Source organism: Hibiscus syriacus, unplaced genomic scaffold (assembly GCF_006381635.1).
Source record: "Hibiscus syriacus cultivar Baekdansim isolate YM2019G1 unplaced genomic scaffold, ASM638163v2 tig00111783_pilon, whole genome shotgun sequence".
NCBI lineage: Eukaryota > Viridiplantae > Streptophyta > Magnoliopsida > Malvales > Malvaceae > Hibiscus > Hibiscus syriacus.
Genome location: NW_024063178.1, coordinates 5,134,854 through 5,206,942, shown reverse-complemented (window position 1 = coordinate 5,206,942; position 72,089 = coordinate 5,134,854). Strand labels below are relative to the sequence as shown.

The 72,089-nt window shown below is 34.0% G+C and overlaps 2 protein-coding genes and 2 pseudogenes across 2 annotated transcripts; 3 read left to right on the top strand and 1 right to left on the bottom strand.

Moving 5' to 3' along the window:
* Positions 1-16,664: 16,664 nt before the first annotated feature.
* Positions 16,665-17,603, bottom strand: LOC120170626 (annotated as a pseudogene).
* Positions 17,604-17,869: 266 nt separating this feature from the next.
* On the top strand, positions 17,870-19,310 carry LOC120170625 (probable LRR receptor-like serine/threonine-protein kinase At4g36180). The gene is made up of 4 exons (XM_039178554.1): positions 17,870-17,875; positions 18,236-18,355; positions 18,451-18,492; positions 19,050-19,310. The coding sequence occupies exons 1-4, from the start codon at positions 17,870-17,872 to the stop codon at positions 19,308-19,310; spliced, it is 429 nt and encodes a 142-aa protein (XP_039034485.1).
* Positions 19,311-36,953: 17,643 nt separating this feature from the next.
* Positions 36,954-41,757, top strand: LOC120170552 (annotated as a pseudogene).
* Positions 41,758-69,693: 27,936 nt separating this feature from the next.
* LOC120170624 lies at positions 69,694-70,497 on the top strand. The gene has a single exon (XM_039178553.1). The coding sequence runs from the start codon at positions 69,694-69,696 to the stop codon at positions 70,339-70,341; it is 648 nt and encodes a 215-aa protein (XP_039034484.1). The 3' UTR covers positions 70,342-70,497.
* Positions 70,498-72,089: the final 1,592 nt, after the last annotated feature.

Below are 72,089 nucleotides of genomic sequence, written 5' to 3'. Positions count from 1 at the left end.
AATTTGGTTACTAAATTTTAAAATCTCACAATTTAGTTACTAACCTGGTATTGAGGATGTTACAAATCTCCCCCTCTTACGAAAATTCATCCTCGAATTTTTATTGCACGAACAGATGAGAGTATTGATTACACATATCCTCTTCACGCTCCCACGTTGCCTCATCTACTTTGTGATTTCTCCAGAGAACTTTGACCAATGAAACCGTTTTATTCCTCAAATGTTTGACTTTAGAAGCTAATATTTTCACTGGTTATTCTTAATAAGTTAAATCAGGTTGGACTTCTACTTGCTCTAGTGCAACGATATGAGAGGGATCAGACCTATATTTTCGTAACATGGACACATGGAAGACATTATGAATTTTCTCTATTTCTGGTGGCAACGATAACTGATATGCTATTGGTCCTATCCGTTTAACAACTTCGTATGGCCTAATGAATCTAGGACTCAACTTTCCTTTCAGACTAAACCGTAATATTTTCTTTCAGGGAGATACTTTATAGAAAACTTTATCTCCAACTTTAAATTCAATCTCTTTTCTTTTAAGATTAGAATAGGACTTTTGCCAATCAAATGGCACTTTGAGCTTATGCTGAATTTACTGAACTTTATCTTCCATATCTTGAATCAAATCTGAACCAAGTACACTTCTATCTTTGAGCTCATACCAGTTTAATGGCGTAATATATTTCCTCCCATATAACACCTCATAGGGTGCCATCTTGATACTGGACTGATAACTATTATTGTAAGTGAATTCTTCCAGTGGTAAATACTTCTCCTATGACCCTTTGAACTCAATTACACATACTCTCAACATATCTTCTAAGATTTGAATAGTCCTCTCTGATTGCCCGTCGGTCTGAGGGTGAAAAGCCGTACTAAAGTTTAGGCGAGTTCCTAATGCTCATGCAAGGATTTCCAGAATCTCGAAGTGAATCGAGGGTCTCGTTCAGAGTCTATGGAAACTTGCACTCCATGCAATCTAATAATTTCTCTAATATAGAATTCTGAATACTTTTCCATAGAGAAATCAGTTCTGATAGGAAGAAAATATGCTGATTTGGTCAATCGATCAACAATTACCTAGATTGAATCTCTTTTGTTGGAGACAAGGTAACCCGAAATAAAATCCATCGTCACATTTTCCCACTTCCATGAGGAATGGAAAGCGGTTGTAATAACCCTGACAGAACTTGATGCTCGGCTTTGACTTATTGATATATCAAACATTTAGACACAAATTCGGTAATACTTCTTTTCATCCTGGCCACCAATACCGATCCTTCAAATCCATATATATCTTGGTTCCACCCAGATGCATCGTCAACGACTGCAATGAGCTTTGTTAATAAATCTTTCTTCAACTCCTCATCATCGGGTATCACAATTCTTCGTTTATAATACAAATTTTCATCTGACTTAACCTCAAAATCTTTAATTTCTTCATTCCTTACTTGCTCTACTCTTTTCAAACACAATTCATCTTTACTCTGTAATTATCCAATTCGATCCAACCATGTTGGTTTAATCTTTAACTTAGTACATCGACCACCATCTTCAGTTAAAGATAATCTTGCATCCATAGCTCGTAAGGCTACAAACATTTTCCTACTCAAAGCATCTGGTACCACGTTAGTTTTTCCAGGATGGTAATCCTTTAAGAACTCCACCCATATTCTCTGTCTTAAATTATTCTCTTTTTAGTCATCAAATATTTTAAGCTCTTATGATCCATATACAAGTAACAACATTCTTCGTATAGGTAGTGATGCCAATCTTGAAAGCAAACACTACAGCAGCCATTTCCAAGTCATGAGTTGGATAATTCTTTTCATGTGGTTTCAACTGTCTCGATGCATACGCTACCACTTTCCCTTCTTACGTTAAAACACATCTCATCCCATTATGGGACGCAACACTGAATACCATAAAATTCTTTCCAAATTCAGTTGAACTAATACAGGAGCTTCTGTCAAGATTCTCTTTAATGCTTCAAAACTTTCTTGACACTCCGAGTCCAAACAAATGGTACGTTCTTGTCATCAACTTTGTTAAAGGCATCACTATCATCGAAATATTATTTACGAATCTTCAATAATAACCGATAATTCTAAGAAAAAGCCAAACTTTCGATACATTCTTTGGAACCTCCCATTCCAGAATAGCTTTTAACTTTTGAGGATCCACCCGAATCCCATCTGTGAAATCACATGCCCCAGGAAAATTACTTCATTTAGCCAAAACTCACATTTGGACAATTTAGCATAAAGCTTTTTATCTCTGAGAATTTGCAAAACTATATCAGATGTACGTTATGATCTTCATGGGATTTCGAGTACACCATTATGTCATCAATAAAGACAACTACAAACTGGTCCAAATAGGATTGAAAAATCCTGTTCCTGAGGTCCATGAAAGCAGCAGGTGTTATTACTCCAAATGGCATCACGATAAACTCAAAATGTCCATATCACGCTCTAAAGGCTGTCTTCGGAATGTTTTCTCTTGAATCTTCAATTGATGATAACCAGAGTGTAAGTAATCTTTGAAAATATCGAAACTACTTTTAACTGATCGAACAAGTCGTCAATTCGGGGAAGAGGATACTTGTTCTTAATTGTCACTTTATTGAGCTGCCGATAATTAATGCAGAGACACATTGAACCATCATTCTTCTTAACAAATAGCACTGGTACTCCCCAAGACAATACACTCGGTTGAATAAATCCTTTCTTTAACAACTCTTGCAATTGATTCTTCAATTCTTTCAGAGCCATACGATAAGTGCCATTGTAATAGGAGTTGTTTCTGGTATTACTTCAATTTGAAATTCTACCTCTCTATCTGGTGGTAATCCTGGCAACTTCGCAGGGAAAAAATCATGGAATTCTCTGACTCTCGGGATCTCATCTAACCATTTCTCTTTAACTGTTGTATCTACTACATTTGCAAGAAAACCTTGACATCCTTGTAGCATCAACTTCTTTGCCGACATCACCGATATAATATTTGCTAAGGGACTAACTCTTTCACCACTCACATTCACTTCTGTTCCTTATGGGCTTCTCAAAGTTACCTTTTTCAACCTACAATCCACATTCCCATTATAACGAAACAACCAATCCATTCCCAGAATTACTTCAAACTCATCAAAGGGTAGTTCCATCAGATTAGTAGGGAATTCAATTCCCTAAATCCTTATGGGACATCCCTTACAAACCTTATTTACCCGTGCACTGTGCCCTAAAGGGTTAGTTACTATCACCTCGTTACTCGTAGTTTCTAATGGAATTATCAATTATTTTACTAATTTACTGCTAATATAAGAATAATTGGAACCCGTATCAATCAATACCAATACCAACTTATCAAACAACTGGAAAGTACCTGCTATAACATCGGGATCATCACGGTCTTCACTTGTCTTTATATTGTATACCCGTGCAGTTGAGCGAATTTCAGGTTGTGCAGAGGATTCAGACTGGTTCCTCCTCCTACCTCATCCTCATCCTCGTTGTGAGGCAGAAATAATCCTCTCAGATGGTGCAGACTCACCCATAATTAATGGGTAATCCCAGATAAAATGTCTGGCATCTCCGTATCGAAAACAGACTCCGAAATCCATCCAATATGTCCCAAAAAGGTTCTTTCCACAATGCTGACATTGTCTTGCTTGACCTTGAGGGATCTCCCAACACCAGATCCCACTGATTTCGTATGTCTGGGTCTCGCCTGACTTGCTCCTCTAGCAGATGATGCAACTAATTCTAATCTAGCTTTTAGTCGAAATCCTGAATCTCTTCTTCTTTATGGTGGTGTTGAGCTTGAAGAAGCACCCGTTCTCTTCGAAGTCTGAACTCTTTGATTCCTAACTCTTTCATTCTGAGCTCTCTCAAGAGCTTTAACATGATTAATCACCTCCTGGAACGATGACAAGTTCAGTACTATCAGCATCTCTTTCAATCTAGGGCGCAAGCCCTCTATAAACCATTCACAAGCGTCTTTCTCCGTATGAACAAGCTCAGCTGTAAATCGAATCAACTTATTAAACTCACACTCGTATTCATACACTGAGCGATTCATCTACTTCAAGTTCAGAAACTCCTGCTTCATTTGCCGAATAAATTGATCTTCAATATACTTGTGTTTAAATTCTTCTAAGAACAGAGACCAAGTCAACTGGTCACTTGATATCCTCATGGTGACGTTCGTCCACCATATCCTCGCTTGACCCCTTAGTAAAGACTCTATCCAACTTCTCAACTTCAGAGTAGTGGATACCATCTAACATGATTTTCAAATCGTTTAACTAGAGATCCACCGCAACTAGACCTTCCTTGGCTTCTCCCTTAAATTCGAGAGCTCCTAATCCTCTTAATTCTTTTGCTACATTCACTCTTTGAGTTACTGGAGTAGGAGGTTGGAACACGTTAGAATAGCGTCCAACGTCCTGAAAAATGTGTCCAGATCTTGTACAGGCACTCCTTGAGATGCTTGTCCTTCACATTGTCTGGCCAAGGCAGGTGAATTACTACTTTCAGCTGGCCTATCCTCTCCCACTTCACTTCGAGAGCTACTATGTCTGGACATCTAATAAGAATAAACATATCGTTCTATTAGTAAAACAACATACTCATTACTATATCAGATAAGAAGTTCTCACTGTATGTTGGTATGTATTCACTTAAAGACACTCTATACTCTGGTTTATGCCTAGAATCGGCTAAACCACAGCTATGATACCATTAAATGTAACACCCCAACACGTACTCGACCCGGATACGAGTCCGAGATATCACATTGACTTTTTAAAATAATATTCTTAACAAAATAATTGAACATTTGGACTTATATCAAGAAAATACAATAATATACATAGGTTTATACAAAATTCCCAAAATACTCAGAGCATACACAACTTAAACATTTGATTACATGCCAACATCAATTTACATAACTAAATGACATACTATTTAAGTTGTTTCTGATCTGATAGTTGCAGGAGTAATGTTATCCCAGCTGTCTAACTTTGCTTGTCTACCTTCTCGGATCCTACGTGTGAAACACTCACACGTTAAGTCATCGACTTAGTGAGGCATAATAATAATAATAATAATAAAATATAATGAAAATGCCATAATGATATGAAATGTAATGAAATTACATATTTAATCAATGCAATTTATATCATCATGTTTCTTACACCTAAGCCTATCAAATTATCATTCATAGATCCATATTCATAAATTCACTAGCCTATGATACCATACTGAGAACCTAAGGTATATGAGTATAGCGAGGTTGTGCACTATGCTATCACCACAGCTCGTATAAATGCACCGAAGTGCCACGTATAATTGCATCGAAGTGCCATGTAGAAATACACCGAAGTTCCATATAAGATGTCCCTAAAGACCACATAGAAATTCCTTAAGAATCATATATATATGCCAAGGATCAAATATGTGTCTCAAAAGACCTCATACATGTTCCAAAGAATATATATATGTCCCGAATGACTGCATAGACCCTCTACTATTGTCATGCCAACTATACCTATAGTTCTCATCTACATAACATGGGCTTTTCAAAATTCACATGGTATATCTCATAGACATAATTTCTTACCTTTATCACAGGGCTCATGCAACTTTTCATGCATATTCATTTAAAGCATGTCACATAATACATATGGTATGAATTTTTATCATGTATCATAATATAAAATGAGCCATGTATTAAGGTATTGAATCTAGACTTATTACAAGTCTAAAGTTTGATATACTATTATAATCATGTTATGCATATGCACTTACCTAGATCTCTTTGTCTTTCCCCGATCGATCATACTCGTCAATTGTTCCAGAACTGGTTTAGGCTCAATATCTACATAAATATATTTTTAAGACAATTATCATATTCCTAAGCCTTATAATTTGATACTAATAACTTAAGCTAATTTAATGAACCAAAATTCATTTTTCCCTTTCGGAGGGTATCGGTACCCAAATTGCTTTCGAAATTCACAGGTATTATTACATGCCTGTGTATCGATACACAGGTATCGTTACACTCCTTAATGTATCGATACACCATGAAGATATTCTTCAAAATTGGTCTTAGTGTATTGGTACCTATTCATAGTGTATCGGTACACCTTGCCTAGAACAGACTTTTTCACCCAAAAATTCATCAATTATTCACTAAATTTCCTCATATAAAGCTACTTTCATACCCCAAACTCAACTACAACTATTTTAACTAACTTCTATCATTCCAACATCTTATTATATTCCACAATTCATCCAAATTCTTAAAATTAATAAGCTTACTAAATTTTCCATATAATCCAAACTTTTCTTTAACACTTATAACTTCTTATTCAAACATATGACAAGTCAAATTCAACTTCTAAATTTATTTATACATCCTTATTCAAAATTTCACTTATCCACCTCTTGCCTTTAATCCTTCATATCTTACAACTCTTTGAGTTTCTATGATTCTTTTTGATTTCATACTCTTTTCTAATGTTTCCTTAACCAAAACCATACTTTAATCTCCATAACTAACCAAAAGAAAATTAACTCACCTTAGCTTGTATGCTTCACGGTTGGAGAAGAAGAAGCTTGAAGAAGAGAAGTCTGGAAACCTTTTTATTTCCCACTCATGCTCCACATCGGTTATAAAATAACCTCAAAAAATATTTAATTCTTTCACTTATTCTATGACCCTTTTGCCCCTTTACTCCTCTGCATTTGCTAGATCATCCTACACAAGATATTTCAATTATTCCCTTGAACTTTTTCAATTAATTTAATTTGGTCACTAAATTTTAAAATCTCATAATTTAGTACTAACCCGATATTGAGGATGTTACAATTGAAATATGGCTTGAAAATGTTAACCGAAAACTAGTCACTCGTTCGTTAAGTTAAGCTGAACCGGATCCATTCTGAATTTGCTCTTGAACCCGTCTGAAGTTGATTCTAAGATCTGTCAATCTTTCAATATGTCAAGTTGGTTGAGGTGTAGCTCCTCGCCACTGTGTTAAGAAACCACATCGATTTTTTAAGGTGTTTTTGAATAGAGTATCTTTCGTCTTAAAGTTGAAACTTGACTCTAAAGTTGCGAAAATTATGTATGCAAAAAATGATAAATGTGATTCTCTTAAGTATGTCTAAGATGTATGCAACATGAATTAGTTATGTTTTATCTCCTGGATGGAGCCTCATTTTTGTCTGCTGGTATTGTCCTGGAATCAATCATGCCCTATTTTCTTCTCGGGTTGTAACAAGTTATTTCTGATCACTCAGACTATTTGCTTTCAAGAATGTGAAATGCTTTCATTATTTTAGCATTGTTTATTCTTTCTTCAATAGAGGCATGAGTCTCACGAGCTTCAAGGACCTTTCACATTTGAGACTGTCTTGTTTGAAAATGTTTTTCTCCTTTTTTATTTTAGGAAAAAAATATAATAATTTTGTAAAGCATGTCCCTTTAATTCAGGCTTATAATCGAATCAAATCATAAACATAAGTTTGCAGAAAATCAAAAGAATCAATAACTCTTTAATGTTTTCAGAGTTGTAGCTCTTTGACAAATATCCAAATTGATGAGTTGGCTTCAGGTTGGCTTCTTATTTTCTAAGGTTTCGACCACCAAAATGTCATTTCTTTCTCGGTCCTTTTGAACATTGCAACATGCCCCTATTTCTTAGCTTGGTATTTTAATCGGATGCAAACAAAATGACGCAAATAGCATAATCAATTACTAGACTTTCTAGAGCACTTCTATTTCGGTTCTCTGAAATCTTCTATTTGTTTCAAGCTTTGTAGACTCCTCTAACAAAGGCAGTGCTGAAATATCAGTCTAAAAAATGAAATTCCTGAGTGCTCGTGTGAAATTGATTGTAATAGGTGTTCCTTAACTCCCTCAGTCATCTTTGCCGAAACTCCTTATTTAGATAAATTTGATTTAATTTGTCATTATCTGGCTAGATGAATCTTATCCATAAAGCTGGGGCATTTAACCAATTGCTCTAGATGGTCAACTCAATATTATAATCACCTTTATCAGGCTAGTTGAATCTTATCCATAAAGCCAGGGCGTTTAACCAATTGCTCTAGAAGGACATCTCAAGCTTTATTGTATACATATAATATTATAATTTGGGTATATAGATCCAATTTCTTAAGTTTGTCGAACATTTTATAGTCTAGGTGTTGTTGAAAGTCAATAAATCTCATCTTTAGAGTTCAATTTCCAAGTAACTGACCTAAACTAGATTCACCTACTCGACTATTTCATCTGTAAAGATCATGATCATCATTGAACGTCATCAACAAAAGTATGGTCTAGTCAGTTTTGTAATGTCATAGGCAAAAGATTCCCCATGTGTCCGCTCCTATACATACCTGAATACTAAGTCTCTTGTTCACTCCCTTATAAAAGAAGAATGTTATATCGGTCCCTGCAAGAGAAGGATATGGTGTTCGAGTGTGTCTTCTGGGGTAAAATCAAGGGTCATTATTTTACCAATTTTAATCATTTCACTTTGTCAAAGATCTATAAATCTGATCAAAAGTTTTTTAACTCAGTTAATATTCAAAGAATTTTAAGTTGTAAATTTGATTTAATGCTCAACATAAATTCATTTAATCATTATAAAAAGAAATATTAGAAAGTTCAAAAAACAAGTTACAAAAAGAAATATGAGAAAGTTCAAAAAAACGAGTTCAAACAAGATGTTATAAAATGTCATAAAGCCTCATTAGGATGCCCCATTATTTCTAGAATGTTGAGTGTCTAATTAGATTAGGGTCTTCGTCAGTACTTGCTCCCCATTTCTCAATCGTTTCACTTGCCAAGGCTTCTTTTAATGTACCCTCAAACATACAAATTTATGCTTCCTCCTGAGCAGTTTCTTGAGAAAATCTCATTTCCTTGTTATTCATTAACTTTTCCTTTCCTGATTGGAAATTGGGCCCAAAATTTAGATCCAAAACGATTTTCCTTAGTGGTAATAGTTTTGGTCGGATCCTGAACGCATATTGCAGCTGTGATTGGCGTAATATTCGCCAGGCCTTCTAAGCTGCCCAAAACCACTTTGCCTTCAGTAAATCTAATATAGATGTTTGAGGTGTCTTCAAGGCTGCGTCTGCCCCATCCATTATTAAACCCATGAGTCAGTCTCGGACTAAATTCATGGAAGCCCTTTTGCTTGGATTTCCTTTACCATCCTCTTGCGCCTTATGTTTTTCACAGGAATTGCCTATTTTAATCTCTGTTGAAGCAACGAATTCCAAGTTTTGGACCTTAATCCCTTTCTCTTCTACCTTGCACCCTTGAATTGGTTGCTCTAAAGAATCCTCAAGGTTGCTAGGAACCTTAACTGAACAATAATCTTGTTATAGGTCCACTTTTCATTCGGGGCCACTATGGCTGGATATATCCCAGTGTAACCAATCTGGCTATGAGCATTTTTAATGTAATTTTTCAAGTGAAAAGTGGAATGGAGGGAACTGAAAACCCTACACTCTTTTTCTTCTCATCTAATCCCCATGACGAGAGGCTACTTGATAATGGCTTTATAGATATAACTTGATTGTCTTGACTGGATGATTGTAAAGGGTTAGAACCTCTAATCATGAGAGATTGATCCTTCTTAGCTTTCTTTGTCAACATTTGGTCATCTTCTATGCCCCTCTTCTTTGAGTAAAATTTATCTCTCATAAGGGAAACTTTATCTCTCATTAGCTCTTTATTCATCATGGGCCCAGTGGAACCTTCTACAACTACATTTGATTTTTTGAGCTGTCCTGAAATATTCAGCTCCTTAACAAATCCTCGATTTTCAGTTTTAACACTAGCATTCATAGTCCCATTCAAAACGGGATCCACTAGTGGTTTCTCTCCATGGGTCACAATATTTGCCATGTCCATTTATTTAGTCATTTGTTCTCTTGATTTATTTTGAAACCTTTTTGCTTGATCGATCATCTCATGTTGGGTCTTTACGAGTTGCTCTTGAATTTTGTCAATCTTACCACCACGCGTAGTATTTCATTCATCACTTTGGATCTTTCTATAGACACTCTTCAGGTAACTTTAATTTTCTTTCAAAGCTTCTATTTTAATTGTATTTTATTTGAACGGGTGTTATGAGGATGAGGTGTGTCCAATGCCTGAGTTGAAATGACCAATGTTTGTTCTTTTTTAATGAAACATTTTCTGTTAGTTAATACAAATGTAAAGAAATGAAAATAACAAATGTAAAATATGCATGATGCATGAAATGCTCGAGGCATTGATCCAAAAACACGTATTTCATTATAATTAATCTTTATTGGGTCAAAAGTGTTATTTCTTAATAGACAAAAAACCTCTGACAAGTTCTACCAGGTTGACTAGTCTTCTACCTTCGTTTGTCACTAGTTGAATATCCTGTCGATCCACTCCAACTTCTCTGGCTACAAGTGATGAGCTGTTTTTTGTACTTGCTCTGAGAAGTCTCAAATGACTGCATTACTGTCTTTCACTCTCTGTTGAGCCTGTTCCCTAACGGAAACGCCATTGGAGCCCTCCATCGATAGGAGCTATTCGAAGTTCATTTGCTTGTTTCTTGAATTCGTCAACAATGGCCTACAGTTTGAACTATTTCTTTTCCATCTTGTTCTTGTTGTCTTTGAAGGGACTCTCCAAGTCAGTAACTTTTTTCTCGTTTTGCCCCTACCACCTTTGCCAACCTATTTTTGAAAAGTTAACTTTTGATGTACTTGATTGTGGGTACCGCCTCTTCTTGATTGAATGTGACAATAATTGCCTTGCAGATTGTCCTCCTTTTTTTTCTGAGTCTTTTATGACCAAGTCGGACCTCTGCGTTTTTCATCTCTTAAATTACAACCCCTTTGTCCATTAATGCAAACTATTTATATTTAACAAACATTTTTTTATGGATCAACACCTCTTTTGAATAATGTAAATAATAAAAATAAAATGAAAGAGAACAAAAATCAAAAGATTTAGTGAGGCAAGGATAATAATCAAAACAATAATGAAAATAAAAAGTCATATCCCACATGATATCTATCCCACATGCTTATTATTCCTACCCATACATGTTTTCTACCCTCATGCTAATTTCAAGCAAATCTTAACCGCATATTTGTCTAGTTCACATGCTTTGAACAGAAAGTAAAATAGGAGATAAGCATCCTAGGTTTTGAAATGGAGTTTCGGGGTGGGCTCTAATTCCCTGTAGTCTCCCGGTTTAGGTTCTAAAGAATGTACCCTAGTTCTCCTTACTGGTGCCTCTTGGGCTTGCCAGACTCTTAGTCCTAAGCCCATTAAAAAGCTTATGTGGACTAAGTTAAACTCGAGAGGATACATTCTCTTATGTCCACAAGGAGAATAAATTCACACGAAGACATAAGGTATATGAATCACGAAGGTTACTTGCTAGGCTTGCACGGAGAATAAATTCTCACGAATGCATCGTTTTTACCTCCACTTAAAAAGGGTTCAAAGCTCGGGTATAGAGCTAGAGATGAAAACTTTTTCAAAAATCTGAAATCATTGAAAAAAACACGTCAGTACAACTATTTATTTGAAAAGATAATCAAGGTAAGTAATAAGAAAATTAACTTAAAAGTTAAACTTACACTTTTCACTTAAGAAAACAACTGGAAATTAACCTTAGACTGACTCACTTACGTGTCCCCAACAGAGTCGCCAAGCTCTCGCAGTCATCTTTCAAGTGGGCCCGAAATTGGGTTTCGACTTAAATAAGTGGGTTAGAACCGCCATTGATCATTTTTTTTAAATTGGTTGATTGGACATCATCTTACCTAATATGCATTTTACCATAAATATGTCAGATTCAGGAGTTAGTTACAGTCAAGGAAGGATTAGCACCCTTAAACTGCCCTTTCGGTACCATTTAATTTGTCGGATGTCTTAGTTGCGAAAATTAAAATTTAAATTGAAAATTAAAAATTCAATTCGAATTGCTTACCTTTGATCAATTCAAATTACTACTGAAAAGAGTCAAAAAGGTGTTAGATGGTAAAATAAAATATTAAATAAATCAAAGAGAGAGAGAAAATTAAATAAAGAAAATAAAAAAGGTAAAAATGTTAAAAAAGAAAAATAAAATAAAATAAGATGAAGAAAATCTTAAACTTTAGAAAAAATAAAAAAATAAAAAAATGTATAAATGTTAAATTTCGAAAGAAATATAATAAAAATGAAGAAAATATTATTTTTAAAAAAATAAAAAATAAAAAAGTTAAATGTTAGAAATAATAAAATAAAGGAAATAGATAAAACCTAAGAGGATCAAATTAGAATAAATTGAAATTTATGGACTAAAAATATTATTAGAAATGAGTGTATGAAAAAAACAAAAGTTAGGGGACCAATTTGCAAAATATAAGAAATATAAATAAGGATCAAATTGAATAAATTTGAAATTCAAGGGAAAAAATACAACAACTGACCAAAACAAATTACACTTCAAACTTACAGGGACTGTGGAAATAATTTAAAAGTATTATATTTTTACTTTTGTCCTTTGGTTATAAATACCCCTAAACCGAAAAAATCATTTTTACCAAAAACCAAAAAAATTGCCCTATCTCTAGAAAACCTCTCATCCAAAACCAACCGGTCGAAGGCCGATCACCTTCCTCGGCCGTATTTCTGTCGCTCCGGCCACCGCTTTCGGTGGCAGGAAAAATCAAAACTCCCTCAAAATATTCTCCTCAATGCCCTAAACCCGAATCTAAAACCCAATCACTTAAGATCACCCCCAAACGACGTAGATCTAAACTTTTAGGTTTCGATTTTTACCTTTAAAATCGGCGTCTCTTGAGTTCCGACGACTCTTGGTTTCCCGACGTGGTCCTTACGCTCTCCCGGTGGCTTTCGGCGAAGGCTTGATGTTTTTATTATTTTTTGTTATATTCGAATGATTTTTGTTTTGGGTTGTTGGGTTTGCTCGTTTCTCTCTGTGATTTTCCTTGTTGATCGATGTTTGCTGCCTTTTGTTAGATCGTTGTATTGTGTTCTCCGATTGACAGATTTGGTGGGGTATTTATACCCCACCACCGGTGTTTGTTGCTTCCGCCCTCAACGGGCTGTTCCCGTTATTATTGGGTCGTTCAGCCATTCGTGTAGTTGTGAGTTGACCAAAAACCCTGGGATGCTGCAGTCTCGGGTTCTTCTTTCGGACATCTCGGTCGGTCGTTTCGCGTGCTTGGCTCTCGACTGTGCGGCTCTGGATTTGATGATGAAACCCTAATAGACTTTATTCCTACTAGGCTTGCACGCTTGGGCCTCCCACTGGGTCTGCTTGATGGGTCAGGCTTGCAAGCTCGGTTGGACTTCATTCTTTGACCCGAACCTGGACTCATTGGACTTGTTTAAAAAAATTAAAATAAAATAAATAAGTAATATATAATAATAATAATAATATTTATTTTCCAAAATAATTTTCAAAACTATATATTATATAAGTTTTCAAAATGTTTTCAAAAACTATATATTATATAAATTTTCAAAATGTTTTCAAAAACTATATATATATCAAAAACTGATTTTTAAAAAAAACTATATGTTTTAAAAAAACAAAAAACAAAAGAAATCTTTCAAAAACTATATGATATTATATAAAAAAAACTCCATACGAAAATGAGTTTCTATGTAACACCCATATCCCGTATATGTTTCCTTATACGAATACAAATGTCACATCACTTTAAAAATTGTATACACATTTTGAAAAAAAAACCTTTAAAATTTTGTTGCAAACTTAATTCCACATAAATTAACATGATAAGTAGTACTCATTAAGATATATTACAAAATATTTTGGTAAATTTAGTTACATGCCAAACAAAGTTCCAAAATGATTTCTATTGTCCTAATATTACTGGTAAGTTAACCTTAATTGATGATATCTTCTGATACGACTGCACTCCTTACTGGATTAGTCTTCACGTTTACCTATACGTGAAAGCAACATGTTAAGTATTTACTTAGTGAGATACAATATTGTAAAGAAACCTTTATATATACATAAGTATGTCATATTATTTGATTCACATCGAATTGTATATTCTTTAAGGATTCTATAATCCTTTTTAGTTAAACTATATTTCATTCAAAATTGTCATAATCATTGGTCGCTATTACTTATTTTCATTTATAACGTCCATTCACGTTTATCATACACCATTATGCATTTTCAATTATAGCATACTTTTATGTTGATAATGCACCCATATGCATTTCAACTTTGGCATCCTTTCATTCCAATAATGGACCCATATACATTATTCTTTTATGCCGATAATGCACCCATATGCATTAAGCTACGGCATCCTTTCATGCCAATAATGCACCCATATGCATTTCAACTAAGGCATCCTTTCATGCCAATAATGCACCCATATGCATTATTCTTTTATTCATTCGTTCTAGAGCAATTCATACTCTAAAACTCATTCATAATATTCTTTCCATACATTAAATAAAACTTAGTAACTGCTATAAACATACTTTAAACTTTAAACATTCTAAATGTATTTATTGCATATTGTCCTTAAATAAATTGCATATAATAAATGTACTCACCTGGCTTGCCTTGCTTTGATATCCAAAACGCACAAACTGCTACTCCGGAACTTGACCTTTGCCTTTAACTTTACTTGACTCAGGAGCTTGATTTCGATCTATTCCATATCCATTATATACATGTATAATATCAATTCTTAGTATAATTCCTAACAATTATATTTAAACATTACTCAAAAGTACCTATTAGTAACTTTTCCCACAACAATCTTAGTCTTTCATACAATTTCCGGTTCCTCAGTATCGATACCCCTACCATGGAATTACTATCATACTATGGTACCGATACCTTCCCATGGTATCGATACCGATACCTTCCTTCGGTATCGATACTCCCCCTTTGGTATCGATACTGATTGAATCAATATCGATACTACGCAGCTGATTCATCCTATTTTTAACTTATAGTATCGGTACTGTTCTATCTTTATCGATACTCGTGCCCATATTTTCTAGTTTTTAACCAGATTATTACACAAATCAACAATCTTAGTCTTTCATACAATTTCTGGTTCCTCAGTATCGATACCCCTACCATGGAATCGATACTATCATACTATGGTACCGATACCTTCCCATGGTATCGATACCGATACCTTCCCTTCGGTATCGATACTCCCCCTTTGGTATCGATACTGATTGAATCAATATCGATACTACGCAGCTGATTCATCCTATTTTTAACTTATAGTATCGGTACTGTTCTATCTTTATCGATACTCGTGCCCATATTTTCTAGTTTTTAACCCGATTATTACACAAATGAGGTCAAATTTCGTTAGGATTACATCTCATAATGCTACCAAACTCTTCATTACTTATGCATACTAATTTTCCCTCATTTAGATACTTAAAACATTTAGTATCTCTCAAGATCATTTGCTTCTAAGAATCACACCAAAATTTCTATCTTGTTTTTAAACTCATCCAATGTTTCTAATCTCTCAATTAGCTCTTTAACAAGTCAAATCTACCAATCTCAAGATCATTTGCTTCTAAGAATCACACCAAAATTTCTATCTTGTTTTTAAACTCATCCAATGTTTCTAATTTCTCAATTAGCTCTTTAACAAGTCAAATCTACCAATAAGCATCAATAAACACTCATATATTAACATATCATTTAAAAACCCATTTTATAAAATCCCCATTATTTCCCTTATATCTTCATTTTAATCCCATCTAATCCTTTCTTATGCATATATATATCACTTAATGTTACCAAAGCAAACCCATAATTTAAAGAAAACACTAGTTAATGGGAATTTACCTTATGCTAGAGAGGAGAGCACACCAATGTGAAGAAGAAGAATAAGAAGTGTAGAATTACTTTACTTTCCTCTTTCTTCCTATTTAAAATCTCTATCTATTTTTAAATTCATTTTCCTCTTAAAAGACCAAAGTGCCCTCTTAACTTATCTATTGATACAAATTAGTCTAAACACTATTCCAAATCGTTTTTCTCATCTTTGACCACATATTCAATTTTAATCTTAAATTTTCAAATCTTTTCGATATAGTCCCTGGTTTGATATTTGGGATATTACAGTCTATACCTATAGTTAAAAAATAAGGTAAAAATTCTGGTAAGATTAACAAGCGATGAGTTTAATGAGTAAAGAGTCGAGTTGAGCAACAAGTTTTTATGAGCATGAGTCGAATAAAATTTTAACAAACTTAATGAGTAACAAGTTGAGTCAAGCAATAAATTTTTTTAACAAGTACGAGTCGAACACTATCCAACTCGCGATCACTCGCTTGATAAGAATCTCTAGTTCTTAACTTGGTTGGATTGCAGCTTCATTTAAAAGAAGAATTAGACTGAATGATATCAAATTTTATTTTTAATATTTGTTTAAATAATTATTTTAGAAAACACATATAGATTGGTCAAGTTACTCATCATTAGTCCTCGTATTATTTAGATCATGAATTATGTATACACTAGAAACACCCTCGTTCCTTTCTTTAAAGTCCCTCTTCCCTTCCTCTAAATATAATTAATTCTGTTGTAAGAAGCTTTACTTGTTATTAAGGAGAGTTATAATTGTTGGGAGGAGCGGTATAAGGATAACAATAATGAGGACGATAGCAGCAATGATTGCCATGCACATCCATTTCCTCGAGCTCTTCTGCTCTTCCCTAGCTTCCACCAGCTGTTCGGTCCCTCGCCTCACGAAGGAACTCGCTTTCGCTACGTTGCTCTCGATGTCGTTGAGTTGTTGGCCCTGAGCTTCTACTAGCGCCGCCATGTCCAGGAATATCTGGTGCAGCTCTATCAAGTTCTTCTCTATCTCCTTCACCGCATCGTGCCTTTCTTGAATCTCCGAAATGGTGTCCATAATCTGACCGCTCCCTTGTTCTTGGATTGCCCTTTGTAGGAAGCTTTCACTTTCGCCGCTCGATATCAAGTTCTCGATCGTTTCCTCGTCGGGTTTCTCTCCGGTGATGGTGAAGTACCGACGTTATACTGTTTCTTTATACTCCGCCTGCATCCTCGCCCTTAGTGCTTGAAAACCATCCATCATATCCTTCGGTTTCTTCCCCAACCCACTGACAACCGAGGTCCGGGTTCTATCCGTAGACGAACCGGGACCGCAACCGGGAACGTTCCGACTAGCCGCTTTCGAGCGTTCCAACCCTTCGAGCTTCCCTTTGATGATTTTGACCCGTTTAAGCACCTGTTCGACATCGGCGTCCATTCGGGAACGAAGCTGCTTCATGGCGTTGGCGCTGTGGGCAGTTTTGCATTCCTCGTTGGCTTCCTGTAATGCCTTGTACAACTTTTCGACGCCTTTCATGTCTTCCTTGACGTTCTCGACTTCTTCGAAGACCTTATCGAGGTCTGCGCTCTCCGTTCCGGCTTCCATTTCGTCCAGGTAAGCCTGTTCCTTCAGGTCCGTATATTTCTTGAACGAACTCGAGATTAAGTCATTCAACTTATCACTCTTGAATTTCATTTGTTCGTGTTAATATGGCTGAATTTTAAATCGTTGATGAAGCTATGCATGAACTAATCTAAATATTGTAAATTCGTATTTGAAATGGGTGTTTCAATGAGAATCGGGGGTTTGTCTTTCTTCTTTCACTTTTTTTTTCATTAACTGCTGCAATTGCAATGGAGGAGGAAGAGGGAGAGAGACAGATCGATGTATTGACAGAAAGTTGTCACCAGAGTATCAAGGGAACAAATCACTAATTTTTCCCTAATTTTCTAGTTAGGAAAATGAAGGTAATTAGAACGAGTTAATCCTCCCTTGATTGTTTTTCCATTCGATATCAAGTAGCCTGCTTGACCTCGGCAATGGATAACATTCTTTGGTCCTTTAATCCATTCACTCACAATCCTTAGATCTCTTAAGGGTAAAGTATATAAATAGTCCATTAACTTTTAGGACACTTGCATTTCAGTCACTTAACTTTATAAACTTTCAATACAGTCATCAAACTTTTAATTCGTTTTCATTTCTGTCCCTGCCGTTATCTCCCCTTAGTTTTTGATGACGTGGCCCTTAACTACCGTTAACCACCCCCATCTTCTTCTCCAGGTTAATTTTTCTTCTTTTTCTCCATATTATTTCTTCTTCTACAGGTTACTTCCTATTCTTCTTCTACTTCTTCTTCAAACGGGAGGGAAAGCTCTTGTGTAAGTTTGGATGAAGTCTCACCAGAAGCAACTAGTTTTCGGCAGTTTCAACAAGTTATGGAAATGGTATAGTAGATGAAAAGATTTTGTGGTGTGCATATTTGCATGTTCCTTATAGATAATGACTAATTTTGGAGCTTTTTGGGTTACCAAATTTGCAGGTTGTTGCTCTACAAGAAAACAAGTTGACGCCAGACAGAATAGTGATTATCCTGTAGGCTAGCTCTGACAAACGATTCACAAGAGAAAATTCGCCCAAAAACCAGAAAAAAAAGTCTCTAGGGTTTAATAAAATATTATAAAATCAAACAATGCCAAAAAAGCAGTCCACAAGCCGGACTGTTATAGCCAAAAATCGTCTTTATTCGAATTTTGCCAAAAATAGCAAAATCCCAAAAATCACTCTAAATTGAAATTCGAAATAAAATAAGCAATCTCCCAAAAATCCGGCCTAAAGGATTTAATTGACTTCCTAATTAACAATCGGAATATTACCATAAATAGTAAAAAATAACTAAATCTAGTGATCCGGAGGGGAAAACGGCAGAATTTGAGGTTGAAAAAAATGTCACATGGTATGGCAAAGTTATGGCCAAAAGACTGGAACATACTCAAACATACTCAAAACGACACCAATGAGGAACATGTCACAATCAATTCCCGCCTTTGCGTTGATCTACCAACTCATGGTATCTCAGCGCCATCAACGTGCAATCTGACAGCTCAGCATCATCTGTCTCGGATCCCCCTGCATCACAAGTTGTCTGATAAGGTTCCTGAAGGTTTCAGCAACTTGGTCGATTTGCAGTACTTGAATCTCAGTTCCAATGGATTCACTGGTCGGATTCCGAGTAACTATGGTTTACTGCAGTCATTAATTGTGCTTTCAGTAAGCTTCAATCGAGTTTCAGGCATGATTCCATCAGAGCTTGGTAGCTGTTCTAATCTTGAAGTGCTTCAGCTTCGTTCGAATCATTTGAGGGGCAATATCCTAAGAGATATCTCTCGTTATCTCATTTGAAAGAGCTTGATTTGGGTTTGAATAATTTAGATGGTCAAATCACAGAGGAAATCTCCAGATTTTCATCTATGACTACTCTTTTATTAGATGGAAATCACCTGTCGGGTAACATACCAGATTCATTGTCAAAACTATCCAATCTAGCAGCTTTGAATTTTTCTTCAAATAACTTGAGTGGGCCCATTCCTTCAAGTCTTCCAAACTTGTTTAGGTTGAGATACTTTAATTTATCAAGAAACAAACTGGAAGGCGAGATTCCGAATGCACTCGGTTCTCGGTTCAATGACCCTTCTGTGTTTTGGAAAGCCATTGAACAGAGAATGTACTAATGTAAGAAATAGGAAACGTAGGAAGCTGATCCTATTAATTGTTGTAGCTGCAGGTAGAGCTTGCCTTGTTGCATTTTTGTTGTGGGTATATTCATGGCCTTTTATGTTGGCGTAAGAGGCTCGGAAAATGGGCTGCAGGGGAGATGAAAAGAAGTCTGGCCGGTGCAAGTTCGGGAGCAGACAAGGGTAATGGAAGTGTGCATATTAGTCATGTTCCAAAATTAGTCAAAATTTCATCCACTATACCTTTTTCATAACTTGTTGAAGCTACCGAAAACTAGTTGCTTCTAGTGAGACTTCATCCAAACTTACACGAGCTTTTCTACCCGAAGATGAAGAAGAAGAAGAAGAAATAACCTAAAGAAAAAGAATAAAAATAACCTGCAGAAGCAGATGGGGTTTGGTTAACGAGAGTTAAGGGTTACATCAGCAAAAACTAACAGGAGGTAACTGCAGTGGTAGAAATGAAAATACTAAAAATTTGATGATTGTATAACAAGTTTTAAAAGTTGGATGACCAAAATGCAAACGCTCTAAAAATTTCATGGACTATTTATATACTTTACCTATCTCTTAATTACGCAGGTTAAAATTATCATATACCAAATAAACTATGCGTAAAGTACAATATAGGTAATTGAATTATACCCAAATAATTGTTTTGGCTATGGTATTTTAAAAAATTACAAAATGACCATTACATTTATTGTACCGACACAAAATTATCAATGATGTTTTAGAAGTATAAAAGTTTAATGACTATTCAGTAACAACTTGATAAAATTTAATGATTTTTATAACATTTCCGTAAGTTTATAGTCACTTTATAACATTTACGAGTTTAATGACTAATACAATTAGGCCTGTAAATGAACTGGACGTTCAGCGACCCGTTCATAAACTGTGCGGCCGGAAGTTCATTTATGTTTGTTTATTTATTAAATGAACGAACATGAACATAGGTCTTGTTCGTTCATTTACGTTTGTGAACGTTCGGTTATGTTCGTTTATGTTCGTTCGGTTATGTTCGCTTATGTTCATTCATTTATGTTTAACCCAATCTTCTTAAATCAATTTTGGTGACCAATTTGTAAGTATCTTAAAAATATTAATTAATATGATATTCTGATGACCAACTCCATAATTAACCCAATTTTATTTGGAGATTAAATTGAATATGTTAACTCGTGAGCCACCTCGCACATATATTCATTTTCCTCCTTTTTTTTTCCAAACCTAGTATTCACTGGAGAGTGGAGACGATCGCTGAAAGCTTCAAAACAAGTTATATTATAGTGCAATCTGAAGTTTGACAAGTCTGTTTTCATCTCTTTCTCTGTTTTATTTGGCTTAATAGTTAATATGTAAAGTTATTGCGGGTATCTTCACATCTAAAACTCAAGAAAACATTATACTTCTTTCTAGAAATAGATGGGAAGATAAATGTAACAATCGGAAGTATATGAGCATCAGTAAAGAGAAAAATATATAGAATTTGCCAGAAAACAAAACAAAGGTTTCTATGCAATTTTTGAAAAAGAGTATAATAGCGGAAGTAATGGGTTTTCCAGGAAGAACCCATTAATAAGTAGAAAATACACTTTGACAATGAACTTTTGTTTTCATAGTTCTTGACCTTTAGTTGTGGAATAGATTTTAGGTACGTTAAAATTTTGAATGGTGGTTTAACAATAATATCAGTTACGATATGTAGCATCGAAGGGATTTCGGATCTATGTTATTGCCTTGTAGTCCAATTTGTACTGTTCGAAATCTTCATGCTGTTAAATTTTCTACTCTGCCAACGGAAAGGACCATTATTAACAAACCTCACTAAAGTCTGACATTGATGTCACAAAACTTTTAGTCGGTGAATTTATTAGAATAATGTAGTGGAAAATGATTGTTCATATGTAACCATGGATCACTAAGATAAATGTTATAGCGTTAAATTAAAGTCGTGTGAATCATTTAATATCTTTAAAAGATCGATCGAAATATTTGATATCTTCAAACATTTCATCATTGTTAATTAGCTCTTACGCTATTTAATCACTGTAGATTTGGTTGATTTGCATTGTCGACTATTTTTTATAAAAGAACAATGAAAGGTAGGGTCTTTAATGTTTATGTTCGTGTTCAATTATGTTCGTTTATGTTCGTGTTTGTTTATGTTCGTTTATTACATGAACAAGTTATATTCCTTAATAAACGAACATGAACAAAAAAAATTTTGTTCGTTTAAGTTCGTTTATTTATTAAATGAGTGAACATGAACATACCTCCGTTCGTGTGCGTTCGGTTCGTTTACAGGCCTAAATACGATCATTTAAGCATAATTCAATGAATTTTTCTCGTATTCTTCTCTAATGAGTAGCAGATGAAGCTCCTAAAATGTTACTACATTAGCTTAGAACACCTCTTCTCCCCGACAGCTGCATTTACATCGTCAAACTCCACGTATATTAACGTCGTTTATGTACGGTCATAGAAGATGATGCCGATGATGTATGTTTCAATCAAAACTGTGGTGCAGTACCTTTAACACAGTAGAGATTACTCGATAATTTGGTTAAATTGCATTAGAGCATCGATCTAACCGGCGGCTGATGTCGATGCAGATGTTTTAATAGAGAAAACTGCCGAAGGGTGCGTGTCGGTATCTCTGGGTGGTTAGTTCCCATATCGACATTATTGCTGGTTTTTTCTCCAATAGAGCTTAAAATGATTGGTTGTCTAAGGTATTTGTCGGTAGGGGTGAGCGTCTGACCGAGTCAAGTGAAAAAACGAGTTTTCGAGTTCTATTTAATAACTTGGAGTTGACTTGAAATTTTTTCGAGTCGAGTCGAGTTAATTAAATTCGAGTTTCTATTTAAATTTAATTATAAATATTTACAATATTACGACATTATTTGATTCCAATTTAAATGGTATTTTATAACCATATACAAGACATATATATTTTTTCGTATTTTCTTCATATGTGATTTATATATACCATACAATATTGAAGGACTCGATTCAAACTTCGACTCAAACATGAAAATTAATCTACTAATTGTTGGATATATGAACTGCAAAACTACACCGTTAGCACTGATTGGAAATATAAACAATAATTAAAAGGAACAGATTCGTAAACCGTGTCTTGGTATAACCACTGCCTTAGAAACGAATTCGCCCAGATGTGTGTAATCGCTGTGGTAGGCGGACCGTCTCCCGAGGTTAACACGGTCGCTCCGAATTCCGTACACCCGAAATCGGAGTGGACTGCCGGTGGTATTGCTCTTCTTATTGGAAAGCACAGAAAGAATAATTGCAGAAAACACTTTGAGAGTGAATTGTGAATGTTGAGAGTAAGTTGAGAAGATGAATATAACCCTCTATTTATAGGCTAGAAATAGGGTTAAAATCGTCCATAAAATTTCAGGATTAAATCTCTTCTTTTGTAACAGTGAAACGTCTAGATGAACCTGACTAAAAAATAGTCCAGGTTCATTGCATATTGTTTCAGCTGTTATAACTCCGAAATTATATATGTAACCCATGAAATTAAATCAAATAACTCCTGATATTAACAGTTTGTCTCATCTGTACAAAGCTGGAAATCAGTCCAGATACATCTTAACGTTTTTTATTTAATTTAGGAAAAAATGTTTAATTTCCGATAACTCTCATAAACCAGTTGTTATCATTTGAAATTAAACAGTCCTCAGCAGCCTATAAAGATCAGTTGAAATCTTTCACATTTTTCCATTTGTTTCTTTCAAAAAGAAATTCCTCAAGAATTTTCTCTAAAAATATAGTATCTGAGACCACGACCACAAGCCGATCCGAGACGAGACGGACGACGGCGGCAACGGTGCGCGAGAGTCCCCCTTATTCTCTTTCACTCAACAAGGAAGTGGAATTCCATACTATAAATACTCATTCTCAATAGTATTTTCAATACTATGTGGGATTGAGCATTACCAACACTAATTACTAAAAAATTTGAGTTTATTTGAGTTGCGTTTTACAACTCGGTTCGGTTTGAACTTCGAGTCGAGTCGAGTTTATGAAATTACAATCGAAGTCAATTTAAGTCGAGTCGAAAAAATTGGTTTTTCAAGTCTAGTCGAATTTTTTTCACCCCTACTGTCAGTACTGGCCTCTTGAAGCAATCTCATCATGCATTATCGGTTTTTAAAATGCATGCATGTCTCAAACTATGATGCATGATCATTGTAATATCCATACACTGACAGAGCAAATGCACAAGGACCGAAACCTCATCATCTGAAACTTTGAAGATGAAATATAAGTGCACAGGGAGTAGCCAAACCTTGGTCATAAGGGGCTTTCGATCGCCCGTGTATGTTAAATTTTCCCATGCTCCAACGCGAATATCTTCATCTGTAGTGTATATAAATCATTCATTTTTCAGAGATGCATGCCGTTTGTAGATACAATTAAATTCATATTAGTACTAGTTGAAGGAGAATTATGCCCATAAATGCAGCTTGGTATGTACAAAACTAGAGTTTTGTTAAAGCCTGAGTCAGCAGATTCAGCATCATTGCAATTGAATCTATACGAGTACCTTTCTCTTGATGTAGGTAAAAGTGTGCTCTCACACGATAGTTCAAGAAAAGTTCTAAGTTCTGCAAGATGTTTACAACTCACCATTATATTTCAACCCAGAAGACAAAGGCCTTCTTTAATCACTTGTCCATCCTCCTCCCACAGCAACAGTATGAGACTTTAAACAACTTTCCATTCTGCAAGAAATACAGAATATCAGTTGGAAGAATAAATTTCGTTGAATAATCATTTGTAACAACAATCTAATCTAAACAAGATACAATACATAGATGAGAATTAAGAACACAAACAACGGATCTGATTATCCACGGTGAATAGGGAGAAATTAAACAAGCAAGATAACCAGATCAGCATTGTTTTCAGAAAACAATTTTAAAGTCAATAGCACTTTTAGAACAAGGGAAAAAAAAGCTAAACAGATAGTTTTTTCTCATGAAAGAAAAAGTACTTGAAATAATCTTCATCCCAAATACAAAAATTAGAAATTTTAATTTTTACATTGGAGAAATGCTTTTAAAGTTAAAATTAGAGTTTTATAGTAATCTCTTGAATCCGTTTATCGAATCTTTGATAACGATTGACTAATGTTTTTGTGATAAAGGTTACAACAAGAATCAAATTTCAACTTTACAAGTGTCGGAGATAAACAACCTCAACATATGGAAATTTTTTTTGGATAAGTAATTATATTCCATCCAAAAAAGAATGCAGCCAAGGCTGCTACAAAACGTCACAAACACAAGCTAGACGAGACCCCAGTTCAAGTACAAATGACTATTTACATCCTCAATTCTATACATCTATGCCTATACAATTTGATTTTTACAGCCTCCATAAGCCTATTTACAATTACGTCAACCGAACGAATCAAATTTCTATGATGTCTATGATTGCGCTCCTCCCAAATAAGGTAGAGAAACCCAGTCCACGCAAGCTTAAGGACACGAACTCTAAGGGTTTTACCCTTGAGGTTAGCCAGCATCCAGTGAAGGTGCTCATCCCAGGTGCGTGCCACGTATGAGAAACTACAAGCACACAAAGCAGCGCCCCAAACACCCTTAGTATAAGAACAGTCAGCAAAAAGGTGATCACGAGACTCCACTCCAGTACCACACAATCCACATACATTACCAACAATCACCCCAAACCGATCAAGCCTATCTTTTATAGCAGCCTATCAAGGATGACCATCCATGAGATTAAAGAGAATTTGGGAATGTGGCCAGGGAACCAGATTAACCTATGCCAGGCAACTTTCTCTCTGTTGTCACGAATGTTGTCCCAAATCCACTTCCCTTTAATAGAATTCCAGTTGGCATAGGGACATAACAATCTCCTAGCCTCTTCTCTCAGCTTCAGCAACTTGGTTAAGATCCAGCTAAAATGAGGTTTACAATCAACCTCCCAGTAGCTCACAGATTTAAAGCAATATTCCTTAATCCATGCAATCCAGAGCGAGCCCTCATCATCTAAAATATTTCTGACTAGCAATAGGCAGCATGCTCTGCTCCATACCACAAGGTTTCTAAGACCCAAACCACCCTCAGACTTCAAGGAGCAAACCTGGTTCCAGCCAACACGTGCTCCCCTAGCTGGGGTGTCACTGTCCTTAAAAAAGAAACGCATACAAAGCCTTTCAACATCTCTAATAATCCTTTTTGGAAGGATGAGTTGCCTGCTTCAATAGTTAAAAATACCGAACAAAACAGTTTTGACCAACTGCAATCTACCCCCGAAGCTAAGATTATTATTTGACCATTGGTTGAGCTTGTCCTTGATCTAGCCAATAAAGTTGCATAGTCTTTACTTGTGAGCTTCCTAGTCACAAGAGGTACTCCAAGGTACCTAACAGGCAGGTGCCCCAGTCTAAAACCAATAACAGTACAAATCTGTTCAAGAGCATGAGAACTCAAACCACAAACAAAAAGTTCCATTTTTTTGCATTCAAATTGGGGCCAGATAACTTATAAAATTTCTCCAAGGTGCTCAGCACTCCCAAAATAGAGTCAAGAGATGCATAGAAAAAGACAAGCAAATCATCCACAAAGCAAAATGGGTGAGGGGAACTCTCTTGCACTTAGGATGGAATTTAAAGATTCCTTGCTTTGCAGCAGCATCCAAAAGGAAATACAAGACATTCATGGCAATGACAAAGAGGTAAGGAGATAAAGGATCTCGATGCTCCCTTAAAGAATCCCACCAGACTCCCATTTAAAGAGACATAGAACATATGTGTAGTAATGCATGCTTTGACCCAATTACAAAAGATAGAAGGAATACTTAAAGCCTCAAGAATAGTCAGTAAAAAACCCCAATTAACATAGTCAAAACTTTTTGTAGATCTATTTTTATGGCACACCTAGGGGAAAGACTCCTTCTTGAATAGCCCTTAACAATCTCTTGGGATAACAAGGTGTTATCAACTATGTTCCTTCCCCTAACAAAAGCATACTAGCTTTGAGAGATCATGGAAGGGAAGAAAGACAATAATCTATTCACAAGAATCCTAGTAATGGTCTTGTACACCACTAAACATCATGATATAGGCCTAAAATCTCTAGCCAAGCAAGTATTGAGGGACTTAGGGACCAAAACTAAGGCAGTAGAATTGAAGGCTGGTAACATACAAGAGGAGTGAAAGAAGTACCTCACAGAAGAAATAAAGTCTACACCAACAATGTCCCAGGCAGCTTTGAAGAAACCAGAGGTGTAGCCATTTGGGCCTGGACTTTTTCCTTACCTTACCTAAACAAGGCCTTTTTAATCTCTTAACATAACTACCACTGACCATAGGATCAGTAGAGCCAATAAGACCAGTAAAATAACTAACTAACTATGCAGCCATCTCATCAAAAGACTCATAACATTGGCCCTCTTTACTCTTAATAACTCTGATAGTATTCTTCTTTTTATTAGACTAAACCTTCTGGTAGAAAAATCTTTTATTTAAATCACCCTCCTTTAACCAATGCATTTTAGCTCTCTACCTGTAGAACTCTGACTCAGCAATTTCTAGGTCTACTAACTCAGCTTGAAGGGTTCTTTCATCTTCAATCCTCCTCTGGTTCACATGAGACAGATTAAAGATTTGAATCTACTCCAGGTCAGATCTCTTGGATTTAACTCTGTCAGAAATATCAGATAAGAATTCCTTGTTAAATCCCTTAAGACAAGGTTTAAGTCTTTTCAATTTCCTAAATAAGCATTGCATGGGGGTTCTTTCACAATGACCCTGTCAGGATTTCACAACAGTACTCAGGAACTTATCATGGCCAGTCCAGTAGTTAAAATATTTAAAGGGCGTTGGTTTCTTGGACATATCCCCTTTATTAGACCACAGTAAACCAAGGCAGTGACTGAAACTCCTTGAGCCTTAAATTCAACAAAGGACTCAGGGAAGTCCAGCATCCTGAGGGTTGATCAAGATCCTGTCAAGTTTCCTGGCCAAAAAGAATCCTTCCTGTCTGTTTGACCAAGTAAACAGAGGACCAAGAAAAGGATTATCCATCAATTCAAGGTCTTCCAAGCATTCCTGAACTCCTTCATATCAGGTGTAAAGTGCACTCCCATAACTTCAAAATCAGAACTTTCCTTAGCTCTAGCAGTGATCTTAAAGTCCCCACCAATCACCCATGAGGAAGAACCCATATCATTCTCAACAATCTTCAAATGATCCCAAAGTCCTCTCCTAACTACCCCATTATTACTACCATAGATGGCAGTGATACCAGTCATATGTCAATGAACAGTACCAAATATTATAATGGCCTGATCACATTTCCTCAACACAGTAAGCAAAAGATTCTTCCTCCATAAAATCCAAAGCCTACCTCCTTCAACAGAATCATAGTTCTCTGCAATGTTCAATCACTAGACAAAGAGGAAATAAACTTGGCATAATTATCACTCCTAATCCGAGATTCCATAAGGCACATGACATCCACTTCAAAAGAAACCAATCTTCTTAAAACCTTCATCTGCTTTATGGGGTTATTAATCCCCCTAACATTCTAAAATCCAACAATCATAAAAAAGAGACAGAATGAGCACCACTACCAGAGCCTAAGCTCACCACACTACTTTTGGCTTTATTAGAATGGTCCTTTTTCTTAGCCTTTATCTCATTAAGCAACACGACTACTCCCATAGAAGCCACACGAGCCTTCCTAGGACCTTCTGCCAAATTATCAACCTTGTCAGAGGAACCATCAGAATCCTTTTTCTTACCCCTAATCTTCTTTTTTATTGAGTCTTGGAGAGAAGGGAATCACCAGGTTTAATCTCCTGTGAGACAGCTAACCCAATTCCCTCAGCAACAAGAATAGTACCACACTGACTAAAGACCACCTTCTCCTGCTCACCAGTGGTATCTGCCATAATAACACAATGATCCAAAACAGGGTGAACATCATTATTCATGGCAGAAATCTGCCTATCATCATTGATCTCTTGCAAAGACTGCATAGAAGCCTCCATAGCAGTCTCAACCTGCAACTCCATGCTTTCCATCGTGGCCTTGGAGTTGCAATCATCTCCATGAGAGGCCTCACCACTTGAACTACAAGGGATATCCTTGCAAATAGGGATAACACAGAAAATCCTCATAAGCATTAGGATCAGAAGCATGATTACCAGAGCTGACTACATTCTTAGTAAAGGTATTAGATAAATCCTTCTTTCTCCAAATTTTAACTTTTCTAGGCTTCAAAGAGTGCCCAACTCTATGCACGAACTGACATGGTGACCAAAGACTTTGCACTTAACACAACTCTTAGGAACCTAAGACACATGCACTCTGATTCTCACAGAAGACCCATTCAGAAGCACATGAATCAATTGAGGGATAACCCCCCAGCTTCAAGCTCAACACACACATTTGCATACTCGAGCCTCATCCTAGAGGCGGTTATGGAATCCATATACAGGGGATTTCCAATCGCACTAGCTAAGTAGCTAAGACCTTTTTAAGTGTAAAGTTCCAGTGGAACATTGTGGAGCTGAACCCAAACCGGTATACAAGACAAATCAAACTAAGATTCTGAAGACATGGTTCCTATTTCTTTAGAACTAGGGGCTTATTCTGAATATGCCAGGGGTCGTTATAAAGCACCCAGTCCCTCATATAAGAGTTCAAAAATGAGAATATATACAAATTAGGGCCAACCAAACTAATTGACCTGCGACGAGTTCCCCTAAATCGATTCAATGTTTCATTGCAACGAGCTGAAATTTGGGGCTAAACCAATAAATTATCCCACCAATGCGTGATTCCAATCAGCTATACCCTCCTCTATCACTTCAGGTGAGCGATTTACAGTAACAACACCGTCCTATAAATCAGGGGAAAAACTCGAGAGCCTACTCCTTTAAACCCACAAACAGTTTCCGCCAATCTAAACCCAACAACTCCGAACCCGTGAAATTAGAGTAAAAAACAAGACTAGAAGGCTGCGATTAGCTAAATCGAAGAAAAGATCAGAAGCGAAGAAGAAAATCTAGAGACCCATTACGCCAGCTAACGTGCGCCCAGAGAGTTTTCATTTCACCTTATTCTTAGAATTTTACTTAACCCATTTGTATAACATATGGAAAGTTCAAAACCACGTTAATTCGATTTTTTTAAAAAATTTTGGCCTTTGTTAAAAACCCCTTATACCAATAGAGTTAGGGTCTTATAAAGGGAAAAAGAGTGCTCAAAGATTCGTTATTCAAATCGATAACAAATCACTTGTTACAACATGAGTTAAGAACTCGAGAAACTCCGACTCAAAAGAGAAGATATTATTACAATCCAAAGCCCGTTTAGTAATTCGTGGGCTACCGTATTTCACTACTAGAAAAAACCCCTTTAATGACGCACATTGCGCGTCATCTATGGGTGCGGATGATACACAAATGCCTGTCGTTTAAGCCACCGATATGAATCTCAGATGACACACAATTGTGCGTCATAAATTTATGACGCGTATTTATAACACGAATTTATGACGCTCATTGCGCGTCATTGAAGCCCCCATCATAAATAAAGATGACACACATTTGTGTTATAAATTTATGACACGTATTTATGACTTACATTACATGTCATTGAAGCACACATCATTAGAAAAGATGACACACAATCGTGTGTCGTGATTGTATGTCGTAAATATATATATATATATATATATATATATATATATATATTGTAGATTGACAAGTAATAAAACTAAATCACATTTAATGCCTCATAATACTAAATATATATCATATTATATATAAGCAATCCATTTGCATACAATATATTCACATTAAGCCGATACAAAATATTGTAATCATATGTCGATACAAAATATCACGACATAATAAAGTTTGTCACATAAGATTCCTCAAAACCCTATACAAATATAACGGGATTATGTTCTGTCAAAATGAATCATATATAGATGGAACTTTCAAAATATTTGATAATTTAAGCACAAAACATACAATGTTAGTAGGCGTTTCATGTTTTTTAGCACAAGAAAATCCTGACTTGGCCCATTTATATCACTAATCCTCCTGCACAAAAGATAAATGCAATATTTGCAAACACATCAGTGTTGATCCTATGAACATGTCCAGATACGTGGTTTAAAATAGAGGAAAATTTGAAGAAACTTACAAGTCAGTTAGATTTCTTAGTAAACCAAACTTCATTGGCAAATTCTGAGTTAACTGATTGGAGGAGAGCATCCTGAAATTACAATGAGCATGAAAACAAATCATTTGATCAAGGCCAATTTAACAAGAAATTAATAGAAGCGTAAAATATTAAATAAAGAAGAAGAAGGTACCGAGTTTTTCCTTACAAAGTTTCAAGTTCACTAAATCCCCAAGTGCAGGTGGTACAGTGCCCGAAAATTGGTTTGCTTCAAGATTCCTGATAAAGAAAAGCATCAAATATCCTTAATAAATTTCCTTCCGAGTGAAAAAATGAATATGAAAAGTCTATAATTTTCTAGCACCTACAACATCTAATAAAAAACAGACTAACAGAGTTTGCTGTTTTGATTTTGCAATGAAATTTTTCTAGGAAGTCAATCGTTATCGCACCCTGAAAAATCTAACTGAATAACTATAATTAACAAAGGTTCAGAACATACTGATATGTGAGACTGGTAAATTTTCCCAGGTACTTCAGAATTTCTCCTGACAAGCGATTTACTAGAAGAGAGTTGCACAAAAACTTTCAGGTTGATATTTTAAGAGAATAAACTTATGATAGGAGTTCTAAAAACTTACATAAAAATCAAATTCATTGAAGCACATTCACTTGGAATGGTCCCTTCGAGGTAGTTGTATGCAAAATCACTGCAACAAAAAGATAACATAAAGCAGTTAAACACTACTGCTCACGATTACAATTAGTGTGTAGAATCATCATAAAAAATCATTTCAAGAGCTCTTACACCTGTTTTCCCCCACAATCTCATAAATAAAATGAAACTACCACAAATAAAAATCAGATCTTGAACTTTGACTCACCTTCTTCTTTGGCCACCTTAGACTCAGCAAATCTAAGCAAGCTAAAGCAAAACATTACAATGATCCAGACGACCAACATTTTCCTGGTATCCATGAGACTACGAGAAGCGTATATTTTGGGGGACTTTTCAAACAAGTGAATTTAAACAATAAGTAGAGGGTATATTTACTACATTCAATCTCTATGTGTGCAACTTTAAAGCAAATTCAGAGAAATCACTTGAGTCAGTTGAGTTGGCATTTGTATTCAAAGATTCATGCATGATGCTAGGAATCACAATCTGAGAGTTAATCTGTCATTTGAAGAATAAAACTATATGAGTTACTTGAAAGAACAAATTAACATAATTAAGTAAATATAAATGCAAGCAATCCATGGCAGATGAAGCAGACACAATCTACAGAAATGATCCGATTAGTATTATGAAGTGAAATAATCATAAACTCAGTACATTATACTTAACAATCGATATGGAAGGTTCATTGAAGTTAGCTTGTTAAATATGTATCCCCCCATTTCATTTGATCAAAGGTAAAAGCGATTGAGATCCTAAAAGACTGACCTAATCCGGGGAAGAAATACATTGTACAACTACGAGAGAGGTTTTCAGACAGTCTCTTTTGCAGAGTTAGGTTATATGAACCCAAAAATAATGATCCTGTTTTATATACAGCAGCCTAGGAAGAAGAATGAAATACATCGATGAACATTAATTTGAACAAGATCTGGCAGAAGAAACTGTTGGGCAACTGTTAATTGATTTTCAACTATATCTTTCAATAATAGCCTGAGCACATTTTGTTCTCGAGAAAAGTCTTATGAAGAGTTTATGATCAGAAAAAAATGATTTATCTTTTGTCATTTATGTGTATAAAATATTATGATCTTTGAGATTTCAACGGGACCCTTGCTCACCAATCAGACAAAGAAGTAATAAAGAGGCAGCCCTCCTTGAGTTCTTATTCATAACCAACATAGAAGCAAAGAAGTAAGGTTCTCTTTTAAAATGAGAAAGGATGAGAATAAATATGGAAAATACCTCCAAGTTTGGACCCAAGGAGGAAATGGTAACATCTCTTAGGTGACCCCACTTAGGTTATCTAACAAGTCCTGAAAAAACAGTGAATTGGAAGATAGGTGAAACTTAGAAGATGTCGTTTATGAAATTATAAACCAAATAATCATGGTTTTACATTACTCATTCTATTGTAATAACCGTCGATATGAGTCAAGTTGCATACAAGATGATACCTCAAGTATGTTACAAGAGGCCAAGTAAATGCTTAGAAGTGCTAACAATTTTTATTAGATTGACTGAAGACATACTGTACTCATCAATCGGAGCATCATAATCATAACTAGTAGCAATGAAGGGTCCACTTGTAGTCCTGCCAAAGTTCATTCCACCATGATACTGTTTTAAGAGAAACCAAAAAAAATGACCCGTAAGTTCCGTTCGAAATGAGACTGCGTACTAGGTTCTAGGATTGAATTTTATTACTATAAAAGCCAATGCCAAACACATTTGAAACTCAAATTATGATTACCATATAATAGTTTTGGAAAGTTCCACCTCTTTGGTAAAACCGCGCAACCGCAAATGCTAGGTCTTCTACAGGTATGTAGGGAATGACACCACCAAATGAAAGGAACCTAGCGTTTGAAATATATTGGGAAGTAATGAAGAAGAAATACTTTTTGATAAAAAGTTGAATAAGAGAAGAAAGCATCAGCATTATGATGGAGACATTAATCCATATCACCAAAACAACTACTAAGTAGAAGTCAGATTGTAAATTATATTGACGGGTTGGACTTGGACATCATACCATCCAGACCAATTCTAAGTCCACATTTTCGGTTTCTTATTAGAATTTGGAGTGAATTGATCACATTAGAATCCATTGCAGGTGTTAATATGTCATTGCCAAGAAAAAAGAAGAAAGTATGTATCAAAACCAACTAATGTCCTGATTTTCAAAACAAACAAGAAACATATTGAAACCTCTTTTAACTAAAGCATGAAAATTCCAAGCGAAACGATTAACTATGATCGAAATTACAAGTAAAAAACCTAAATCTTGAAACCCCAAACTTATAATAGGGTCAGAGCATCAGATTGTTGGCACATGACCCAGGGAACTCCAGTATCCAATGAGACAACCATATCAGCTGCCCATTTAATATATGGTTTTGCACCTTCCCCATATGTTGAATCAATGTTTCCATATTCATTTTCAATTGTATAAGAAAACCCAGAAAACCATTAGGGGAAATATTATAGCACCGACAACAACAACAGAATTGTTCATAAGAAAGTTGGAGAAGAAAAGAGCAAAGACAAAACGTATACCTGTGACAAAATAATGGGTCCTCCTTGTGATGCATACAATTTCTCTTGCTTCATCATATCCATAATTTTGGCCGTGAACCTCTGTATTTCTGCCTAAAAAAACATTTTTACACTTGTTTTTAATCATTTCAGCTAACAGTCCTTCCAACAATTTCAGTGAACTTTACGAAACAGAAGAGAATGATGAATAAAGAAGAGATTAATTTATATAAATAATAAAGTAATAATATTTTTATGGATAAATATATTACCTTAAATGGTTCGTTATCAGTTCGGAACTTGATCCCGGGTATAAAATGTAACCAAAGAGGAAATCCACTACAAATATTTTATCAACAAATAAAAGAAAATTAAACATACCCAAAAATAAATAAATAAATAAATAAAATTTTACCCATAATTTCATTCAGCATAAACATATGGTCCGATGCGCAGATGAACATAAAGATCAGCTGTTGCAACTAACTTCACAAATTTAACCAAATCGTTTCTTTCTTCGAAATTATACTGTAAACATCGATAATCAAAACTCAGGAAAATAATCAATGGGATTAATTTTTAGTGCATAAGTTCATAACAGTTTTAGCACAGCAACTGAAGAGGAAAAAAGAAGGCAGAACCTGGTTTTGAACTGGTTCGTGCAGATTGCAGAAAACGTAAGTTTCGATCATATATAATCCTCCGTCTTTGGATTTTTGTATAAGGTCCGGCCACATCTGAAAACATGAAACATATTTTTTTCCTCTTCAAAAAATAGTAAAGGGAAAACGAGGGGAAAATAACAGAAAATTCAAGCTTACATCAGGGGTGTGCGAGGGTAGTGAATGGAGCTGGATACCAAAACGCGACGTTTCCCGTCAATGACAATTGCTCTACTATCGTACGCGACGGTGGATGCAAAAGTCAAATTCATTGAAGCACATTCACTTGGAATGGTCCCTTCGAGGTAGTTGTATGCAAAATCACTGCAACAAAAAGATAACATAATCCCTTCGAGAAGATGGCGCTTTGGACAAAAGGAAAAAGGGAAAAAGAGAAAAAAGGGAAGCATGCGGAGTGAACTGATAATTATCGAGGGGGAAGAAGCGGGAAATGATGAAAATAATGGGGGAAAATTAAAAGACGACTTTTATATATAACACACATTTAAAAAGTGTACTCGTGTTTTGTATTTTTTTGGGATTATGACTATTAAATATGACACATTATTGTAAGTCATAAATCGTTCATATTTTAAGAAACATGACATTTTTTATGACAGAGTTTTTGCAAGCCATAAATTAATGTGTGTCATTATTCGTGTATCATTAAAGGTATATTTTTAGTGTTTGCTTCTTTACGTACATAATTCACTGTATAACTATGAAAAGCAGTACAATTGTCATGAATGGGTTGCATATGGACTCCTATCGTAGTGTCATCACCATCAATCCTATTAGAAAGGTTGACAACCATTGTGAAATCTAACTAAATGATAATTTCCACCAACCTGCACTCAAAGCCAAATTAACCGCCGCCGTCATACTATGTTACTCCACTAACCCAACATAAAAAATACCCCCTAAAGTAGTAGCAAAGCCTCGAAGAACCTTTCCTTTAGCATCTCTCGCAACTACCCCAATCGTTGCAATATAGTACATTGGGTTGTACGCCCGATTAGCATTCAGCTTTATTACCTGTCCAAGTGGAGGACCCCAATGACTTGGATATTCAATTATCTGGTTATTGAGAAATAACTAAAAGTCATTACTCAATTAATTTCTGAATCATGTCGATGAATATTCAAACCGAATACAAGTTAAATGAAAGTTTAAACATTAAATTCTTTTACTAACATGTTATGATTAAAACATTGTAAATCGATAACATAAATAATCAAAACGTTATATATGATAATATATGTGATGAAAATGATATATATATATTGAGTTTGTTGACCGAAGATGAATACTTATGAAATAAGAGTGACAAGTTCGGTAGTTTACCCTAAAATTTCAACGCATTTCGTTTTGTGGGCGAAACTTCCAACTCAAGCTATTGAACAGTTTATCCCCACTCGCTGTAATTTGCGAGTGTTTGCAACAAAAAAGTACCCTAAAAAACCTTTTTAATAAATTAACTTTTAACTTTACACCTAAGGTGATGCGTGTTGACGTGTGTTGACCGCCAGTTGGAGAGGCACGCCAGTCGTGTAAAACCGACAAATAGCCCAGCCGCCAAATTAGAATAACTTGTATTCGATCGAACCAAACCAATGGCCATCAGCCGGCCACCGTCAGATCTATTCACTCGCTTACTCATTTGTATGTTTGCAGTAAAAATACACCTTCTTACCTCATATCCACCCTACACGTGTCTCCTATTTTTAATATACAAATTTTCACTACAATAATTAATGATTATATGTTCAAATAAAAAGAATAACCCAAAATTATTTTAACCTATTCGATCGTCTTTAACCTTAACTTCACTCGTCAATCGTCATACGTCAATAAAATACCATAATTAAAATTAACCGAAAACTATATGAAGTAGATTTAAATGTAATTTTACTAGGTTTTCCCTCCACCCACAAGTGAACAAACAACAAACGTACCGCAAGCCAACTTGGACGGTTGGACCGAACTTATCTCCACATCAGCACCACACAGGTTGCTTCCTACCTCACCTAATTTCTCTCCACGTGTCCCTATCAACGGCTACTTTCGGAATTAACCGCCAACACACACGGGTGAGATTAAAAAAATCGAAAGATTTATCCTTTCTTATCGGATTCCTCCGTGATTTCTAGTGGTAAAAAAATAAGAAAAACGCGTAGATTTTTTTTTTTTTAATTTATTTTGCCCCCCTTAGCGGATATATAGAGAGAACTTCACGGTTTGAAAGCAAACTCTGTTTATGCAAGGCAAGTCCTTTGCTTCCTTACAGAAAACCAGTGTGATCTCCGATCAGATTTAGAAATTTAGGGTTTTGTTTCTTCCCTAAATCTTTACCATAAAAGCCCCAGATTCGGTTTCTGTTCGGTGCGGCTTATTGATTCTCTAAAGATTTATTTTTTGGGTTTTGAGATCTAAGGTATTTAAGAAACTGTTTCTAGATTCTGTTTATTCATTTGTGGATTCAGTTTCCCGAGTGAAAAACTACAGTTTTTGAGTTCGTTTTACCCTGGGTTTGATTCAGATTATTGTGAGAGTTTGGAGTTTTTTAGTCATGGAATTGGGTTCGTTCAGATTATACCGTAGTCCGTCACTGAAGTTGGACCATGTTAGTGTGAATGAAGAAGAAGAAGAAGATTTAGGGTTAGGGTTTGTGAGTTACACACACGGATTGGGGAGGAAAAGGGTTGAATCTTTGCCTCTTGATCCTTCGACCAATGCTCCGTTATTGAAAAGGCAACGCAGTGAGAGAATGATGATGATGATTTCTGACGAGTACAATGAAAAATCTGCCATCGAATCACTTCCACAGGATGTTATTGTAAGAGTTTCAATTTGTTTAAATTAGTTTCTATTTATGGATTCTGGGTTTGTTTGTGATTAAAGTGAAGATTAACCCTTTTTTGTTTCTGTTCTTTTCGCAGATTAGGATCATTTGTGGTGTGGAGCATGATGATTTGAAGCAGCTGTTTAATGTCTCTAAATCAATCAGAGAAGCTGTGAGTACATTAATTGTATACTTGAATCCTGGATTGTACACAAAATTTCTTGCTTGATTTTGATTTTTAACTATGTTGCAGACTATGATTGCAAAGAAGATGCATTTTGCTTATAGCACTCCGACAAAGTGAAGGCTTTCAGGACATCACTCGATCTCGAATTAGACGACATCGAGGCTCCGAATGCACCCACGCAATGGCGGCCTCGCAGGTCGATCGACAAGAAGAAACTGGCTGATATCTCGGTAGCATTGTTTGTGTAAATAGCTTAATCTGGTTGTAGGATCAATAGGTGAGAGATTCTTGGACAAGCCATTGAAATCTTCGAAGGTTTCGTTGAAGATTTGAGACTTTGTGGCTTGTTTGTGTATGTACATAGGAAGAAGAAGACAAAGGGGATGTATTTGTTTGAAGGGCTATGTTTTAATCCTTCTTATGTGATAAAGTTGAGCTTGAGAGCTTAATGAAATATTTAATTCATTGATTTCTTGTTACTTAATTTGATTCGATAAGCATATTCCTCTCCTCGACTTGGATTTAGAGAGAGGTAATCCGACTTGCATCCGATCCGAATTTGTAAGGATGTTTTGGGGGGAGAATGAGAATTTTGATGGGAATGTGTGTGAATTAATGACAGCAATTGCAAAACGCGGCAATGTACTCTAGCTGCTCTCTTCATGAATCCAGGATGCCTAAATTTCCGCAATCAATCAACTGTAATTGAAAATTAAACTAAGATTTATTCCATAATAGAAGATAGCCATCCTTGGAAACATTATTACGTCAACATTTTTTCTTTCCTTTTCTGAACAATCCTTTTTCTAGTTAAGTTAGCTGTAGTATGTTAAATAAACAAGGGACATGGAAACCACTTTCTTTTCTGACCAGCCTTTTAGTTTATTTTCCTTGTCGAATGCATAATTTCACTGGATTTTTCCATTTTATTTGATCTCATTTGAAGGACCATGTTTTGATCTTTCTTATATGATAAAGTTGAGCTTTGACAGCTTATTGACATTAAAAATCAGTTTTACTGATTGAATATATATAGTAATGATATTATTGTAATTATCTTTAAATTTATAAGAGACTACTATAATATTATTTTAAGTTGAATCGATGATTTTTATCTTAAATTTAATAGGATCTTATCATTTTGAAAAATAACTTAATTAGATTTTATTTTCTTTAAAAAGAACTCCAATCTTAAAAATTAAAATCGAAATTTATCTGATTCAGGTCAAATATAACCCATCTTTACACACTATGTAGATATAAATAAGACAAAACAAAGAGAAATCCTCATATTATTGTGAACACATTTGAAAATCCGGTTACAAGCATTTGGAACACCAATAATACTATCTTTATTGTTATAAAGTTTAAGCCTTTATAATGAGACATTAGGGATCATAGCACAACACGACAAAACATGATAATTAATTACACTAATCTCGTTTCAAAACGGAGCGGTGATGTTCTAATAATAGGAAAAACAAGCAAAGCTTGATTTGATATGTTATTATATGATCCGGCAAAACCTGTTATGGTTAACCAATGCTTTCAACTGCTAATTACTATTGTCTTAAGAAAAGGATAATTATCAGTTAATAATAATAAAAATTTGGCACGGATTTCAAATCTAATCGTGGCATTATTTAAAGGAATCTGTTTAGGGATCCATAGTTTACGTGAAAGCCTGAAACTCCACCAACTTCTACATGTTGCTCACTGCAACAACCTGGTCAATATGCATGCATGTCTTGAAATTCGAAGAATCCAATGTTTTCCACATCAACATGCATTAAATAAAAATAAAAGGTATCCGATGTCAACATTCAACGTAGCCTATAGATAAGGGCAAAATAATACTTGAAGTTGGAAATAGGCATCCGATGTCAATCTTCAACATAGCCTGTAGATAAGGATCAAGAATCTCATAGTTATAATTAAGTTTATTATACAAAGTACTACTTGAAGTACTTGGAAATAATTTTTAAATTACTACTTAGGTATGTTTGTTTCTTTGTAATTGATTTTTCAAAAATATTTTCCTCATTCTTTAGTGTTTGATAGGCAGAAAACAGATAACCAATGTAATTTATTTTCATGGTCAACTGAATTTTCATTTTTCTAGAAAATGACTTACGTATGATTTTCATCAATCTTTTTACAAACTTTTCACTTCAAAGTATAAACACTCAAAACATTATTATTTTATATATCTAATATTAACACATTATTTTAGTGTCATTTTAATAAAAATATTAATTATTAAATTATATTTGTTGATCATTTTAATAGTATAATATAATATTTTCATTTTTATAATTATATTATTATAATATATAATATTATACTTTAATAACATATAATAAATTATTAAAAAATTAATATTATTTATCATTTTCATAAAAATAATATTATTAAATTATTGAATATTTAAAATGTACTCCTTAAAATATAAGATAATATTTTTATTTTAATATTATAAATTTTAATAATTTAATAATAATATTATTTTAATAAGTGATTAATATAACTAATAATATAGTTTTCTTATTTGAATAAATAACTAATATATTTTATATTAATTTTATTTTAATAAAATATAATAATCTTAATATTGTTTTTTTATAAAATTGTAGATATAATATTTTAATAACAATATTGACATAAAAATATTAAATAAATTATTCTAATATTTTTAAAATATTATTATTTTTTTTATAAATAATAGTATTTATTGTATTTTATGTTTATAATAAAGAATTTTTCAAAAATTTATCAACTAGTGGAAAATGAATTACACAGTATCATCTAAACACCATAAAGTGATTTCCAAAAAATGTTTTTCGAGAAATGTAATTTATTTTACGAATTATTTTTCGGAATCTATTTTCCGCTAAACAAACAAGACCTTAAACTTCTATTTTAACTCGAATTAGTATTTAATTTTTTTTCAATTTTTATTTAAAATTTTTCAACCATCAATTTAGATTGTTCACGTGCTCAAAAATCAAAATATTAATTTTATTAACTATCACGAGAAGATTATATATTAATTTGAAACTGAAAAAAAATCAAGTACACGTTTAATAAAAATAAAAAACTTCATGTATCAATTTATATAACAGAAATTTTTGTAATTTTGGAGGGGAAATCAAAGAGTTTTCATAGTTGGAACATTTTTTTATTTAAAATTTGACTCTTCAGCGTCAATGGACCGATGTAAACCAGCTTAGAGCCCACTAAACCAACAAAGAACCCAAGCTTGATATAAACGAACCAACATGAGCCCAAGCCTTAGGTTGGGCAATCTTGACAACATGAATGCCGGTGTTGAGGCTTAATAATAAATCTAATGATGTTACATTATGTGAGGAATAATTATTTTAAGCGAGGCAATTAGCTTGAACTAGACATTTCCCGACCATACACTAATCAAACAAACTAGCACTTACTCCATCTTCGAAGCTTTGTTCCGTATGAAGTGTAGCACCCGAGTGTAAAGTCACTATCCAGGGAAGTTTCTGGTCCAAACATAATGCCGCAAAACATAATAAATTAATTTACTTTAAATGTTACACACATTTATTTTGAATATGTATCGTGTATGGAGCCACAATGTCTGCTCGTATGTATGGATGCTTAATTATCAATTACTTATCCCTGTACGATACACATTATTTTGAACTTATCAATATGGGGATATTCCACTGAAAAGGGTGAGACAGAAAGTTGCCCTTAAGGCTGCAAATTCGTTGTTGCCTTTTTCTTTCCACCTTCAATCATAACCATGCATTGTTCTTTTTTCTTGCAAGTCAAGCTAGTTAGACCAAAACCTTTTAATTTTGGAAAGAGATATAGTTAGGTTGCTGAGATTTGATGTAAAATAATAATTATAAATGATAAATTTAAATCTATCATATCATTTTAAAAAAAAAGAACTTTTTATTATTGTTGAGAGTTGTTTAAAATGATCATAGAGGTTGGGAATATTTTAAGTTAATGTGTAATACGATATCAATTATGAACCGATGATTTGTCATATATGTGTGTATTTAGTTATAGAAAGTATTGCCTTTGTAGATCTTAATTAGGCCGATAATATGATTTGATAGTCAATGATAAAATAGAGATTAAAATTTGATAATATAACATTTTTCTAAATAAATATTTTCAAACAATTGTGGCTTTTTTAAACGCAGTGCTTTGGGGAATACCTTGCTTTTGAACACATTCCACGTGCATAGTGAGTAAAAGATACGAGTGGGGTATTTATCCGTAAACACGTCCACACTCTCCGGTAAGAATTGTAGACTAGTACGATTATGAATTTCGTGCCATTTTAATTGATGTGAACGAGTATAAATTTAGTGAATAACGAACGGTTGAATGTAAAAATTATATATGTTGTGAGTAGTGATGGGTGATAGGTTTGAAATCTTACCGTTTCATGTCTATTCTTTCTACATTCGTCTATTAACTATCCACCATATAAATTTTGACTATTATAAATTTATATAATTTTAGAGACTATTATGTAAATCTTAAGATTTTATAGGATATACTTATAATCTAACCAAATGTTAGGTATAAACATTGTAAATTGAAGATATTCTTTCTCTTATCTCAAATTGACAGTTATGGACGGGTACAGACAGATACGAGAAGGGTGGTGGATATTTAGTTGGGTAGTGGGTATTAGGCATGTAAACGAACCGAACGCACGCGAACGGAGGTATATTCATGTTCGTTCATTTAATAAATAAACGAACATAAACAAACACGAACATAAAAGAATAAATTTTTTTTGTTCATGTTCGCTCATTAAGGATTATAGCTTGTTCATGTTCGTTCATTTAAATGATAAACGAATATAAACGAACGTAACAAACACAAACGATCTAACATAAACAAACATAATAAATGAACATAAACAAACACAATAAACGAACAACATAAACACTAAAAACATACTTATTCGAACACAACAAATGAATGTAAAAAAAAAGTAAACAACAAGAATAACAATTTAAAATTCATTAATATAACATGCAACTTTAGAGTTAATTTGTTTGAAAACGACAAAAACATACATAAATCATATAAACATAATAAAGTCTTAAAGTTAATTTGTTTAACAAAACAATCTTCTTGAAATCCAAACAATTTCAATAATCTTCGTAACATATTCAACTTGACCTCTGTTCGAATATAAATGAACGAACATAAACGAACGAACATATAATCGAACGTTTACGAATGTAAATGAACGAACAAGCCCTTTGATCGTGTTCATTCATTTAATTAAACGAACGTAACATAAACAACTTTCCGCTACATAATTCATGAACGGTTCGCTGAACGTTCAGTTCATTTACAATCCTAGTAGGGCATGGACATGGATTTGAGAACGTACCCAAACGAGTGGATATATATTTAAAATTTTTACGATTTATAAGTGGTAGGTAAATAGTGGATACAAAAATATTAGATGAGAGTATAAACTGTAAAGATGAGGGAAACTCCGCACATGTTACGCCCGTTTGCCATCCTTACGCTGCTGCTGCACACCCTCATTTTATTTATATGAATTAATATATTTTATATAATAAAATTTTGGAACATTTAGTTTAAATTAAATAATCGTATAAAAAGATCGATGTTTTGTCGGTTTCGTGAACGGACAACCCTCCATCTCAATCCCCAAATATACAAGATTTTTAATGGGTTTAATGTTCATCTGGGTAATCGCACATTCCCCACCAACGCTTTCCTTGTATTCCAATTCATGCCTCACTCTTACGCAGTCTCTTCGAAGAAAAGTACCCTTTTAAAAACAACTCCACACATTGAATTCTCCTTTTAATTTCTGCAGATTCTTTTAAATTTTTATGGAAGAATTCGATGATGTGAATCCTTGGGCTTGTTTGAAATCGGTTTAAATCACCACTACAATGGTTTCTTCATCGAAAACGATCGCCAACGATCCACTTTTCTCTTGCATCATCACTCTTTCCATTTTGATTCTTCTCTATTTTCCTCATGGATTTTCCCTCCTTTTCTCTCCGGTCCTCTTTTTGACAGGTTCCCTCTTGCTTTCCCTCCTCCGTCTCGGTGCAAACCAGAGAATCCAAACGGAAGCCATGCAAAAAGGAAGCGTTGTTGCAAGTGTTGCGGAGCTTGAAGAAGAAGAAGAAGAGCTCAAATGGGTGACATGCAAAAACGACCCAGACCTTATAATGAAGAGCTTCGAGGAAAGGTTCGTCGAATGGGACGTGACAGCTCCGCTAGAGGTTATATATGAAGAATTCGAAGGAGGAGACGAAGATCGGACCCGTGGTATTGAGAGGTACCCGTCGTTATCGCTTTACTACCCGGAATCGGATTCGGATAGTTCACCGGAGGAGGATGAGATTGACTTTCCGGTAATCGGAAAATGGTTATCGTCGGAGAAGATGGGTTATCGATGGGAAGATGAAGACAGAGAAGGGTTGATTGAGATAGCACTCGATGGGAGAGAGTTTGATTTTCACGGAGAAGATGATAATTTGATAGAGATTGATATTTCTAAAGGTTAGCTATAGCTAATGATGCATTAATCAAATTAATCAAAGGATTACGTTTAATTAGATACTGATGTGCTCTTTTATATTGCCCAACTTTTTAAGTAAAAGTCTTATAGGTGAGCCCATTTGGGTGATAAGTATGTGACATACAAAAAGAAATATCTATGTTATTTAGTTATCTTGATTTTGATCTTAAGATTGATTATTTCGTATTTATTAATCTTATATAAATTGAGATAAAATTAATGATCAAAGTGTTGTATTATTATCCTAAATTCTATGTTAGTATTGAAAACTGAATCCATGCATGTACATATGATTCATAACAATGAGCAGTGTATCTTTTGGGGAAATTATAATCTTCATTTAGAACCAGGTTACATTGATTTGATTTGTGCCAAATTCGATGCGTTGAATCATAAGAAAAAGTAGAAAAGAAACAAAACAATGAGAGATCAATAAACAACGATTTTTCATTTTTTTTCATTTTCTATCTTTTATTTATAAATATTTAAATAAATAAATAGCATTAGGCAATTAGGGACAAAGCTACTTTATAAGTAGAAAGGGGTTGTATCCCTCCAAAATTAGGTTCTTCATACATTTTAAATTAAGGAAACTAAATTTTGCTTTTAAAGTTATATTTAGATGCATAATGAGCCATGAATTTTGATGCATGTAGTGAATACAAAATAATATATGTTTATAATTTCTTTTAACCAATTGATAATGTATAAATATTCTTCATATAGCAGAATGTGTCAAAGGAGATGAAACTATATATATTTGGGTCGAAATTATCTCTTGATGATATCGAACTTTGTGGTAGTATGGCTATTTTCATATGTTTTAATTGCACTAAATTTGCTCTTAGGTCCCTACAACTTCCCTCATTGACTCCAATGCACTTTAAAAAAAGGAGTCTTTAGTGTGTTATTGCACAATCATTTTCCTGATTGGGTCTCACTTTTCAAATCTGCTTTGCTTATAAATTTGGTCAACCAATTCTGTATTTCACATCCTAATGTAATTATAATTGCAAATGAAGTTCTATTTGAATGCAGCTTTGGTGATGGAGAAAGAACCCTTGGGCCTTTTGGGTTCAAAGTGTTGTAAAAGCGACGTTCTTTATCTGTAACAACCCAATTTGGTTTGTTGGATCATTTCTTGAGACAAATCAAACTTTGACTTCATTTTATTACCATTTATATTTATCTTCCTAATAAAATTTAATCCTGATGGTGTCCCTAGTTGTCACCTTGAGGTGTATGCATCTATAGAGATTGAAACATAGATCCTTACACGCAGCATAACACATTCTGCAAAGAACTAATTGCTTTACGAACTCTTCGAGTGTCCTTTGGATTAACACTGCAAGTTTTTAGGTTTCAAAGAAAAAAAGAAAAGAAAAGAAAACCTCCTTTGGTTTTACCATTACTCAACATTTCAGCTATGGTATCGTCTGACTGATAGGGCTTGAAGAATGATCCCCATTCATCAGAGGTATCACGGGCGAAATTGTCCCAATACAGTTTCCGGTTTTTTATTTAGCCCTATTGAGTCAAAAAAAAAAAAAAAACCCGGGTAGCACGTGATGTCGATTTCAATGGGATCTGTCCAAATATCCAAGTTCTTTCGTAAGGTCCACCAAACATCATCTCATTAGGCCTCTCACTTCATTTTCTGAGCATCATTTTCAGTATTTACTATTACCATACATGCAGAAAGCTACAAATTCCTCGTTAGATTTTAGGATAAAGTACGAGAAAAGTCATTGGACGATGCTCTAATAATCGTTAATAAACCAGATATTGATAACTATATAAAAAAAAAACCCTAAGCCTGTCTTAAATACAACTTGGAAAAGTTAGGAATGGCGAAAAATGAAAGGGCAATTTAAACCACTTTGTTATTTGATAATTTAAGCTTGTTATTGCAAACAATCTTGAACTTTAATCCAACAACAGAATGACACAATGCTTAGTTTTAAGCAACTATCTAAGCGATCTCTCAAAATTTGAAGCAATCGTAATCATCGATCACACCATATTGCTTATTGGATTTCTTTGGCTGAATTTTGCAATAATGCATTGAAAAAAATTGCTCGAATAATGATGTGGAGAAATTATTTCGCGGAATAGGACAAATGCTACAGTGTACCCCAAAGTCGCGTTGCTGTCTTAGCATTTCAACCGAGACCCCTCGAGGACGCGTTGGTGTCGATGCATTGGGGGGTTGAGTCACATGGCTTGCCATGCGTCTCCCCGGGGCTGCATCCCTCTCCCCCGCATGCGTCCCCCAGAGTCCCCTCGTATGCTCGACAAAGTCTCATGCGTCTCCCTCTCGCATGGCCGGTAAAGTCGCATGGCATGCCACTAACGTAGGTGCAGTAGGTAGCTGGCATTCGAATGATAAAAGTTTAAACCATACCCCATGCTATCCTAACCCACATCGTGTAATAACAAGTTGAACATTAATTTTTTTTCTTTCAACTATATATATGTAAGAATGAAATTGGGGCAATTGCAATTCAGAAAATTGATAGAGGGAGCAGAAACAAATGCAAAGAAGATTAACAGAGGGAGCATTTCAAAAAAAATTGGTGTGTTTTTCTTTCGTTATTCTAATTTGGTATGTATTATATAGTAAATTGGTTTAAATTTATGTTATTTTGTTTGAAATTAGTCTAATAGTTTGTTATTTTTTTTGCAAAACGAATGTTAATTAAGTTTGAAGAAATTTTATTTGAGGTATTTTACTATTTATTATTATGTTAATATTATTTTTATAAATATTTGTTAATTTTATGGTTGTTATTATGTTAATAGTGTTTTTATTGTATTATATTATTTTTACGATTTATGATTATAGTGTACCATAATTTTTTATCCTAAATAAATTTTTGAATTTGTAGAGAAAATGAGCAACAAGTTTTTCACGATTGTCCATTATAATGAACATATTATGGAAAATGAGGTCGGAGTTGTTTTTTAGTCTGAAAGACCTATAAATATGATGTTCAAAAGGGACATCACATTTTTAGAAATGAAGCAGAGGATAGAAAGGAAAACCCAGCTACAATTTATGGTTTGAAGTACATGTTCATGGTATGTCCCAATCCAGTTAGATATGTTGCAGTACCAGTTGAAGAAGATGATGATATTGGAACCATGATTGGATTACATAAGTTAACAAATATTTCAGCAATTGAGTTCTTTGTTGATGTGCGTAAGATATCTGATGTTCTTGGGTCATCAAGAAATGTGGCTGGAAATTCATCTCAAATTACTTTCGGAAGTGAGTTTGAGGACCCAACATACAGATCGATAAACAATTTTATGGTGCTATTGGAAAGTGGAAATGAAGTTGGTAGAACGTCCACAATAGTAGAGTACGAGGAGAGAAACATATATAACTCGGAATTGAATGTTGATGTTGATGCTGAAAATCGATGGGGAGAAATCCATGATGATTCAAGCAAAGAAGATTAACAGATGGAGCATTTCAAAAAAATTGGTGTGTTTTTCTTTCGTTATTCTAATTTGAGTATGTATTATATAGTAAATTGGTTTAACTTTCTGTTATTTTGTTTGAAGTTAGTCTAATAGTTTGTTAATATTTTTTTGCAAAACGAAGGTGAATTAAGTTTGAAGAAATTTTATTTGAAGTATTTTACTATTTATTATTATGTTAATATTATTTTTATAAATATTTGTTAATTTTATGGTTGTTGTTATGTTAATAGTGTTTTTATATTGTATTATATCATTTTTACGATTTATGATCATAGTGTACTATAATTTTTTTTATTCTAAATAAAATTTTTGAATTTGTAGAGAAAATGAGCAATAAGTTTTTCACGATTGTCCATTATAATGAATATATTATGGAAAATGAGGTCGAAGTTGTTTTTTAGTCTGAAAGACCTATAAATATGATGTTCAAAAGGGACATCACATTTGTAGAAATGAAGCAGAGGATAAAAAGGAAAATCCGAGCTATGGTTTGAAGTACAAGTTCATGGTATGTCCCAATCCAGTTACATATGCTGCAGTACTAGTTGAAGAAGATGATGATATTAGAACCATGATTGGATTACATGAGTTAACAAATATTTCAGTAATTGAGTTATTTGTTGATGTGCGTAAGATATTGATGTTCCTGGGTCATCAAGAAATGTGGCTGGAAATTCATCTCAAATGGCTTTTGGAAGTGAGTTTGAGGACCAGACATACAAATCGATAAACAATTTTATGGTGCTATTGGAAAGTGGAAATAAAGTCGGTGGAACGTCCACAAAAGTAGAGTACGAGGAGAGAAACATATATAACTCGGAATTGAATGTTGATGCTGAAAATCGATGGGGAGAAATCCATGATGATTCCAGCAAAGAAGATTAACAGAGGGAGCATTTCAAAAAAATTGGTGTGTTTTTCTTTCGTTATTCTAATTTGAGTATGTATTATATAGTAAATTGGTTTAACTTTCTGTTATTTTGTTTGAAGTTAGTCTAATAGTTTGTTAATATTTTTTTGCAAAACGAAGGTGAATTAAGTTTGAAGAAATTTTATTTGAAGTATTTTACTATTTATTATTATGTTAATATTATTTTTATAAATATTTGTTAATTTTATGGTTGTTGTTATGTTAATAGTGTTTTTATATTGTATTATATCATTTTTACGATTTATGATCATAGTGTACTATAATTTTTTTTATTCTAAATAAAAATTTTGAATTTGTAGAGAAAATGAGCAATAAGTTTTTCACGATTGTCCATTATAATGAATATATTATGGAAAATGAGGTCGAAGTTGTTTTTTAGTCTGAAAGACCTATAAATATGATGTTCAAAAGGGACATCACATTTGTAGAAATGAAGCAGAGGATAAAAAGGAAAATCCGAGCTATGGTTTGAAGTACAAGTTCATGGTATGTCCCAATCCAGTTAGATATGATGCAGTACTAGTTGAAGAAGATGATGATATTAGAACCATGATTGGATTACATGAGTTAACAAATATTTCAGTAATTGAGTTATTTGTTGATGTGCGTAAGATATCTGATGTTCCTGGGTCATCAAGAAATGTGGCTGGAAATTCATCTCAAACGGCTTTTGGAAGTGAGTTTGAGGACCAGACATACAAATCGATAAACAATTTTATGGTGCTATTGGAAAGTGGAAATAAAGTCGGTGGAACATCCACAAAAGTAGAGTACGAGGAGAGAAACATATATAACTCGAATTGACTGTTGATGTTGATGATGAAAATCGATGGGGAGAAATCCATGATGATTCCAACAAAGATGAAGAAACTGAGGAACTCGTTTTGGCCGACGATGATAATTTTGGCTGTGGTGGTGCACCCAACTTGGCCACTGATGAAGTTCTGACACTGTATCAACCTACCCCTCACATGTACGAGATAGACTATGATGCGATGAGGGCACCATAATTCCCAGACATGCCACATATACCTCCATACCACATGGTTGAATAATTCTAAAATTCTGGTGAATTTTCGGTTGGGACGCAATTTAGAGGAAAAGATTAAGCCACGTTGGAGATTAAAAGTATTGCATCAAAGGCTATGTTGATGTCCATGTTGCGGAGTCCAACCAAAAAACCATATATGCAAAGTGTGTTAAATATGACCTAGAGTGCAAGTGGAAGATCAGAGTGTCCAAAATTCATAGGCACGATGTTTGGGTCATCACAAGATACAATGGTCCTCACACATGTTTACGAAATTCAATCGGATGTAAATGTGAATACGTGAAGGTGTTAGTTGAGAAGAATCCAATGATCCCTTGTTTAGTGTTAGTTGCATCTGTTCGAAGCCAATTTGGATACCAAGTAAAATACTACAAGGTTTGGAATGCAAAAATGAAGGCAATGAAGCTGACATATGTAGTTTAGGATACATCGTACAATGAGCTACCACATTTGTTACAAGCAATGAAGCAATTCATCCCGGGAACCATAGTGAAGTCTCAAACCATGCCTGCGTATGACAAAGGCCAACTTGTTTCAGGAATAAAATATTTCATTTACTCTTTTGGGTATTCAAGTCATGCATAGAAGGATTTCCATTTTGTAAACGTATGGTCCAATTAAATGGTACATGGTTGTATGGTCAATATAATCATGTATTGTTGATGGCAGTTGCACAAGATGATGAACAAAATAACTTCCCAATTGTATTCTCCATTGTTGAAGGAGAGACAATAGAGGCATGAGATTTTCTTTTAACCAATCTACGTCATATGTTGTTCGAGAAGATAGAGTTTTCTTGATATTCGATCGAGGAACAGACACTTTGGCAGCAATTGAACGACTAGAAATCATTGAATACCTCTGCATGCATATCCCACATTTTGTATCTGCCATATTGGTAAGAATAGTATCGATCAGTTTCATAACACCCACATTCGTAGCGAGATAGTAAGTATGGGTAAGTTTTATTTTCAACATGTGTGTATTGATTTATGTGGTTTTTTTAGTTGAGGTTTAACACAATATATATATTATGAAACGGGATACGAACTACGCCGACCAAATTTTTACAAGAGGTTGGATAATTTGAAGGTATTTTATGATGATCAGTGTGTTTGGAAGTGGGCTTCGAAAATACTACGAGAAAAATGGTCGCAAGCATATGACGAGGGTCGTCGATACAGACACATGACCACAAACCTTTTGAGGCTAATAATTAAGTACTAAAGGGTATACGTCATCTCCCAATATCGAGTGTGGTGAATGAGACATACTTTAGGTTGGCTAAGGTTTGGTCCGATAAAGGCAAGGAAATTGAGTGTCTCATAAATAGAGGTCAAACTTGGGCTCTTACAGTGGTGGAAGCAATGGAAGCAACCGAGTGATTGACAACCTCAATTCTTGTTCATAATTTTGACCGAGTTGGTCATACTTTTGTTGTGTCATGCATACGCTGTAACGAAGAAGGAGAAGGCAAAACATTTAGAGTTGATTTATGATACAAATGGTGTGGGTGTGGTCCCTTTCAGCATGAAGATATCCATGTGCCCATGCAATCGCTGCATGTATATATGTTGGTGTAAGCGCATACAGTTATGTTGATAAGTGCTTTCACCTACATAGGATATTAAATGTCTACATATATGTTTTCAGACAAATCCCAAATGAATCATATTGGCCGAAAAATGACAATGACGAATGTCTGCCAATTCCAATCCTTCGTAGAAGACCAAAGGGTCGACCTGAGTCCATTCGTATTCATACCAGTATGGATTTTCATGCTAGAGAGAAAGATCAACCAAATATATACGAATTATGTAGGGGTGGAGCTCATTCAAAAAAGAAATATCCAAATCTACCAACATATATGCCTCATCAGTAATCATATATGTATTTGTATGTACGTATGCATTTGAATTTTTTATAATAATTAACTTGATTTTATATTAATTTATGTTTATATTTGATTTTATAATAATTAACTTGATTTTATAATAATTTATGTATATATTTAATTTTATAACAATTAACTTAATTAACTTGATTTTATAATAATTTATGTATAGTATTAACTTTATTTTATAATAATTTATGTTTTTTAAGTTGAAAATATATATTTTATTTTTATCTTAAATTATTAAATATATTTTATTATCAAATAACAATAAAATATATATTTTCATGTTATTTATTAAAATATATATATAATTTTTTTCTTATTAACATAAAAATATATATTTTATCTCATCTTAACTTTTAAAATTTAATAAAATTGATATAATTACACATTATGTCAGTTACACTATATCAATTTAGTCGTAATTTCAAAGAATTAAAATGAATTTATAAATTTTCTATTTTATCTCATCTTAACTTTTAAATTTTAATAAAATTGATATAATTATACATTTGTTCTCTTATACTTTGAAAATATTCTATCAATTTAATATAATAATTTATGTATTTTAACTTTACCCTTAAAAATATATTTTTTTATTACTTTTAAAATATAATAAGAATAAAATTTCATTTTTAAGTTAATGTTAAAATTTTCTAAAAAAATATTTACATATGTTTACAAAATAAAATACTAATATAATTTAAATAAAATACTAATATAATTTAAATATTTAATTTTAACATATAATAACATTTTATTTACTATTAATTTTTATACAAATAACAATTGAGTTTATAATTCTTGCCGATGCCAAGTTGTTGTGGAATGATAATGTCGACGCAGACGTCTAATGTGTTGTGGCCATTGCACTTGATGAGGAGTATGGTACTCATCATCTTCATTCATTGGGGGCATATCGACTGATGTTGTAAATATATGCCCACCACTATGCTCTCCCGTTCCACCACTTTGCTCTTTCATCCCTCCTGGAAACGTAGACTGACATATAGTCGTATTTGACATCATAGATGTCATTTGCTCAAAGTCATACGTCGATTCAAACATGGGAGAATGGATGGGTGCATGAGGAGGTGTCAACTCCGGTATGTATGTCGGAACAGAAGAATTATCAAACGGTTGTGTTGTTTTCGCTTCATGTTGTTGAGATGAGCTCCCACTTCCACTCGGTATAGATTTATCGGCTGTACCAAATTTTTTTCTAATATTTTCAAACTATTACCTTTCTCTCAACGTCGTCAGGTATGACTTTTCATGATCCCAATAATACTAAAGGTAAGCCGAAGTATCAAAATTAAAATTCATCATCTTGCATTGGATCAAGAGGTGTCACGTATGAAGCTCTGTTGTTCTAAGCATTAATGTTGTTTGCGTGCATCACAACCCAATTCACGTTGTGCTTACCCCGTCCATGTAATCTGTGCAAGAGGTAATGATCCCATAGAATGGACAAAATAGGTTGGTGGCACCCGAACTGCCTCAACACTCGATATGCAAATAATATCTCAACAAAAGCTAAATGAATCAATGGTATAATAACACCCCAAGTTTCATAACCCTCCAAAAACTCTGGCGGCACACAAGCTAAAACTTCTTGCTCTATGTACAACCTCCAACTAAACTGTAAAATTAATATTTATAAAAATTAATTAGAATCGAAATTATAAAATTATATATAAATAAATATCATTTTATATTTAAATTATAAAATAAGGCCTCCAAAAATTAATTCATTATGTAAAATTAATTATAAAAGTATAAATTAAGAAATAAATATAAATAAATAAATGAATTTAAATAAATTAAATTAAATAGTGTTATCATATCATATCATATCATATCATATCATATCATATCATATCATATCATATCATATCATATCATATCATATCATATCATATCATATCATATCATATCATATCATATCATATCATATCATATCATATCATATCATATACATTCTTTTTGTTATAAATGTTGATCTTCAACCGAAACTCTTTAATCAAAAAATTCTAATTAAGAATTTAAATTAAAATAGAGAAAAGAAATATTACCTTCCGGCAAGAGGAAAATCAATCATTGTTCGACTAATCGGTGTTAAAAATAGAAGTTTGTGCCAAACCCAAGATTGAAACAACATCGGACATTCACTGATTTTTGTTGTATTAATATTCTTCACGATTACTAACGCCTTGTACATCTCACAATATCGCAGATCCCTAACTATACTGACGAGTATTCTCAAAATTTCTCAAAAATAGGAGATACTGCGTGTGAACCATATTACCGAATTTATTCGGCATCAAAGCTCCCCTAATCAACTGCAAGATATATGCTCGAGTTACATATACAATTTCTTCTTAGGTACTATTTTCTTGGAGTTTAAATTGACTCTCCAACCATGACAGCCTCAAACGCCACCCTTTTAAATCTGTGTCTATTGTCGTCTGCCCAATAAACTCATTGCAAAGTGCTTCCACGATATTGAAATAATTTCTCATCACCACCGACATCCCATTTATTGAACCCCGAGTTGGAAGGTCACATCTTCTAGGGTTATCGTGCAATCTCTGCACGGAAACGTTCAATCAATGCACTTATCAAACCCGAGACCAACTTAAACTCCCGAACAAATGTAACATAATAAAATCCAACCTCTTCCAGGTGATCTTCAATAAAAGGGTATGGCTTAGCAGGAATATTGATATGACAACGGAGGACTCGCTTCTCGTCTTCTTACAATTATAATATTCATGAAATTAATCAATTAATCATAAAATAAACTTATACCATTTGCTAATAATAGTTTTTCTCAAATAATAATATTTTATTAAATAATAATAACAACATCGCTCCCAAAATGGCTCGAAATATGTTGAGAGTCGAGATGAAGTAGTTGATTTTATTATGCCATTTCAACGTATCTGTAGAAAAAAATAATTTTAATAACATTAACAATTTAATAATAGAAACATTATTATAAACAAAACTAATTTAATATAAACTAAGTAAGATATTAAAATATCAAAGAAATAAAAAATTTACCTAACCCAATCATTTCTTTCTTTATTCTTCTTCTTCTTCCTTTCTTTATTCTCTTCTTCTTCTTCTTTACTCCGGTGCCTCCCTCCCTCCCATACACCCAATATATAATAAACTTACATCTATTATTGCTGCCCCAACCGACCCCCACCTACCTCTATTATTGCTACAAAATGCAAGCTTTATTGTTTCCCCATGCAAAGGCGTAGGCTGCCATGCATGCATCGTCATGGGTGTCCCCTGCATAGGCGTATACTGTCGCGTCACGGGTGCTTGGGGAGGCCATGCATGCAGTGGGAGAAATCATGTTTCCTGTGTGTCTTTGAGGGGTTTCTGGGTGAGAGACGCATGGCTTCCCATGCTTCTTCGAGGGGTTTATTAAGCATGCATGAGCCATGCAACAAGGACATGCAGCGGGGACATAGGTGGGACTAAAACGCATGAAGTACGGTGCAACCTTGGTGGGTTAAGGCTAGGTCGCGGGGAGTACAATGCTACTCTCATGTACACTGTAGCATTCACCCTATTCGACGAAATAATCTCTCAATACTATTATTCGAGGAAAAAAATTTTCCCAGCTCGTTATTAGAAAAATTCAACCAGCCATGCCTATACACAATAATTATTATTATTATTTTTATATATAATTGTGTACCTGTTTTTTTGCAGCATTCATTGCTACCATACAACCTTACTAATATTCACTTGTTACTAATATTTATGTGATTCACAGTTTTTTCAATTGCATACAATAGGATGGTCAGAATTTAAGGAGGTAGGAGATGCATTGCAAGCATGGCGCCTCCCTAGGTCGCATGGACCATTGTGCGTCTCTCCTCAGTACTGTAACAATCACTCTATTTCAAGAAATAATCCACAATCTACATTATTTTGTGAAATAAAAAACTAAAATGCATTATCTCGAAAATTTCGTCAATGCCTCCTATATATGGCATTAAATAACAAAAACATGGGTAAATTACGCCAATGATCAGTAATGTTTAAGTCAGTGTTCGTTTTTACCATTGACATTTGAAAAGTCACAAATCAGTCGCTAACGTTATCGTTTGTTATAAAATGGTCCCTCAACCTTAACAACGTTAACAATAGTTACTACAGTAACAGAATAATGACGTGACACATTAAATCAATTGACTCAATATGTTTGACCGACCATTTGCTGAGTTTGACAGACCCTTCTTCTTTTTTTCTTCTTCAACATCTCTCTATTTTAATATTATCCCTATTTTTATTATGAATTATACTTTGACTGTATCAGGCTCCGTCAGCGAGAATGATGCTATTGGGACAAAAAGCTACAGTTATACACTAAACCCAAAAACAAAAATTGGAGCTCATTCATCAAAGAGGCTAGAAATTGCATATCAACATAAGCTCAAGAAAAAGCTTCAAAGCTTTCTCCAATGGCCGATTCTAGATTCCATTCTAAGACCAACAAAACCCGTGTATGATTCTGAATCAAAAAGGATAGAAATCAGCTAAAGAGAAAACACTAGAATAGACACTCTCTGTGCTTTGCGTATCCATCTGCAGGCCACATGTTCGTTGTTTTGTCTGAAAGGAAAAAACAAATGTACTATGGAACACCCAACACGGTCTGACATTCACAATTCTCACAACCCGTGTCCAAAATCCATATCCCACCCATCTATGCCATTTATCTAATCCTATTACATTTTTCATATAATATAAATAAAAAAAGCGAAACAAAAAGGAAGCCAATAGAATATAGATGATCTAGAACAAAAAAATAATGTTGGCGAAAAAATCGGGTGGTTTGACTTTGGATCTTCCCGAGGAAGTGTTTCAAGTATTATCCTCTGATCCTTTCGATCAACTCGATGTGGCCCCGTAAGATAACCTCCATTGCTCTCTCCACGAGCGTTTCTTCACACGAAGCCGAGTCTTCTTCTCTTAAACACCAGCTCGTCGAGAAAGATCAACACATCGTCGATTTGTGTTCGTAGATCAATGGCCTCAAGTCTTCTTTGCCCTCGAGATTTTTCTTTGATTAGACAAATTTTTAACTTAATTTTGTAAACAAAAATCACTAGCATATTATCCCATTTGAGAATGATGTTTGAGTAGCCATGTTTAGCAGCAATATCCCATTTTAGAATAATGTTTCAATAGCTATGCTTAGCAGCAAATCACTAACAGTTTAGAAGAAGGAGAGTCAAACGGCCGATCAAACATGTTGAGTCAATTGGTTTAACGTGTTACATCAGCATTATGTTACTGTAGTAATGATTTATTAACGTCAAGTGACCATTTTGTAACAAACAATAATGTTAGTGACCATTTTGTAATAAACGATAACGTTAGTAACTAATTTGTGACTTTTTAAACATCAGTGGTAAAAACGCACGAACCAAATGACCTTTGTGGTAAAGGAATTGTTGTTATTCTTGAGGACTCAGGTTCGAGAACCATAGATGCCAGGGGTGTGAGCGTTCAATGTTGAAAAACTGAGAGTTATATTCGAACAAATATTATCTTGTACTTATTTCATATTATTAAAAAAATTATTAACTATATCTATTAAAAAAAAGGCCTTCATTTACCTCTATATAACCATGAAGTTAATAAGCGAATAAATCTTAATTCGGTTATTACTGTTATTATTATAATATTTAAGATCTATAGTTGAATATAGATTTTTTTAAAAGTATTTAAATATAATCTTTTAAATTCAGAATTTTGAAATTATTAAAATCCAAGATCGAATGATGTGATTAAAGTGGTCGGATTTTGCTCTTTATCGATTTATAGTCAAGATTTAGGTGGTTTTATTACCACACACCGAAGCCTTTGAAAACTGACATGTTACAAAAAGGGGAAGATACGCTTTCTATGTGGTAATTGGCTAAGAGATCTAATCTTATTTTAAATATCTTTTTATATATGTTTTAATGTCTTCATTTAGGATTCATGTTTGTCTCTCTTAACAATGTCTTTAAAATTCAAATTTACACTATTTTGCTCGGAATACAATGTGCCTTTAACGCTGCACCCAATACTCGTTAGTAACCCCTCTATTTTGGTCATAAATCATTTTTATGACATTATTAGTATACCCATGGTTTTCAGAACCGGACCGGTTAGCGAATCGGTCATGCTACCGGTTCACTGGTTCAATCGGTCGAATCGATCCGACCGATCGGAAGAATCGAACGACGTCATAATTATTTAAAAAATTAAATAAAAATAAAAATTAAATAAAAATATCAAAAAATATTTAATAAAAAATATTTTTTTTATATCACAAGTCATATTCAAAGCAAATCATAACATATATAAGTTAAAAACCATAAAATCAAGTGAAACAAAATGATTCAAATTAACTACAACATAATATTTAAGGTAAAATATTAAATAATAAATATAATTATATAACTATAATTAAAAAATAAATTTGGGGCTAAAAAAATCATAACAAAATGATATTGTTTGGTTTAAATTTTTTTTAAAAAACAATCTCACATGGCTAAGAAACATAGAATAGCATCTCAAAAGTCTAAAGAGTAAAAATATGAGAACAAAACAATCCCACATGGCTAAGAAACGTAGAAGAGCATCTCAACTAACTTCTATAAATAATAGATGTAATTTGACATTCAAAATCATAGAGCCTTTTGGTGAGCATTGAGTGAACTATTCTTTCACTTCAATCAAGCTCGAATTTTAGGCTTCAATCGAGCTTCTAAATTTTTTTTAGTTCAAGACTTTTCGAGTTCAAGTTTCAATATTACATTTTGAGTTCGAGTTGAACATGATAATTTTTAGCTCATGAGTTTGAGTCGAGTTGAGCTTACTTTTAAAGTTTTCAAGTTCGAGTCGAGCTCAACAATACTCGAGTTCGACTTGGCTCGTTTAACAAATGAACGTCGTTTGGTTTAATTTAAAAAAAAAAAACAAAATTGACGGTTTTTTCCGATTTTTAGCCGGTCCGATTCGAACGGTTCAGCAGTTCCAGCCGGTTCAATAGTAGCGGTTCAACCTGTGTAAATTAAACCGGACTAGACATCGTTTCCCGGTTGAACCGGCCGGTCCGATCCGATTTTCAAAACAATGAGTATACCCAAATTGATAATATTATTAATTGATACATGTAAAGTAATAATGTGAGTTGATTATTAAGAGAAATAAATATGAATTTCAAAGGAACTTATCGAATGATTCTAGTAGTTAAAGAAATGTTGTTCTCTATTAAAATCTCATGTTCGAATAATTATGTTTATAGAATGTGTAAGTTATAAATGATTGAGATTATAAGTATATACAACAAACAACAAAATAAACACGGATCTATTAACATGTGTAAAACTTAAAATTTTATATTTGAATCTTATTATATATATATATATATATAGATTATGTGGATTCTCTCAAACCTACATATTCTAGGGAGTAAAATAAACGAAACTCGTGACAAGATTTCATGAAGTATTGATCCGTGACTCACCTTCACATGGCAATGGGGAGACACGTTTTGCCTGGTAATACGACAATCCTAGCATTGAATTAGACAACCTACTCATCTAGTCATCTCTACGATTCATAGGTCATTTCGATTTTGTGTTTTCAAACATCGCAATTGTCTTGTTTTGAGGTTATTTTCCTTGGTTTACGATGTTATTGCCTCTAACCACGCATACCATACATGTCCCCTACTCGTCTTATCCTTTAATTGTTATTATCTTTTATCAATGGTCAACTTCCCTTTATCTTCACTTTTTGCATATCTTGTTTCTCTAAGGTTTAATTCTGTTTCTGGTCCTTATACATTTTGCACACATATATATTGAATAGTCTGAACTAATTGCAAGGTAGTATTTATTTATATTTTTTTAATGACGCATACACACTCTCATTTAGGAATAATAACATCTCCTTTAACTACCGAGATCAAATATAATCTTTCTATTGTAGGGGGTCATCACCTTTATATATTTTTAATTTTACCAATAATTTTAAGGTTTATGTTCAGAGTTTATCTTCCAATAATATCATCTCATTTCAATTCGACTCTCAACTAATACATTTCCTACATGTTTTAGGTAGTGTGGATTGTAAAATTGAGCTTCAATTGGTTCCTTTGTTACAAAGATTAAGGGATGGAAAGGGCAATTACTGTATACTTGAATAATAAAGTTGACAATGTGCATAAAATTAATAGAATGTTAGAATCGATCTTCTTCTCGTGTCTATTTACAATATTACCCTTCTCTTTATTGATTAATTTAAGTCAAGAGCCTACTTCCAGTGAATCTTTTTAGCCACACTTTAATGTAGAATTATACACCAAGCTATTAAATTATTGGGTAAATGATCTTTAATCATCTACTCTAACACCTCTTTCTTAAATCACATTTATATTTAAATTTCTTCATTATTTTTTATATCTTTTTTTTTTAACTTTTGTAATATATTCTTTTCTCTTTTTAGGAAAGATTGAAATCGGCATTTATTTGATTATATCGTTTATTCATCATTAATTTGGACTCTCAAAATGATTCTCTCGTATTGATATATATACAATCGTTTTATATAGGTTGAACTTACGTTGTAATAGTACCTTACCGATATATCGTCGTTATTATATTTTTTATATTAATGTTGATGATATTTATCTTTTATCATTCACAATGACGTTTGTTTGTATCTTCTAATTTTTAAAATTGTTTATTTGAATTTTTTACTCTTTTCTTAGTCCCATTTTCATTAGATTACCTTAGTTTTTATACTTTTTGTTGTTGTTGAAATTGTGGGTTTATTATGTTTTCATAGATGAGTATGAAAGTTAAATCTTATGAATTTTGATCTGATTCGAATTTATAGTCATTTTTAAAAAAATTAGGTTTAGTTCGGGTCTGATCATATTTTCTAGGAGGATTAAAGAGATTAAATTCGAATTTACCATGACCCGATTCGATTCAAGATAATAGTGTAACAATTCCTTATATATTTAAAGATGATTGTAATTATATATATATATATATATATATATATATATATATAATTAGGTTCCTATTTTATTGAGTAAAATAAAAAATTTATATATGTATCAAGTTAGGTCAAGTTTAAATAGACTAAAAATCGAACCTATGTCCATCCTTAAATAAAACTAATTTAAAAATATGTTGTTTTGTTAATTATATTTAAGATATATTTATATACAATTCCTCTAAATTTTATAGATTAATAAAGTGACAAATAAATATGAATAGGAGTGATTATAGAGCAAGTCGATTGCGAGTTGGGTAGTGCTCGACTCTTGCTTGTTAAAAAATTTTGTTACTCGACTCGTTGCTCGTTAAGCTCGTTAAAAATTTGATCGACTCGTTGCTCGTTAAGCTCGTTAAAAATTTGCTCGACTCGTGCTCCTTAAGAAAACTTGTTGCTCGTTAAGCTCGATGCTCATTGCTTGCTAAGCTCGATGCTCATTGCTCGTCTTGTTGTTCGTTAAGTTCATCGAAATTGTTACTTTATTTGTAAAATCTACTAATACTATATAAAACTTAATATAAACATAAATTAATAAATTTAACCAAAAAATTTATCAAAAGAATGTAAGAAGTAATTTTAAAGTTTAAACTTCAAAGTAATAAATCTACAAATACATTAAAAAATAATAAGATTTGATTTTTGAATGTATAAAATATTTTTTTAATATAACTACTAAAAAATTATGTAAAAAACATTAATGAGTTGTTCGTGAATTTATCGAGTCGAATTAGACTTTGTTCTATTTAACTCGTAAATATCTCTAGTTGAATAAACTAGACTCGAACTTTAATCAAATCGAGTTTAAACTACTTACGAGCTTCTTAAGTCAATTGATGACCGCACATCAAATATAAATACTGTCTTTAATTTTTGTTTAATGGGATTAGAGATTTTTTTTTCTATATATTTGGTAAAAGAAGTTATATTTTGCTAACTTCGACTTACCATTCTTAGCAGTCCTTATCATATCTGCTCAGGATTTACTGGATTTTTTTTAATTCCGATCACATCTAATAACTCAGAGCTACCCAACGCAGTGTTTTTACCCAAAAATCATCCTAATAATTAAATATTACCGCTCATGCAATGGATTGTCCAAATATTACCGATCTAGCACACTTTTTGATAGAGTGATAATAAAGCGTGTCTTAAGGAACGCGTCTTGCAGACGTGGACGTAAGGAACATATTAGGAAGTGCGTCTTTTAGGGATTCTTTCTGAGTTGGAACCACAGTGAAAAAGCGTGGATCACCAGCCGCTCCTTCGTGGGGAAATATGACACACAGAGGAAGGCACGAATCATGAAGCGCTCCTTCCATTATTCCTCTTCAATTATTCCCCTTCTATCATTACCCCAGCTATGAACCGTAAATCTCGGCCAATCACCTATCTCGCTCCCCTATAAATACCCCCGAATCCAAATATCAAATCATACCAAAATTACTTTTATATTATTCCTTCTATCAAGCTAGGTATAGTTTGTTATAGTTTTTAGAAGGTAAAACTATTTTTATTATATTATATTTATTTCATATTTAATTATTTGACCAAATTTTATTTTACTAATTATTTATTATTATTTTTTTCAATTGTAAAATGGAAGGCGAGATCATATCGTGAGACATTTTGCCGATACAATAATAATATTAAATTGTTTTATTTAAATTATTGTGAATATTTTTTAATTTTTTAGTATTATTTTATATTTTAATTCGTATACTATTTAATTAATTAAGAGAATGTCGTATATTAAAAATAATTATTCGATTTTGCAGATATAAGACTCAATCTTTCAAACTCTCAAAATGAGGCGTATTTAAGCTATTATTTACTATGATGGAGAAATTCGGGAAGATGAAACCGACATTGTCTTCGCATCAAATTATTTTGTCACCTTATCCTTCAAGAGAAACATCACTCTTGAGGAGCTGATCAATAAAATTTCAAGGAAGGTTCATGTTGGAAATACTAGAAGATTGTCCTCACTTCAATACATATTTCCAATTGCACTATTTCTGTTAACTTATACAACGTTCAAACTCTCTAACGTTGAAGATGTTGCTATGATTGTTGATGGTCAAAATCAAAATTCAGATGATATTACACAAATGTATGTCACATTTGTTGAAGTGTATGTGATTCGTGGTATGTCATTATGCTCTCACTATAGGCTGGCTCAACAAGCTGATCAAGTTGACAACCCAACTCAAGTAATGTGTAATGATTTTAACTCATTAATGGGAAATCCACATCATGGTACTATCCCATCAAGTTCAATGTGGGGACATTCATCAGAAACTTGTTACGATCTCTACCGAGGTGGCTCCACGAACAATATGTATGGCAACATCGCTTCCAGTTCAAGGGGAAGCATTCATCTGTCAATTTCTTTGACCTGAATATGGAGATGCCCTTGATACAACAATATGTTCAGTACCCATTTGACACGATGCATTCAAGTTCCAGGGGAAGCATTAAACTCGCAGCTTCTTTGACCTCAATGTGGAGATGCCTACGACGCATCACTCAGTTCAAAACCCATATGACACGATGCCTTCAAGTTCAAGGGGAAGGCATTCAACTACCAGCTTGTTCATCCTAAATATTGGCATCACAGAGGAACCCTCATCTCCACCAGACGAACCTCTTCGTGAGCCAGGTGCGGATGGTGCTGAGACTGGACTATTCGTTGAGCCAAAATCACCGCAGTTCAACATGGACTTTGATGATGATGTAGATGAAGTTTCCACAAATATGGTAGACACCAAACCTCCAGCACACATGTATAAAGTTGGCTATGATGTTATGCACGGGCCAAAATTTACGAATGTGCATAATGTTGGCGATTACAAATTTAACTCATTAGTCAATGATGGTAAGTTATATATCGGAATTGAGTTTCCATCTAAACAAGAAGCGATGATTGAAATTAAGAAATACAACATTCGTAATTCTATTCACTCTAGAGTCGATTGATCCATTACCGAAAGTATGTGTGCCATTGTGTCCAATGTGATAACGGTTGTAACTGGATGGTTCGTGTATCGTAAAGGAAGAGAAAGAACAACATATGAAAACTAACAATGTACAAAGGTCCTCATACATGCTGTGCTAGAGGGATCATCTAGGATTATCCCAACTTGGGCTTCGACATTATCTACCAAACCATCATGCCCATGGTCAAAGCAAGCTTCCATATAGCTATTGCGATGTTGATTTTAGCTATACAATCTCAATGTGGGTACAACGTCTTCTACAGGAAAACATGGAAGGAAAAGCAGAATGCCATTAAAAAATTTCACAACGTGGGATTTATCTTACAACAAACTTCCAAGTTGGTTAAAGGTAATGCGCAGACTAAATCCTGGGACAATAGTCAACTTCAAAACTTGCCATGCATACCATAATGATCGAGTGCTTCAGGATCGATGCCAATTCTATCAGCTTTTTTGGACTTACCCACAGTGCATTAATATTGTGAAATATTGCAATCCCGTAGTCAAAATTGATAGAACATTCTTGTATAGAAAATACAAACAAGTTTTACTATTGACAATTGTCTAAGATTGTAATCGCAACATTCTTCCAGTTGCTTTTTCCCTTGTTGAAGGTGAAGATACATATTCTTAGGCTTTTTTCCTCAGAAACTTACGCTTACATGTTGTCACGAGGGAAAATCTACATCATTTAAGACCGCAGAGCTATTTGGGTCCAATATGGAAATCGCCCTTTGTCCAACATCGATATTGTATTCGATAAATTGTCGTAAACTATCATGGAAAATTTAATAATAATGATGAAAACCAATTACTTGTGGTCATGGGTATGTCACAATGCCTAATTTTATTTCTCAATCATTTTCATTTTTATGGAAACTTAATAGTGAGTACTACATTTGACACTCATGTTACAAACTATTACCTCAAGCGTTTGAGTCCATTCTTCAAGATTTACGAGGAAAAAATGAGAAAGGATACAATTACATCAACCTCATCAACAAGGAAATATGGACAAATGAATATGATGGTGGATATTGATATGTACATATGACAATCAACTTGGTTGAGGCTATTAATTTGACCTTAAAGGGGAGCGTCATTTACCAGTAACATCTTTGGTTAAAACAACGTATTTTCGTTTGGGAACGTTTTTTTACCAAGCTCGGGGGACAAGCTCAGACTTGGATGCAAAACGACCATGTTTATCACCCAATATCAGTTGCAAATCAACAAAAAAGAATTGCTACATCAAATGAAATGTCTGTAACAAGATTCTCTCAAACCCATGAATTATTTTGTATCACAGAAATGCCATGACCTCTTCAAGGGATTGAAGCTAACTCGTTTAGAGTTAATCTACAAGATAGGTGGTGTGACTATGGGTTTTTTCAAGCTCTAAATTATTCATGCTCCCATGTCATAACAACTTTCTCTAATACCTGTCAGGATTATAACCATTTTTCGGATCCCGTATACCAACTTTTAGAAGTATTTAAGGTATATGGATTTGAGTTCTCTCCCATAAGTAATGAGAAAGACCCATATGAGGTTCAAAATTGGCTTCTGATTATACCATATACATCTTTATTAAGTGAGGTAGATCATCCAAAATCCACTCGAATTCATTGTGATATGGATATTCGAGAGACGTCCAAAGAAAACAAAAGATGTGGCCATTGTAGAAACCTAGGCCACAATAGGAAAAATGTCCAACTCTTTTATCATCATGTAACCGTTGAGCATCATAATGTAATTGTGGTTTCTAAAATCTCAGGTTATTTTATTTCATTTTCATTTACTTTCAATTAATGTCATTTGAGCATCACCAAGTAATGGCTACTAAAGTGAAAACTAAATAAAAGCATTACAAAGTAAATGCTAAAAGTAATTAAATACAAACATTAAATAAAAACGTTACAATAAACAATTAAATAATAACAACATTAAGAAACAAAATAAATAAAAAATACACAATTCATTACATTTGTTGATAAATAAAGAAAATTAGATAAAAATTACAAACTAAACAAGCCTATCAATGTTTGCGTCTTGAATGTGTTCAACAAGGTGATGGTTGTCTATTTCGATGAGGGTTTTTTCATATACCTTGCCCTTCCTCCTCACTCTCATCATCATCATCAACAGTAGCATCTACATTTTGTTGATCAGGGATGGATGAAGATGTAGCACCTCCATAGAATAAGGACCTGGAGGTGTATAACTATCTATCCCACTGCTCATAGAAAACTGTAAAAACTGTGAAAACATCGACATTAATGATTATGATCCATACTGAGTAGGAGGTGTTTGTGTCTGAGATGAATCACCACCTACCAAATAAGCAATATATGAAGCCCACACTGGATCTATAAGCATGACAATATTAGATCCATCAGGAGGTGTCATAAAACCTGTGATGGTGGCATCTGAACCGACTGTGGTGGCATCTGAACCAGCTATGGTGGAATCTGAAATGACTACGGTGTCATCTGAAATGACTGCAGTGCCATCTAAAATGACTGCAGTGCCATCTAAAATGGATGCAGTGATGATAGGGAAGCGGTGGCAGATTAATGAAAGTTGTTCTTGTTGAAGAATCAAACCTAGAAAGCTCTAGACTTGATAAAGAACGATGAGGAATGAATAGGGGAAAGTGGTGGCAATATCTAGGATTATTTAGGATTTCTTTTAGGTGCTGGAAACAAGTTAAGGAACAATATTAGAACAATATAAACAAAAGATAAAGAACTTAAAAATAAAGTATGATAATCAAGAAATCAAAAGATCTACCTTGTGAAGGTGGATGACAAAGGTGATCATGGTGAGGATGGATTTGTGGAAAATAGATGGATAATGTCCTATCGAGCCCTCCTAGTCGCAATGAAAAGGAAAACACGATAATATGGATCTAACCAACCCTCCTAGTCGCGATGAAAAGGCAAATTGGAGTGTGAAGATTAATTTCCCTCACAAGAACTTGAAAGAACTCCAGGAGAAGAAGCTTCGAAGGCACAAGGCAATCAGCACTATCAAAAAACAAAACTCTCGTTGTATTATTAATCAAATAAATCTATTTTACAAAGTTGAATAAAGCTTCCTTTATGGATGAGTTCTAAAGTCCTAAATAACTAATGAATAAAATAATAACAAACTAAACATATCTTAACTCTAATTCCTAATAAAATAATAACTAAAATAATGTTTTAACTTAACCTTAATTCCTAATAAAATAATAAATATAATCATAAAATATAATGCATCATCCTATATTAAATTATATTACAAATAATCAATATAAATATTGAAAATTCGTAATATTTCAAAATCACGTATTAGTCTCGTATAGGAATTTCTGCATGTGATGTCTTCACTAAAATGAACGTATCTTGAGTTCCCGATATTGGATTGCTGCGATTCAAGAACCGTTGGAAAGATAAGAGACATAAGGTTGTATATCCAGAAGACATGTTGGCCAAATAAGATCATAATATCATTCAAAAAGTCATCGCAAGTCTGTTACTATTATAGTCTTCTTTTCCGAGGCTTGGATGAGTGGATTATTTGGAAGAGTTATTACTTCTTCCTTTAATGTGAGCCTTGTGATGCATGTATCATCCTCCCTTTCTTCAAAAAGATTCAACCTCGAATCTAAAACATTAAAGGGATCAACATTAGAATCGTTTAATGATTCATTCACATTATGCTTGCTGAATAGATATGCTTTGAATCTTCGAGACTTTGTTCTTATAATAGGTTCAAGTAGAAACATTAGTCCAAAGAAGCATGTATTATGGACTTTGGTGCATGTATCAGGTGCCATCTGAACCGATGGTGTGCCCATGTATAGTGGCAGGTTGGGAATGTAAACCAGTGTAGACGGTGGCTGCTGTGATGGTACCAGTGCTACAATTGAGGACAAGTCAGAAGTGCATGTTCTCCATCCATAAGTCGGGGGATGATGATGATGTGACGATGGACGTTTTTCTCGGTGTCTATGAATGCTCTCGCCTCGTGCTTTCTCGTAAAGTAGGAATGACTTCCAGTTCGTGTTGAACCATTAATAATAGTCAGGTGTAACATAATATTGATCCACATAAATCGGCTTCGTACGAGGAATGTATCTATGTCGATCCTCCCATATTATTATCCACTCGTTGTGCTTCATCAACTAGTTGATGTCCTGTATATCGACGTTATGAATATTTTTGAGATTCCTAGGTACTTCAAGAATATTTTGTACGAAACCAAATTGGTTCAGCATGTGATCAATAAGATGCTACTCGACAATAGGATAACGTATCAGAGGGACCACCACAATTCATACATCTAATGAGCCATCAAGTGAGGTGGGATGCAAAACCTCATTTCTTCAGTACAATAAGGAGCCCATTGAAACTAAAACAAAAATATATAATTCTTATAAAAATAATATTCTAATTAAATAACGATAATTAAAGGTATATAATAAAATTTTAAATACATACCTCTCTACCATCCTTGTAACCAATGAATAGCCAAATTTCTTCTAATTCATCTAGTATACCACGATGATATTTCATTGTACATGACACATATTCAATGTAAAAAAATATTTCATTATATTCTCAAGAAAATATTTATATACGAACTCAGTATTGAAATTACATCAACAATAACAGGAAGACGAACGGGTTATTCACAACCGAACATAAAAAGGGCATACGATACCACTTCTATGACTGAAGAAGAAGGAGACATCCACATATAGCATTTTTTTGATAATCAATGGTCTGACACATTTCTCTATACATAGATGCCAAAACTGTGAAGCCCCAACTGAGAGAGTCGGAAACGTGAAAATCTTCGAGGTGATGCAACCACATACAATGAGTTTGGTTGTGAGATTTTTCGGGCATCAAGATTCCTCCTACGAGTTATAATATACAAGCCCGAGCAAATATTTTAGTCTGTTCCTTAGAACAATCTTCACTCAAATGTTGAAAATTTGTAGCCAACCATGATAATGGTATTCGACCACTGTTAAAATTAGGTGTGATACCTCCAAGATACTACTCGCACAAAGAATACCAATCACCATCCGTCACACCAGAAATAACATCCCCATCTACCAGAAGCTCCAAATATATTAGAACATCCTCTAGCGTAATAGTATACTCCCCGCATGAAAGATAGAATTTGTGAATCTCTGGCCTCTACCTCTCAATCAGTGCAGAAATAAGGTTGGGTTCAAGGTTACAATACCCTTCATATTTTGCTATGTAACCGAATCCAGTCTCAACTAAATATGGGCAGACACGACTCAATATCTCTAACTTAGCGTTACGAATAAATGGATCTAATATACGATCATTCCCCTAATTAAATAAATAGTATAGAAATTCAAATGTAAAAAAACAAAAAAACATTAAAAAACAAACATAATTAAAAATAACACAATTATTTATTGTTAGGGTGAATTTTGGGTAAAACCACCACCCAACGCCATGTAAATCCATTGATGTACATTCATCGAAGAGATAAAAAAGCCATTCAATCCCTTGCGTCCTTCTCCTTCAGCATACACTTTTTTCCTTTAATCATATCTTCTTCTTCCTCTGTCACTTAAATCTGTTTTCACCTTCCAACAATCTGAGCCTTCGGCTACCTTTTCACCATGACAGAATTGCCCTTCTCTTTCTCCTATTGACCACTCGGTGCATTTCCTTTGATTCATTTCATCAAAAGAAATGAGTTTTGTTTAATATTAGTTATTGAATTGAAGCAGCAATGGAATCGAGTCTCCGACAGGTTGTTGAGGACGTATCTTCTTTGATTTCTCTTTCACATTCTATCAGAGTCTTAAATGTTAAATGCAGGTTATTTAGAAGAAGCCCAAAGAGTTGAGTTCTGGGTTAATGTCGATTGAAAGCTGTGATTTTTCTTCAATTTTGGTCACTCTAAATGAGTGTTGTGATCTTGCAAGAAGATGCTTGGAAATTTCTTACAGCGGGAAGCTTTTGATGCAAAGCGACCTTGATGTTGTCATTGCAAAATTCAATTCCCATGTGAATAATCTTTCTGGGATTTACGCTGTTGGGATTTTGAGCCGTGGTTTCTCCATTGTTGTTTCAAGGCTAGGCCTTGGTGCTTGGAAAGAAGACATGAGGTTTTACATAAGGGATTTGTTGACGAGTATGAAGATAGGCGATACAGACATGAAGAGGCAAGCTTTGGATAATTTATATCTAGCTGTGGGCGATGATGAGAGGTATGTTAAACTCGTAGTAGAAATTGGTGACATTGTGTATGTTTTGGTAGAGTTTCTTGATTCCTCAGATATGGGGATTCAAGAACATGCTTCAAAGATTTTGTCTTTGATTTCTGGGTTTGATTTGTATAAAGGGTTTTTGGTTAAAGCTGGGATTATTAGGAATTTGATTAGGGTTCTTGAGAGTGGTAGTGATTTGGGTAAAGAAAAAGCTGATAAGTGTCTTTATAAGTTGACTGTTAATGCAAACAATGCACGGTCTGTTTCGGCTTATGGTGGTGTAACTGCCCTGTAGAAAATATGTTCTAATGGCAATATTAATGGTGAATTGTTCGGTCTGGCTTGTGGGGTGTTGCGAAATCTTGTCGTTGTCGAGGAGATTAAGAGATTCATGGTTGATGAAGGAGCAATCTCGATGTTCATCGAGCTCGCAAGATCGAATGATGACATTTTGCAGATAAATTCAATAGAGTTATGTTATGAACTCAGTTTCTTAATGATATGAACTCAAGTAATTAAGTTGTATTCCATTGAAGAACAAGAAATTACAGCAAATAGAGAAGATAGAATAAATAGGAGGGAAGAATAGAGAGAAAACTAGAAAGGGAGAGAGTAACAGATTATAACAATATTTCATGCCCTTCCTTCATTGACTCCACTATATTTTATAGCTAGTTACCGTAACCAACAAAGCCTTGGAATGTTGACCTGTCAATAATTGATAGGATTTCTGAGTTGGCATAGCTGCTTGGGTCATAACAAGTTCCTTCAAAATATAGCTTCTGGGGATGAATAGATTCCTCAAACTGTCGCTACCGAAGGAGGGATTCTCGCGTTAGTACGCGTTTTGGATTCGAAAATCAGCTACCTCTTCGAAACTGAGAAAAGTTTCATCAAGGGCAATCGAGAATCTATGTTTTTCATCACATAACAGAATCAATATGTTGATTGATAATGGTTTCATCGATCAATTGTTCTTTCTTCGCAACGATGAGGTTCGGTTCAAAAATCACTTCTCAAGGTGACATCTAGGCTTTGTGTTGCATCAGAAGAAGCTAAGAAGGCAATGGGGGGTGTCGGTCTTATGCCCAAGCTCATCAAATTGCTCGATGCAAAGTCATAGGAAGAGAGAGAAAGGGCAACAGAGGCACTCTCGAGATTGATCTCGGTTTTAATAAATCGAAAATGATTCATCCAAGATGATCAAAACATAGGGTTTGAAAACCATAGTTTTACTCATCAAAATAAAATAAACCTCTTCAAAAATAAAATAAACAAGTGAAAAGAATAATAGTGGAAGAGGGTCGATCCATTGAGAAATATTGAAATCTCATATGCGATTTATGTTGATTTCGTCCAAGTAACTGTAACAAAACAAAGTAAAAAAAAAAGGGTGTGGTAGGCGAATTTAAGATGAAACAAACTAAGTAAAATCAAATAAATAATTGAATAAAGTAATGAATTAGAAGAAAACAATAAATAATTTGGAAAAAATTATGATGAGAGAAACTAACTTAAGCTAGCTTTGTTTCGATTCCTTCGATCATAGAAATGTATTTTTGTTTAAGGATTCATGTTTGTTACAGTGTACAATGCCCAACTTATTGTAACTTGCCATTCTCTTGTGTAAACGATCTTCTCAAGTCTATCTTTGAAAGACGATTCTTGAGTGGATTTACCACATCTATTGTCGTTAAAACATTCAAATTAAAAAACGGAAAGGCCCGACTCAGATATTTTCTCGTCGAGAATCGATTCCGATCTCATTTTCCCTTAGTGGATTGCCACTAAGGGTGTTCACAGGAAGTCGAAGTGCCACAGGCCGATCCTTCCTCCCAACGGTACTTCCAAACAATGTTTGGACCAACAATGTTTAAGAATTATGAGCAAGGCCGATTGCCAAGCTCTTTTATCTAGAAAAACGAGAATGTCTCCCGAAGGGATTTAAGTTCTTTTCTTGATTCTCACGAATAGAATCAATTCATTACTAGCTCTTGGAACGAGAAAATTAGCTAAACATGATATTGATTATCATACTTAGCA

What these genes read in the sequence shown, in the direction of transcription:
- LOC120170625 (XM_039178554.1), top strand. An exon ending in TTCAACAAGTTATGGAAATG is followed by an intron (nt 18,356 to 18,450) that starts GTATAGTAGATG and finishes CCAAATTTGCAG; the next exon opens with GTTGTTGCTCTACAAGAAAA. An exon ending in AGTTGACGCCAGACAGAATA is followed by an intron (nt 18,493 to 19,049) that starts GTGATTATCCTG and finishes CTGCATCACAAG; the next exon opens with TTGTCTGATAAGGTTCCTGA.
- LOC120170624 (XM_039178553.1), top strand. Translation starts at nt 69,694, where the DNA reads ATGTCGATTGAAAGCTGTGATTTTTCTTCAATTTTGGTCACTCTAAAT.